We start from the raw sequence: 72,089 nt of genomic DNA on the forward strand, positions 1-72,089 counted from the left end.
CCTAATCTAATCTATAACCTAAACCTAACCTATAAGCTAATCTAACCTAACCCATAACATAACCTAACTTATAACTTAACTTAAAACCTAAACCTAACCTAACCAAAGTCCGTTTGCGTTTTTTGAAGTACACGAGTCATTTTCGAAGTTCTTTTGCATTTTTTTCACTATTTGAAGCTAGCTCTAACCTAACCTAACCTATAACCTAAACCTAATTTAACCTAGCCTATATCCTAACATAACTTACTAACGTATAACCTATAACCCAACATAACTTACTAACGTATAACCTATAACCTAACATATAACCTATACCCTAACCTAAACTATAACCTAACCAAAACTTAGAACCTAAACCTCATCAGTCGCATGATGATGATGAGATGGTAGCGTAATTTCAAAAAAAAATTTCTCCAAAGCATAATTTCAAAACAACATTTTCCCATAGCATAATTTCAAAACAAAATTTCTCCAAAGCATAATTTCAAAACAAATTTTCCCATAACATAATTTGAATTTTTTTTTCATAGCATAATTTGAAAATAAAATTACCCGAAAGCATAATTTCAAAACAAAATTTTTTCAAAGCATAATTTCAAAACAAAATTGTATAAAAATTTAAAGCATTGAAAGCCTAATGAATGAAATTATTTTGTCAAAATACAATATAATTTTAAATTAAATAAAAATGCATAAAACTTTTGAGCACTCACATACGGCCTATTTGAGCAAGAAAGGGTCTTAAAAACGTCTTCAAACCTGCAAAAATGCGCGCACACACACACACACACACACTATGTTAGACACACATACACACAAACCTACAAGCAAACTTGAAAAGAATCTCACCTTGATGCTAGAGAGTAGTTCACAAGCAAGAATCTCACCTCCGGCAACTCGTTGGGCAACAGATCTGCAGCAGGTGAGGAGGAGGAGGGCAACAGAAGAGGTGGAAAATGATGGAAATGCACAGGGAAGACTTGCAGTTTTGTTTTTTGCAGGGTCCACTGGTACATGCATCGGTAGAGACGTTGAACAAAACTTTGGTAGTACAGGCATTGAAAAGGACCTCGGTACAGGCGCCAAAATAGCTACCTGTACAAGTGTTGGAAATTCAAAAAATAAATTATTTAAAAAGTTGATCTCCCACCAGATTTACCTACACATATATCAACGCCCGCCATTGACGCCGGTAATTTGACGTCGGAAATTCAAGCGGGCTCTTATAGTGCTGGTGAATCCCACAAGTGCATAATTGAAGTGCTACACCAGCACAACAAGAGAGGAGAGATGAGAAGAGAGAAGAAGGACATAGATACTAGGTGCAATCTCCCCCCGTGTGAAATTGAGCATTTTCTTCTTGCACGTATGTATTTATAGATTTAATTCTTCAGTGCTCAAATGATTAGATACTATTCATCCAAATATATAGTGATCATAACTCATAAAGAGCACTTTGATATAAGATTTTTTTAAAAAATGTGCTATCCTTTCGCATAGTCCATTGACCCCTTATGCGTTTGCATCTGTAAGCTGCAATAAATAAGTATATTTTCATTTTTATTTCATGTCCCCTATGTTAGAAAAACAATTGTCCTCAATTGATAAGTTAAAAGTTTACAAACCATACTTGTAAAAATAAGAGAGGTTAAAATCATGTGTCAAAAATAGAACTCTTAAATTTAAACAATGAGTTTGTGTATGCTTGTCATTATTTTTATATTGTACATTCTAGTGTCGTATACCACACGAATAAAGAAATATATTTCATATCTAGATGGATCAAGATATCATTAGTCACACTCATTAGTCAATAATGAGTTGTCATACTTTTCAACTCCAGTTCCATACAAAGTGTCGACAAGCAATCATCATAAGACAATTCCAAATTCAAGTCCAATCTCAAATACAAAACCAGTTCCATTATATATAAGGGTAACAAAATCATACTAGGAGCAATGGTAGCCAGCCATTGTAATATGATTTGTAGTTGGTCTTGCCTAAATCAATAAATCAATATCAATCAGTTGCATCTGCACTTGTGATGCTTAAATTGATGAATCTGTACTAACATTATTTGAATTAGTAAATCTGTTGTTTGTTGGTGTATTGTCAAAATTGACAAATCTGCACTCGTGTTGCCTAAATTGACCGATCTGTATGGATAACTAGTGTTGCTTAAATCAATAAACCTACACCAGGTGAGTATTTATACATTGCCTAAATTATCAAATTTGTGGAATGGACTAGGTATAAGACTGAGAGGACTAGAGCATGCAACTCGCCACCCGACCACGCCTTATATAGGCCCTATCTTGCTAATAATAGGGCCCCCTTGACTGCATGTTTGTCTTGGTCTTTGGCCTACCACCTAGTCTTACCCTAGGCCTAACATTACCTCCCTTTAGAGAATCATTTTTGTCCTAAAAAATAAAAGTGATTGTATCTTCATAAGAACACTAATATTCTTCACCATGGCATCCTTCAAGGATCCAACTATTTATTTGAGTGAAACATGGTTTAATTCAGTAGGAGGTTCAATGAAATCAAGAATAACATCTTGATTTTCCACATTGTTGTCCCTTTGTAAACGTTTTGTGTAATCGACCCATATCTTACATAGCGTATAAACTCTCTTTAGAACCCACTTGAGTATACTAAAAGGATTATCGCAACTAGGAGCTGTCACAAAGAATACGTCTCCTCACTTTCCATGAAACTAACATGCTGACGTAACTCATCAGCAAAGCTTAAGTCCTTGACTTGTTATTTTATCGCAACAGTAAACAAACCCACCATAACTAGTGTTCAAGGTTGAAAACCTGACTTAAACATGAAGATACTAAACCTTGTTGAAACATGCTTTACCTTATGGTAACCAAACTCCAACTAGAGCGATACATACTTTCTTGGATTGCTTGGTGCTACGTACGCGCTTCGCATATCCTTTAGCACAAGATTACACTTGTGATTTGCCTATCCTCTTTGGAAAAATGATAGTACCGTAGGTGTGTTTCCCTACTATCTAGAGACTCTTCCAAAATGACTAGTAAGCAGGGATCACAATGCCTTACAACAACGCAAAAGAATTAACATTGTCATAAATAACCATTGTGATTAAGTTGCAAATCCCACAAGTATCCAAACCGATCCATGACCTTTTTTGGTGATTGGTAGATTGAAAATTCTCTCATAGAGATACAACACATAGAGTGCAAGATGCTTCATAAGCGACTAATGTCATGAATATGCATGCCGCTCCAAATCAGCATTTGCTAAACACTAGGGCCCATAACACCTAGTGCACATGCATTTACCAAAAACAGATCTGAACCTGCATATCCATGACTATACTTGCTATTACTTATGGCAAATATGATGCTCATAGCGTACATGAAAGAGGAGTCTAAATAGTTCTAAAAAGAAACTAAATATTTTTTATTGCAATCTTTTGCAGCCCTTACTTAAACGTTTGAACCATAATAGAATATGAAACATAAGTCACCTCTAGGTACAAACTATAAAGCATTCTTATTAACAATACATAGCCTTGCTATATGCATAAACAATCACTATTAATGTTGTTTAGCACCACTTGTAACCTTAACAAGTCGTTCTAAGTATCCGACAATTTTTTTCCATTCAAATTGTTGTTGATAAAGTGTGCTCAAAATGATCTAGCAAACAGATTTGAGTAGCAACTAGGGACTTTGCCGTGACACATAATTGATATGACGAGTGCTAGTGTGGTAGTCCTAGAGACTCATATTCTCCACATGTGGAATATGTCTTGAAAAAGGATATATGTAAAAAGAACATCCTTCAAGTACGAGATGTACTTGTGTGTGGAAATAATTGTAAACACTCAGTGACATGAGTGGGAGGGGCCCTTATTACTCTTGCTCCACACTGGCTAAACCGAACTTCTTGTTATATCCTATGTGGCAACATGTGCTAGATAAAACCTTCCATATACATTAGAAAATTTTGAAGGTCTTTTGGAGGGCCTTTTAGTAGAGATAGAAAAAAGAGCTCCTCCAATGAGAGAAGATCCAATGTTACGTAGCAAAAAAGCCTTATCTTAACAAAAATATGAAAAAGGTATCCTCCACGCATTCAATGTTTTAACCGTCCTTGAAAACAGTCATTTTTTATTAAATGCGAATTTCTTTTTCACGAGGCTAGCACCGCTCATTCAATGTGGCTTGCATCATCATTGAAATGAAAAAAAATGCAAAAAATTTTAAACTAGTGTCAAAACCTCTGCCTGCCGTTCGACAACTTTTTGGCAAAAACCCTCTTTTAGAGATTTTTGGGCAATTTTTTTCTCTTTGGATGTTAGAAAAGAGCAAGTAGACATTCTGATACTAGTTTACAATTTTGTGATTCTTTTTCATTTTTGTGATGATACAAGCCACATTGAATGAGAGGCGTCAATCTTGTGAATAAGACACTCGCATTTAATAAAAAAAGTGACTGGTTTTAAGGACCATTGAAAAGTTAGGTTTACGTTTCAAAGTATCTAGTTGTTCTTTTGGACGTACTCAATAAGTTCAAAGGTATTTTTTGAAAATTTTCTATAGAGAGAAATAAAATTTCTTAGAAGGCCCTCCAAATGACCTCCAAAATCTTCTAATGAGTCCATAAGTACAAAATGCAAAAATATATTTGGGACCATGCGGCCCAAAATTCTTTTCTTTTACTTGATGTTGTCATGTTTCTGAAGAGAAAAATAGATGAAAGCATGCAAGCTTATTCATCCAACTTGAAAAAGTCAAGCAAAACATATTAAAAAATGGATTAAAACCAAATCATATGCAAACCTGGAGGTTGAACATAACATTCACTTACCTGTAGTCATGTGCACTTTGCAAACCCAAAAGAAACAACGGAAGAAACAAACATTAGAAACTAGTAACCTTGGGTGTTGCCTTTGCAATCCAAATCCCTTGGTTAGCTTTTGCAATGTCAAACCACGTGATTAAAGTTTGCATAAAAACTGCTCAACCTAGCAGCCAACCATGACCGAGGCGATGACAAACACAGTCTACCGTGGTTGAAAGTTTTGGAATCAGTTGAGAAATTTGAATTTGTCCACTACCCATTGGTAAATTGCGGACAACTTCTTTCCTTGAATGTACAGCTGTCCTGAGCTCAAATCATGACTCTCAACACCTATGCAGTGATTGTGGATTAGCAGAGTCATACTCTTGAAAAAACCACTCCTAGAGACATAATCAATGTTGCAACTAAGCAAGAGATCTTCAATACTTAGAATCTTATTCACAACCTCGGGGGGGTTCACCATTCAATACCTCCCTATATAACATGCATTCGTGGGGTATTAAAAATCCCTCTTTTTAAACATGTCTAAATGAATAAAATGACCCCTTATTTTAGGATTTTTTTTCCAAAATTGAATACAAAACCATTAATTTAATGTATCTTTGCTAAATTGTCTAAATTTTTTGCATTTTAAAAACCCTTCTTTTGAACTCAGGTTATACATTAACATGATTACATCGTGCACCCCCTGAGTTCACTACTAAGTCATGAGATAATCTTCTTCCTCTATGAACCGAGGAGAACGACTATAAATACCCCCAAAGAAAAATAGTCTTACTAGATTGTCTCAAGTGTTTACACAAGAAATTACCTGCATGGAGGCTCTCTTAATGTATACATGACTTCCCATGAATCAGTTATTTGATAGCTAGACCATGCCTACTTGCTACACATAGAAACTGTCAATGGGATTGGTTGCACCTTGTGCATAGAGCCAGTGATGTGAAGTGCTCACCGATGTATACATGTACAACAATAAGAAGCCCATGTACCAGCCTTAAATCTTCTTGGATAGAGTAGCTAGTGTTGTTGTGAAACTGTAAGTAATAGCGGTGTGGACGTATTGCCATCTGATTCCTCGGGGGGAGCACTGTGTGATCATGTTAATGTATAATGTAGCTCAAAAGGAGGGGTTTTAAAATGAAATTTTTAAAGACAATTTAACAAAGATACATTAAAATAAGGGGTTTTTATATTCAATTTTTGAAAAAAATACCTAAAATAAGGGGTCATTTTATTCATTTAGACACGTTAAAAGAGTTTTTTTTTAATATCCCACAAATGCACGTTATATAGAGGGCTACCGAATGGTGAAACCCTTGAGTCTGATTCACATGCCATGCATGCATCTTAGATAAATAGATTGATAAGACCTTGGATTCAATTACAATCTCAACCTTGTGAGCTACTACTATACGTGCCTGGCACGATTACACGGGCATGGATACATCGTAGTGTGTCGTTGCCAAACGCAAATTGTGAGCTTATATTCACTTATGCAAAATATGCATACCATTATCCTTAATCTGAAGTCAATGGATACTACCGTGGTACATGATAGAAGCCTTGCTTCAGATGAAGGTTGGCAAAGCATTTTTCTTTGCTCCACAGAGAAATCTTTTGCAGATGAAACATTAAATTACAATAAAAACAAGTATCACTTGACATGTACTAACCTTGTTGCCTCTCTAAGAGCGGTTGTCTTTTCTTGAAACTAGTTCGTAGCCGTATATGCTGAGAAATTTAGAGGTATACGATGTACCCAACATGCCATTGTAGCGTGGGTCATACCAAACTCTAACAGAAAATCAGATACACATTGTGCCATGTTTCCCAAAATCCATATGCTAATAGCATAATCAAAACTTTGGAAACTTATATCCAAGATGCCCTGGTGAAGCCTTGCTTTGCATAACTTCATCAAAAAAGTGAGACAGAACGCAACTCGAGTTCTCATAGCTAACATGTGCTCCTGACAACACACATATGTCAAAGCAAAAAAGACTCAACCTTGTCGAGCTTTTGTAAAAAAAAAAAACGGCCTTGCCAAAGCGTACATCTTATTAAGAATCCTTAGATTGCCCAATATTGAAATAGATAACTTAGAAAGCTTCGCCTTATCGATTTTTATAACGATTGACCTTGGCATCGAAAGTCTAAACATCTGTTGCTGGCATGCTTGTGTTTTCAATGTACTTCACATACCTATATGCGTGCACATTGGTAAGCTACAATGGCTTTGATTATGCATCCAATGCATACATAAATATGGAGCCTTGATCTTGAAAGCCTTGCTTTTTTCCTTCAAAAGAGATACTGGCCAATGAAATTTGTGGCCGCTGAAAATACAAGCTTTGCTCCTTAATCGGGACATAATGACATGCCTTGCATGCCAATAAAAACCTAATTCATATAGTGTCTTTGCAAAATGAAATCTAGATCCAATTAGCATATAAATACACCAAAATATTCATGACCCTGTTCTTATTTCTCTATCTACGCAAGCTGTGCTTGTTGGCAACTTCATACGGATTCATACTCCATAGAAATCATGGGTAGCCTCATACGGAATCATATTTCATCACCTTATTATGACTGATGAACCTTGCACATACAGAGCTTTATTTCATGCTGATGACTCATGCCATGACGATACAGCCATATGCTACCCTTAGATTGTCCAACCGTGTTCTAGTTAAGTAGCTTTTGCTTGTCGTTCATATATATTGGGGAGATTTTTGTAAGATTCAACAAGTTAGAACTTTAAATTTAACTCGCTTACCTGTTAAACTATCTGAACTGTAGTGAGCCACGGCTAACGTAGAAACCCTACTTCCTTGCTTTTCAAACCTCTTCTTAACAGGCCTTACCTTGCCGCACATATTAAAACTAGGCATGCAAGAATTGTGAAATTAAGAGATTGATGTGTAGCCGATGACCCCTTACTGAATTTTCTGACTCAGGTTGTGTATTGTTACTCGCATCCAATCTTGCATGCCTCTGACGATATTGTGAGTCTCCCATGCTACCGATGCTAAACCTAGCAACCCTACTGCAGATCCCTATCATGGGCTAGTACCCTTGTGTGGGGAGGGTGCCCAAGTTGGGACGCACACTTTTGTAAAGGAAAAACAAACAAAATTGTTACTCTGCTTTAGTGATGGCGAACTGCCAAGAGAGAAAGAGAGAAGAATCACTGCTTTAATGTTGCACTGTGGTGGTTCTTTGCAAGCAGCCACATGAAGAAAAGAGTTTGCCTTGAAAAGGCACTCCTCTTCGACCCCATCGGCACTACAAAATTTGTTGGCCACCATAGCCTCTTCCTCCCTATAAGAGTTGATTCCCACGCGGTCTTTCTCGTTCAATTCTGCAGATCATAGCCTCGACCTGTCCTTGTAGACCTAAAAATCATGCCAAGCCACGAGCTCTTCCCTGCATGCCACTTCCTTGAGGTGCATGTTCTTGCTCATGCTTTTGAGCCCTCCATGAAGGACCGACTAAGAGAGAAAGCGAGAAACCGAGAGAGAGAGAGAGAGAGAGAGAGAGAGAGAGAGAGAGAGAGAGAGAGAGAGAGAGAGAGAGAGAGAGAGAGACCATGCACTACTCCTTCCACACCTCTTCTCCCTACCTCCATGGCTGCCCTGCTCCACCTCGCTCTAATACTAGTATAAGACTGAGAGAACTGGAGCGTGCAACTCTCCACCCGACAATGCCCTATATAGGCCCTACCTTGCTAATAATAGGCCCCCCTCGACTGCATGTCCATCTTGGTCCTTGGCCTGCCACGCGGTCTTACCCTATGCTTGACAGTAGGCAGTGCATAAAAGACAATTAATATATTACATGTTTGATATCACAGTGAAATAGGTATGAATAGTGAAGTATGGACAACTTGTTGTTGACCATCCCAAATCACTTGAGCTCATGTGAGTAGATTAAATATCTAAATTAGTTTTCATGTCAAGAGCAATTTTAATCAGTGCAAGTACAAGACCCAATGTCAAAGATGGTTGGTTTGACAACTCACAAGACAAGGTAAGCAAAAGAGGCCTGCCTTCTTTTAAAAAAAAAGTTTGACTGTATTGAGAGAGATGTATCATAATGATGAGATAGATAGGAATTGACTCATCACATATAAATCAAATACTATTGTTAGCTATATAATATTAAAACTTATTGAGAAGCTGCATACTTGGAGGCTCTACAAAGTTATAGCAAGTAGAAAGCGATATAATTTAAATTTGTGTGCCTTTGTTGTTCTCTTTGAATGGGATCAATAGACGGATCTTAGAAGTTTGGCACGGTCAAATCAAATTTTTGAATGAGTTTTCAAAAGAAAACCAATAGTAGAAGAGGACTTACATTTGTTGGTTAGCTTTTCCTGCAAAAAAATATAACTAGACAACATAATAGCTAAGGTAAACATTATGCTCTCGATTGTAAATAAAAGCTAATATGAAGTTGTGGAGTCTTTGCATTTTTTGTGCAACTAAAAATAAATGTCATTGATAGTGAAAACAATAACACCTTAATTACTGTAATTGAAAATAATCCTTTTGTTGAAGAAAAGGAAACATAGTAAAAAAACAATGGGTTTCATTTTTTTTTTTTGATGAGTCTTCTTTTGGGCTCTTCGTAATCATTAGTAATTGTTTTAAAAAAAATCAAGACATTGAGCCTCTATTTTAGAGAAGAAATTTAAGCATCAAAGCTGGAATCAAGATTTAAAATCTTCAATTTTGTACCATTATGGATAATATTGATCGAGATGTCGTAAATTTGATAAACTTCTCATGAATCTTTGAGCCTTCTAAAAATAATGTTGAATAATGATTAAGTTTCACTTCCAAAGATGTCTTTTAGCTTGCATCCACCATTGATCCAAGATTTCAGGAATTTCATCCGCACTAGCTTATTTAGGTGGTCTTTTTGACAATAATAACAATGTTAATAATAATAAAGGTGCTAGCAAACATGTGGAGGAAAACAAATCAAGGAATGGATTGAGAATGGGGACATTAGCAAAGAACTCTCAATCATACTAGTTTTATGAAGGTAACATATAAAAAACTAGTCTTGCTTGGTGGACCTTGCTATGTAATGTCTATAGAATATAGCAGAGCATTTTGAAATTGACATTTAACATCGCTCATTAAATGGAACAGAAGCATGACTAATTTGGCAATGGTGGCACTGCGTGGAAGGCATCTATACATTTGGAAGATACTGTCGTTTTTTTTTTACAGGAGACAAAGTTTAGTGCTTAGATCAATAGAGATTTTAGGAGTGATTGTAGAACTATTATTATTATTCTTTTAATGGGAGGATACAAAATTTTTATGTTCTGCACAGCAAAAGCAGAAAAAAGGAAATAAGATTAGTGCAAGATTGCATGCTAGAACCTGAGAATATTAGACTATATATTTGAGTGAGATATTTGCTGAATTTTTTTGTGACACTGATCGATACATCTATAATGCTAAGAAATTGTGCATGTAGTTGTCGAGTAGAGCGAATACATTGTATGTAGTCAGGTGCATGGATGACAATATATCTTTGATTGGAATTAGCTGTGTTACAAGAACTACAAGCCGTCCATGAGTATTTGACTTCTGCATGTTCTAAAGCGCCCAATAATAATACTGAAGTGAGTTCAGCAGGACTGTCTATTTCATTTGGCTCATGACCTTGTTTGTCGTTGTAAGTGAGATTTTCCACCGCGCAAGAGGGACACAATTCTAGATTGTGAGAAAGGATGTCACATTGCATGATCCAATCTTTATATAATGAAGTAATTTCAAACCATGACCTAGCATACCGGTGAGCTAGTTTCAACTTGGTTGCAGTTCGCTCCCTGGACTTTTGACGCTTGGGCTGTAACCGTGTAAGCCTTGAGAACTTCATACTGACACCTAGTATGCGAGAAACGAGAACAAATATAGTATGGCATCAACTTTTTAGGTCTAATTAGCATATACAGATGTTGATTGACATCGAGTGCATAGTTCTGAAAGCATCATGCATGTAAAGCAAACTGAAGAAACACTGTACAAAATTTTGAAACAAGCAAATTAGTAAAGCATCAATGGATTACAAATTGAAATGAAGTGCTTTACTGACTTGAAATGCTGTATAGATGTTTTTGGACTGTCCAAGCTACACGCCGATATTTGGCTCAAGCTACAAAAAAGGAATGTGAATAGTTAAACATTTTATCTTGCAATGAAGTGCTAAAAATTGAAGATGCTAAGTATACAGTGCACGTCATGCAGAAGTTCCATACAAAAGTATGGTGGAGAGTTGGCACCGTGGTCTCTCCAAATATTATAAGAAACGGAAGCCGTGCCCTGCCCCGTAGCGTTTATGTGTTGCGCCAAGCAAACGCATAGTCATGGAGAGTTGGATGTAGATAACGAACCTCGCATTGTAGCTGAGTGGGAGTTACGCTTGTGCAATCAAAACGTCCAGTGTTTTGAGTATATGATCTCCCTGCCATACACAAAATACGCATCAGGATAAATATAGGGCATGCAATATACTGATTAAGCTTAAAGAGATATAGATCTAATTTATTGCAGCAAATATGAGGCTTCTCTCTCTCTCTCTCTCTCTCTCTCTCTCTCTCTCTCTCTCTCTCTCTCTCTCTCTCTCTCTCTCTCTCTCTCCGTCCGATGGTCACCTTGCACCGTGCTCGACAACCACTCTCTCACACGCACTTCTCAAATCTCTGATGGCCACCCTACACCATGCTCTGACAACCACTCTACACCATGCATTGCTCGACAGTTGTTTGTCTTGCAGTGCCATGCTCCTCCACCCTACAGCATGCCCTCATCGAGCTACTTCACCATCTGCAGCCCCAAATCTCGTTGCACCACCTTGCAGCAAGCCCGTCCTAATTTTCCAAATCTTTGATTCTCCCTTTGTCATCAAGATAGAAGGCCCGTGTTTCTTGATGCATGTCTGCAATCTTGCTTTTAGGGGAGAACAATTACATGAGTGCTGGTGAGAAAAACTTTCTACGAATTAGCACTCAGGAATCTTAGGGCCATCCTCGCTCATACTTTTGAAAAGCGTTTCATGCTTGATGAACGATGCTAACACCTTGTCAAAATAGTTGATGTTGGCTTCAAACTATGTGCAGACCAAGGACAAGCACTTTCAATCAACCATATAAAAAGTCTGGCACACAAAAATCTCTCACGCTATTGAGATGGAGATTTCTTGCCCAAGCTCGTGAGTTCTCTCTATGCTGTAGCTCCCTCCTCTTCCCTGACATGGTGGCCCGATTGAACATGGTCTTTGCTTGGTGCGACGAGGTAGTAGGGTCTCTCTCTCTCTCTCTCTCTCTCTCTCTCTCTCTCTCTCTCTCTCTCTCTCTCTCTCTCTCTCTCTCTCTCTCTCTCTCTCTCTCTCTCTCTCTCTCTCTCTCTCTCTCTCTCTCTCTCTCTCTCAAGTTCGAAGTAGCTATGGAATAAACCCTGCTCGTGCTACTGTCTGGTCTATTTTAATGATGCAACGGAGGCACTCAAAAGCTACTAGGTGACTAACAAGGCTTCAACTCTCTCTCTCTCTCTCTCTCTCTCTCTCTCTCTCTCTCTCTCTCTCTCTCTCTCTCTGTAGCTATGGAACCAACCCTGCTCGTGCTACTGTCTGGTCTGTTTTAATGCTGCAACGGAGGCACTCAAAAGCTACTAGGTGACTGACATGGATCCAACTCTCTCTCTCTCTCTCTCTCTCTCTCTCTCTCTCTCTCTCTCTCTCTCTCTCTCTCTCTCTCTCTCTCTCTCTCTCTCTCTCTCTCTCTCTCTCTCTCTCTCTCGCAAAGAGTACATAGAGTAAAACCTGCTGCGTCTGGGGAACCTACAAACTGCTTCTCAGCGCAATTCAGCAAAGCAGCAACAACGAGCTTTGAACTGCTTACGGAAAACCAGGGATGGCGGTCGATCTGCTTCTGAGTGCAATTGAGAAAATTAGCGATCTTAAGATTTATTTAAATTCGATTCAGCTGGTAGAGCTTTTCATGGCAGCACAACGTTTTCTTTTTAAGAGCTTTTCAGGCGCGCGTAGCCTTTTTTTTAGTTTCTATTTAATTGAAATCTAATGCCACGTGGTGGCTTGTGCGTTCAGATACTGTAAAGAGGATCTTGGGCTCACCAAGTAAATAGCTTAGCAAAGAAATGAAGAAAAAATCTCTTATTGGTTTGTTAATAGGAGAAGCTATTGTAGAGGATATCAACCAACCATCAATTTGAGAAATGAATTTTCATGCATGTATACGGTAAGAATCTTGAAGATGTGCTGGTGCTCAATATGTCCATGCATGCCTTTGGTGTCAACAAAAAGATCTACTACGTGTCCTATAATTGATTGTGGCCAACTGGTGAAGTTGAGCAACAAGGCTGATGGTCTGTACTTCAGTATTGTGGCTAACCCTACCCTAGTTGCTAGGACAAAAATATGAGCATGCAAAGATATCCCAATTTTTTTGGATAACATTTGGTAGGGGACTGGACTATAGCCCCAATTCGAGTAATATGAGCAGTATGAAGTCTTTGGGGTTTTGAATTAATTGAGGCGAGAGGAGGGTGAGAGTCTTGCTAAGTGACTGTTATGCTATAGAGCTTTTCCATATCAATATTTTTACTTGAGATGCATAATGCATAGGATGTTGGTTCAATGGATGGGTGAAATACTATGGTGATGATGGTTGAAGTGGAGATGTATGTGTTTGTAGGTAGCTAAAATGCAAGTGAACATAATTAGTTTCATGAGAGTGGATGAATTAGGTATTGTTGGGATAGAGTATAGCTAGACATTGAGGTTATCAATGAGCCAATCTGCAAAGAGTAGCATTTAGAAAAGGAGGGCTAGAAAGACAATATATAGGGAATGGGAAATGGTGAAAGAAATTGGAAAAACAAAACACATACAAGATGGAGATGATGAATGCTAGGATGATGTTATTGCAGGAGGGTCAGGGAGGAAGTGAAGGTTGGGATTCGATGATCATATCAATGAGTTATGAAATTCTTGATGATTTTGTGTGTGCTAAGCAAGTTTTTGACCAACATTAATGTTATAACAGGCACAAAGATGATTTTCCATTAGTTGCTTGTAAAAGTTAGAGTAAAACTTGTTTAAAGCCGCCTTTGGCAAGCTGGTGAGACTATGTTCCAATGTGTGTTCTTAGTCATTTGGGTGTCAACAATTCTACTTCCCTATCCCAATGAACAAGAAGATACTATCAACACAAGAAATGATGAAAGTGGGGTGCTTTATATTGAGCGAGTTGGAGCATGATTCCATAGGATCTTCATTGACCTTGCTTGTGGTGCTTGTTGCAATGGGGCAGAATTCGAAATTGGGAGAAGAGTTGATACAGGTGTGTGGTGTTTCCCACTAAGCGTACCACTTTTGAATGTGTGGGGGTCGATGTCAAATAGGTCTTGCAGCAAGACTAGCAAGTTATGATGAAGGGATGCCTCTTAAGAGTCAAAGAGACCTCAAGGATGTAACTAGAGAGACTTGAACTCTAATACCTGAGGGTCACTGGGTTATATGGTGGCACTGGGGTTAGCATTGTGATTAAAAATTGATGGGAAACTATGGGAGAATTCACCTTGGGACCACAACCATAGTAGTAAAGATGGCCAATGGGTCTATTTTTTAACCTATTGGGATGCTAGAAGATCTCGAGATCAAGGTCTTTGGACATAAAATAAGAAATACCTTCATTGTTATGGACTTCTCCAAGCACACTATGGCATCTAAGATGATCTTAGGATTTCCTTTCATGAGGGAAGAAAAAATGGTGCATGACTGGTCTAAAAACCATGTCTACTTGTAGTTCCAAGATCCTGTCATTCAAGTGGATCTTGTAACTGGTCGAGCACATCCTCTAAGAAACAGATTTATAATTGATCATAGATTTGACACCACAATTCACTTGGTCCCATTGCAGTATTGTTACACATGTAAAATGGACATTGATGTTGGGGAAGATTCTCCTTATATGGATGTACTACCTGGGATGACTAAGTCGGACAATGTGGATTGGGTCCACTTAGAAGCAACCACAGACACTTGGGTTAACAGGGGGATGACCTGGGTAGCACTTGAGGGGGATGAAATGCCACCATTCGTACCCTTAAATATGCTAGAAGCAATGCATATAACTTTTGATGATCTACATGATGAAGATTTGACTGGCATTAGAACCAATAGTATCTCACAAAACTATAGCCCATACAATTTGGGGTCAAAATCAACAATTGAAATTGACTATGAGGACAAATAAGTTGAGTTAAATCTTAGTGCAAATGTGGGGACAAACCATTCAGGGTCCAATGATACCCTAGATGACAATCTATCCAAGGGAGCAACAGACACAAGTAGCGATTCATCTAGTGACTCTTCACTAGAGATCGCCCATAATAAAAAATTAGACAAGAAGATTAAGAGATATAAGAGGCGACGATATCGAGAAAATGTGCATGCTAGAATAAATAAAAATAAATCTACTATAGAATGGCTTAATTATATAGGGGCATGTGATGCTCATCAGAAGTTGGTAGATAACTGGGGTGAATACCTGTTATATAGAGTATGTGAAAATCATCCCACAAGGAACCATTTGTGTGGATACTCTTGATGGAGTTGAAACCATCGGATTCCTCAATGGTAGAAAATTTAAAAGATATTATGATCCTTTAAGCCAAGAGGAGCTACTTTTGCCATCCATAAAAAAAAGGCAGCCAAGGCAAAAATAGAATTGAAGAAGATACAGGCTCAAGTTGAGGCTAAAGAGCAACAACAACACATAAGACGCCAACGAGAGGCCAACCTTGGAGTTACACATGCATTCCATGTTGAAACAGAGGATGATTGGTTGGACTCTAACACACCTCTACGATATCCAAGTGAAGGGTGTCAATAAGAAGAAGACCATTGTTTTTGGAATCCTAGACACTCATGTTATTTATGACAATGGAACCATGGTTCAAAGATTTTTGGTCATGCATGGTTGGTACTATGGAGGTAATATAAACCTAGAGCACAAATGGATGTCTGCAGTCAAATGTTATATCAATTGGAAGCTCGGGAGTATCATGACGTAGAAACCAACTCATGGCCCTACTGCTCAAGGAATAACACCTGAAATCTCACCTCTTCATAACACAAAAAACAACAAAATATTGCCATCCAAAAAGTCACAATATCCTTGCCAGTAGCACAACCCTCTAAAGCTTCAACTTCCATGGCTACGATAAACAGTGCTACATCAAAGGCTCCACATGATTTGACCAAGAGTACATATCAATGGGTCCCCAAGGTATCATTCTCGGACCCCCCTATGGTTCAAGTTAATTCAGAAAGGAAACCTCAAAGGAAGGCGTCCACTCAAGTTAAGAAGGTGAAAACCAAATCATGCTGGATTCCCAAACAACTATTAGAAGCCCAAGGCTACTATGATGGAAATGATTGAATTCTGGTACCTAAACGTAAATCATGTCCTTCCCTACCCACTACAAAATTGTGTGGGTTAAACCTTGTGATTCCAAAGCCAATGAAAGACTGTGGGAAGGGAAAGATCACAGAATGCTACACACCTAATCCAGAGCTAGTTTGGGTTCCAAGGCAAAACTGATCTATTCGGCTTAGCTCAGGAAAGGGGGAGTTTTATGAAGCTTCTTGCTCCTCATGTAATTCATCCATAGAGGTAAAAGAATTTACAAAACCTCCACCTACCATAGGCAGCCTCCATAAAGCTACAAAAACTTCTACACAACCTCCACCTACCATAGGCAGCCTCCATAAATCTACCAAAGATTTGACACCTCCCATTGTTCAATTATTACTCGATGCACTACTTCAAGTTTGTTCATGGGAGAGTATCTTACCACCCTTGCAACTCGATGAGGCACCCAAGGTAATAGAGAACTATTAGCTAAAATTCTCATCTATTACCAATTGGAATAACTGGTTCCAAAAGGTGATGAAATTATTTTTAATGTATGATCTACCCAAGGAAGGGGGGAGTTTTCATTCATGTTAGCCTATTTGAATCTTAGAATGTCCAAAAGCGTTTTCTCACCAACTTTCTCCAAGTCAAGACGCAAACACCCTACATGCTCTTACTTCTTGAGTCCGGATTGCTTCCCATTGAGGTCTTGGGCATGCAAAGGGTTGTGGAGTACATGTGTAAGACACAACGTAGCCCTTTGCATCGACTTCCTAGAATCGCATATGAAGCAAGTCAAATGGTTCAAAAGACATGCAAGAGCAAAATACTAAGTTCGGGGTGGATGCTTGATATCAAGAAATGGTTTGGAAGATGGGATGCATGTCACTTGGACAAGGATGCGTCGATCGACTCCCAAGTTAATGAGGCCTTCTTACAACGCCAATGTATCACGGCTTGGGAGAAATCCGGAGGTTCTCGCTTTAGCCATTACACCACACACGTTGCCCCAAACTACAAATCTCTCTTCTTCTCGGAACGAGGTAACCGAACCCATTCCTACATCCTTGAGCCCATCCCGTTGAGTGCGATCAGCACCATTGCCTCCATTCGTCTTAGCTCCCATTCTCTACGCTGCGAGACAGGACGTTGGGGCACTGGCGAGGAGTGTCATCGACTTTGCACCTTATGCCCTCGTCAAGTGCGAGAGAGTGAGTACCACACACTACTTGAGTTCTCAGCTTTTGACCACATTAGGTCCTCTTTTCCCCATATATTCAGCCATGATCTCTCCCTACATACCTTCCTCTCCCAACCACGATGTGGACTCTCTATTGCGACGCTCATTTCAGCCATTTTTGAGCATCGAGAGTCACTTATGAACTCCACTCACACCACGTGACATGTTCATTTGGTCCCATAGGTCATATTTGACCTCCCAGGATGATAATAGAACTATCTCTCTCTCTCTCTCTCTCTCTCTCTCTCTCTCGTGGTCCTCTATAAGACCGGTGCAGCCATGGCTTCCCACCTACACCCTCCATAGCCTCGTCCCTAACAAGTAGTGCATCGGTCAGTGAAGAGCTTCGTCAATGTCCGCCTTTGTAAATAGATGTACTATGACATATATATATATATATATATATATATAGAGAGAGAGAGAGAGAGAGAGAGAGAGAGAGAGAGAGAGAGAGAGAGAGAGAGAGAGAGAGAGAGAGAGAGAGAGAGAGAGAGAGAGAGAGAGGGGTTTAGGATACAATTTTTATATCTAAGCTAGAGTTTAACTTAGAGTTTAGGTTTAGATTTAATGTTAGAGCTTTGGGGTTAGGTTTAGGATTTAATTCTATATTTAAGGTTTAGAGCATAGTTAGGATTATTTAACGATAGTTAGTCATGAGAACTTAGGCTTAGATTTAAGATTAGATTTTAAATTTAGTTCTTATATTTAAGTTTAGCTTCAGGATATATCACGGATTAAATTTAGAGCTAGGTTTATGATTATGTTCGCAATAGTTTGCATGTAGGTCACATGATCTTAGGAATGTAGTTGTTTGCAAGCACACATGAGAAAACCGCTCGCAGACAAGTCGTTTGCGCATCTGAAGTTTCAAGTGAGTAAAGAGATTAGGTATATAGTTGTTTGTAAGATCTTCTTTACGTCCCCAAGATAGAGAGAGAGAGAGAGAGAGAGAGAGAGAGAGAGAGAGAGAGAGAGAGAGAGAGAGAGAGAGAGAGAGAGAAGAGACGAAGGATGCCAAGAGAAGATTAAATTTATGTTCAGGGTATAAGGTTTTTACATTCATTATGAGTAGTGAGACAATGTGGGGCCGTCCAACCAAAACATCTATCTCTCAACAGGGATCTTATGTCCTTGTAATCAATGCAAACATGATGTGCGATGGACAAGAGGTGTTTCTTTGCAGCACGTTCATAAATTTGGCGAGTTTGATCCATCTATTATAGATCGAGTTGTTGCCAATTACAACTCATCGTACTCTGACGCTGGCCAACATGCAACAATCTTGAAATCCAATAGACTTGTTCAAAAGCACTTTACTCAAGCAGCATACATGAGGCCATAAGATGTAGCCTCTGATAGCTCGGAGGGTCATCCTACAAAGCACATTCCCAATGAGGCTGTGTTTGAGCCCAAGATCCATAAAATGAGCGAGACATTCATGGATTTAAAAAGGCTTATCTATGATGATATCAAAAGTGAAGCCGATACGCCAGTGTATGGTGGATCATGTGTCTAGATTGAAGGCGCTCCTGGTTCTTCTCAACATATAGACAAAGTTTGGATGGAGTGACACTAGCATTGCAGCACTTTTCAAGTGATCTATTACAATGTGTTTACCTCAAATAAAATTCCCAAATGTGTAATGTACCAGATTACTTACACAAGTGTTTTGCATTTTTTCTCTGTGTAGATAGCTCAAAGAGCACATACTGCCAACTGATAATGTGATGGCAAATTCCAGAGAGGAAGCAAGAAAGATCTTGCAAAAATTGGGGATGGATTAATATTCTATACACGCTTGTCCTAACGACTGCATTCTTCTTCAGAGGGGAATACATAGACATGGAGAAGTGTCCAAAATGTGATTCCAAGAGATATCGGGTAGATCTTCACGGATAAAAGGTTTTGCAGAAGGTGTTGTGACACTTTCCTCTATTGCCACGCATCAAGCATTTCTTTGAATGTAAGTCCATGGCCACTCTAGCATCATGGCACGACGAGAATAGATCTTCAGATGGTGTGTTACGGATCCTTGCAGATTGTACGCATATCTCAAATTGTGATGTGCAATCTCGATGTTGAAAAGAAACTGATGGAATATCTAGATGCAAAGATCAATTGATTTTGTATGCTTCACAATCTAGTGATGCAAAAGTGGATTTTGCAATACAAGGATGCAAAGCAAGAGCAACAAAAGGCACAAATTGAGTGGAGACGTGGAAGACGAACACCGATGCAACCAGCAGGTCTTGAGAGCCTACCAACATTTATGAGCTTAAGATGGTTGCACAAAAATTGAACAGTGCACAATAGTGCAGCGAACAGGTGAACAAGGAGGAGTGGGAGTACTCGCGGGGTTGCAACCCTAAGGTATGTTTGGAATGTACGACTCGTGGCTTTCTAGATGTTTGGATGGACACTCATAAAATTTGTTGATTGTAGTATAAGTGATACATGGCAACATGGTGTAAAGGTCAACATTTTGGGGTGGAATGGATCAACAAAAAGTGTTTTACACAATATTGTGGAACCATGGAAAAATTCAAGCAATCTAGTCGACGCTAGTCCTCTCTGGCAAAACTCACTTACTTTGCCACGCTAGAGAGGGGAATGGGAGAACACACCTGACAAGAAAAGATTCCCTCTATAGCCCAAGGCATACACAACACCCCAATCCACTAGAGTTCACCTTCAAAACTCTCAACACACGATGGTAGGCCATAGCCTGCACACACACCGACATGTAAACAAACACACACTCAACTAACCAAGCATTTCACCGCTCGTTTTGAGCCACACACCGTGGCCGCAGAAAAAACCACACTCTCACTTCCATTCTGTACACAAAGAAGGGACCCGGGGGGCACACACATCCGTGCCAGCATTGCACATACAAGCAGAAGTAGTATAGAAGGGGGAGTAGGGGAAACAATGCGAGAGAAACACAATTGAGGCTTCACCACTGCTCAAACACTCTTTACGACTCATTTACATCAAACGGTGCACCCACATGGTCGCTAAGCAAGAAAAACATACACTCGGGGGTCTACACACACACACCTTTGCACAAAAAGGCTCACCCAAGAACTCCATACACACTCTATCTCTTGGCTCTATGCAGGCTCAAGGCCCTGGCAAGAAGCCTATTGTGGCAAAAAGCATGAAAAATGGCTCAAAAATGGCTTCTATAGGGGTGCCCCTTTCAATTTGGACATATGGGCTTTGATTGGTCCACCTTGAATTCTCATTTAGCAACTTTGCAGGGGTTAGCCGCCTTTGGCTTCATCTACTCTTGTTCTCTTCTTTGCACTTGAGGCGGATGTCGCTAGTGCCCCTTAACTTTTTTCCCCCTTTATTTCCATCTGTGCGCGTCTATCGCACGTGTCAAAGCAAGGGACTTGCCTTACACTGTGTGCGAGCCACAAATGGCTGCAAGCACACAACCAAACTAATCTAGCAAGCTCAAGAGAGCAAGGGTGTGTCACTCACCACCCTATGCTTGCCTGTGTGGAGGACTCCTCGTCGCAAAGAAGAGGAAGCCACTGTCGTGCCGCGCTCAACTGCCTCACTGTCGTTGTGCCGTCGCAATGCTCAATCACTCTCTCTCTCTCTCTCTCTCTCTCACACACACACACACACACACACACACACACACACACACACACACACACACACACACACACACACACACACACTCACACACGTGTGCGCATGCATACACACACACACAAGGATATGAAGAAGAAGATGGAGATGGATAAAGAGCACTCTTTAATTGCACAAATGAGAGAATGAGTGATTTTTAGGTTTAGGTGACTTTTATATGAGCTCGCCCATTCACACTTGGACGCCCATGCTTAGCCAACTAACCCTTGATTGTTCCAATTAGAGTGCACCTCTCATCGACGATCACTCTTACCCTTTTCCTATTGGACCGACAAGCCCGGCCCATGACTACTAGAAGTGGACACCGGTGGTTAACAGGCCCCCCTTCTTGATGTAGATTCCGTCCTCGAGATATAACAGTGCATCATCGCGATCCATGACAAGAATATCTATGTCAAAAGAAAAAAATTATTGTGAAAGCTCAAAGGCAGCATGCATAGGCGTGCAATAAGTGAGATGCATACATGATATTCTAGGAAATGCAAAAAAAAATCATGAACTGTAACATTGCCAACTAGAACAAGCGTAGTACCTAGATGAAAAGCAATTGAGTTAACGTCGATTGAGTTGACTCTAAGATAAGTACACAATAGCTAGGGCTAAAGTAGGTACTAGATTGACCACGTAATTAGAAAATGTCGGCTAAAGAGTAGTTAACCCTAGGAATGTTCGACGAGGTCTAAAGACTAGTGATCTTGTCACTTATACCGCTTAAGTGTGATCCACATAAAATACAAGGAGGTTTGTGCTATTTTCTTTCTCTTTTCTTTTTTTTTTCTTTTTTTTTTCTTTTTTTTTTCTTTTTTTTGTTGTTTTCCTAGTTGCTACAACTAGCTGGCGGACTCGAGGTCTCAAATACCAACTTGAGCATAAACTAGCTGGGAGACTTGAGGTCTCAAATACTAGCTTAACACATGGACTTTCACAACACAAGTCACACTTAGGTGGAATAAGCTAGAGAGAATTATATCCTCATAGCCTAAAATACTACTAAAGATACTACAGTTAATAGACTACTTAGGAATTAAAGTCAACAATAAGTGGCCTAGTTTAGACTAAGGTCCTGATACCTACTTAAAGCCAACTAATAGACCAAACTCAAAAATTAAAGTCAGCAATTAAGTGGCCTAGTTTAGCCTAAGGTCTTAATACCTACTTAAAGCCAACAAGTTACTAGAAGTTTGAAAAACTTATAGCATCTAAATTCGCAAAGTAACAACTTCATAAATTTTATGCATCATTAGAACTCAAATGACAAAACATGTAAATGTGGAAAGCATAGATAAAAGGAAGTAGTACACCTGATGTAATGGAGAACATCCATTGTAATGTGTAAATGTCCATTGTGGTCGTCCTTCCAAGGCATCCTTATGTAGTCACAAACTGCACAATAGTCACCACCAAACATCCACCTTCTAGAGGCACATTAGTGGGAAAAAGGACTTTGCTAATCACTAAACTCTAAAACAGAAACACTCCTATCGTACTAATCCTACCTACCCTCCATCACGCGTAATGATGAGGATCAAAGTAAGTGGAGGTTGGAGAGCTCGGTCGGTAGCTCTAAGGCCAAGGTAGGTGTACTCCTCTTTGGTAAGGCTGTGTTTTGACTAGTATTGTGCACACTCGTTTGTTGCTAATTGATCTTGTTCTTTACTATTTTGATTTTTTATTTTAGTTACTATATATCTATGTATATACAATCCCTAAAATTGAAAAGCACAAGGGTCAGGGGAAGAAGGGTGAGATGAAACTTTCCAAGTAGACTTCCCGATGCTTCCACCCCACACCTCCACTCCATAAAGAAGCACCGGTGTCACCAATGTGTCAAAGAGGTACTTTTTGAGAGCCCAACACTTGATCTCTTCTGCATTGCACATGTTCTCAAATGCATAATAGGCCCTCTTTCCAGCTTCCAAGCGACGCATTGCACAATCCTTCCATTTATGATTGGATGGAACCTCAAGGCCAAGGTACTTGAAGTGATCTACCACTTCAAGTTTCTCATTGTTATATACAATGCATGGATTTTCATCATTGAGGGTCTTTACAAGCATAACCTTGGTTTTGGATCCATTCACGATCAGCCCGCTATGTAGGCAAAAGCGTTCCAAGACACTCATAAGCTTTTGTGCATCTTCTAAGGTATGTGCCAAGAGCACTACATCATCGGCATAAAGCAAAAGCATGATCACGGCATTTCCAATCTTAACCTCTTCTATGCCTTCTTGCTGCATAAAGTCAAGAACCATGCATTCCAATTCATCAATGAGTAGCCCAAAGAGGGTTGGGGAAAGTGGGCATCCTTGTTTGACACCAATAGAGAGAGAGAGAGAGAGAGAGAGAGAGAGAGAGAGAGAGAGAGAGAACACAATACTGCTTGCTAAAAATAACTCGCTTTTTGATGGATTGATTGATTGAAATATTAAACTTACATATAAAGGCAAAAAATGCCATGCATGACTTAACTTACCAGTAAAAGTGACTTGCATGCTATAGGACTTTACCCATGAGCTAGACACCAGATAAGTGGGCTTGAATACCCAACAACCCCCCCCTCAAGCCCAAACTACTGACAATGGACTCAAGACAGACAGACCATGGTAGAGTTCATTCACCTGAAATCATGAGTACAAGACCCCCCTTGATAATAACATTGATGTGTGTGTGTGTGTACTTCCCTCAAACAACTATCAGTGTTAGACATACCAGAACTCGACCAAACAATAAGGGTGGTCTTACCATTTTATTTTATGGCAATGTCTATAACCCATGCAATTATTGAGAAAAAACTGACATAGCGAAACATAAAAGGGAGAAGCGTTCTCTGTGTGGAGATGCTTTTGTCCGTATTCAAATCATCCCCATGTAATCTAGCCTAAATGGATTCAACAAAATGTAACCTTTTTTTACTAGTTTAATCTTAATATCAAGTGTTTGCTCACTCCTCTCTCTCTCTCTCTCTCTCTCTCTCTCTCTCTCTCTCAACACGTACAACAAATCATTATGAAGTGTATTTCCAAGTACAAATTGTGGGCTGCACAAGCGGCTTAAATATAGTTGCAACAAATATGGGAGCCTGCTATTAATTCTGTATTAAGATCTCTCTCTCTCTCTCTCTCTAAGTATTTGAAACACATAGACATGCAGACAATATCAATTTAATGTATAAACCATGAATTACTAAGTACATTTTTAAGTACAAATTTTGATGTGCTCACTGGGCTTAAGTACAATCCTTGCAGGTATGGGAGCAAAATGTCCTCTAGGTAAAAATCGTGAAGATGCCCTTCAAATGAAGGTGGGGCAATAGTAGTGCCGTGTGGATTAAGCAAACCCTTATGTGGTGTGTCATCAATCAACAAAGTATTGAGATCATCATAAGGCATGTTGATCTGTTCAAAGGGCTTGTAGAAAAGTTGTACATGAGGTTTAGTTGGGTAGAAATGTCCCACAATGGTAATACAATTTCTTTGACTATACACAAAATAAAAATCCGATCTCTGAATTTTAGCAAAATTGCAAGCTATGGTAACAAGGGAATTCAAGTTTTGGGGCTGCACTGAAGACCAAATAGCAACCCTAAAGCGTGGAATCAAAAAATTTAAAAATTCCTTTGTGCCTGGTCAAATTACTACTCTGAGATTTCCCAAGCGGAAACTACGTAAATTGAAGATCTCTGTAGGTCCACTGTACGACTCTTGTGGCAGCAACAATTTATTGAGATCCAAAATAATGAGTCTTCGCAATCATTGTGTGCATACATTTAAGTAGTTAGAAACAAAAAAAAGAGTATATTATTTTAGTACAATGGATAGTACTGGAACAACCATACCTACTTGAAGCAAAAGTCCATATTTTTCATGTCTAATGTTGACATTCTGTTGTTGAGCGTCGATGTTCCCTTTTGTATTGCCAAAGGTATCCACCTCTTGTGGTTGTGCAGTACAGGACTTTTGTGTTTCCATGATCAAATGGTTAACTTGTTCTGTTGTCTATTCTTGGCTTTGATTTGCAACGCTAGCCACCTCCTCTACATGGCCTAGGCACTATATCTTTTCTCGGCTCTGAAGAGCTCTTAACACCAGTAATTACTGGAGCTTGGACTCCCTCCTTTCATTTAAGTCTGTGGTAACTAGCCCATAATTTCTCATGTGTGCCTCTTCATCAGCAACAGTACTCTGTATCTTCTTTTATTTCTCTGCTTCCAGGTTACATCTTTCTTCTTGCTCTGCTCTGGCTCTAGTGTTCACATCATGAGTTACCTTATGAATCTTAACCCCCTGATCCCGTGGGCCTGGTGGTATTAGCAATATATCCTCATTTTAGGGTCAATAAACTCATTAGGGATGAGGAGCTTATCGTATCTCCAACGTACTCTCTTGAGTGTTTCACTGTCCTTGTTCGTTATTGTGACCCAATGAGCATGAGCAACAACAATGGTGATATCATTAAAGTACTCTAGTAAAAAATCTTATGCTGCTTCTTGACGACGGAGCAGAGAAACAACCTTCCATCTCATTGTACCAGCACATGCTTCCTCGCAAATTTGCCTTACTACTCTTTGGAAAGGAAGTTTAGGGACACAAAACTCAATACATTTCTGAGCTTTTTTGATCTCTTTGAATAAACCCATGTTTCTTTGAATATTCTTCATTCTTCGTCCCTTCAGTATCTTCATTAGTTTACCTACTCTTTTCTTCTTACTAGAAGACCTTCCACATGCTTTCTTTGCAAGCCCTAGTCCTTTCCCTGCCTTCCTTGCTGTTTCCTTTGTTCTTGCCATTCCACTGTAAGAGAAAAATGCAAGGGATCTCTCTCTCTCTCTCTCTCTCTCTCTCTCTCTCTCTCTCTCTCTCTCTCTCTCTCTCTCTCTCTCTCTTTGTGTGGATCACGGCGTGCGGGCTCAAAATTGAGAAGGGGAACATAGCCTATTGCGTGCCGTGTTCCAATTATTGTATCTCTCTCTCTCTCTCTCTCTCTCTCTCTCTCTCTCTCTCTCTCTCTCTCTCTCTCTAGGTGGATCACGGCGCGTGGGCTCAAAATTGAGAAGGAAACATAGCCTATCGCGTGCCGTGTTCCAATTCTTGTATTCTCTCTCTCTCTCTCTCTCTCTCTCTCTCTCTCTCTCTTTGTGTGGATCACGGCGCGTGGGGTCAAATTTGAGAAGTGAACGTAGCCTATCGCAAGCCGTTTTCCAATCCTTGTATTCTGTGTGTGTGTGTGTGTGTGTCTTCCTCTTTCAAAAACAACAAACACTCAAGAAACAATATCTCTCTCTCTCTCTCTCTCTCTCTCTCCCCCGCCCTCTTCTACATCAACAAACACTCCGGGAAGTATCAAATACAAAGTAAATTATCAAATGAAAGCTTTTACAATATATCATTGTACAAGCTTTTGATATTATGGATCACGGTGCGTGTCAGGGCTTTTCAAAGGATTATTTCAACTATAGCATGCCGTGACAATCAGAGAAATTCTATATTTCAAATGTCTTATCTCATGCAACTATTTCACTCTATCTATATGTCTATCTTCCATACCATTCTAATCTAAACTAGCTTAGCTTACATGATCATTATGTCTAAGTTTTGGCAAAGTTTTAAACAACAAGTTAGTCAGGTCATAATATCTCTCTTGGTGGATAAAAGCGGTTTGAAATGAGTATACGAGGTGGATTCCCCTAAGTGCTACTTTCAATGGGTTGAAAACGCTTGAAGGAGTTCGTTTGACCTTAGTAGCTCTTCACTCTGTGTCTTCGGCAATATTAGCTGTGCCCCTTGGTTGCAGAGGTCGTCTCGGATGATGAAATTCTCTTTGGTTAGGTCTCTCTCTCTCTCTCTCTCTCTCATATCATGAATTCAAGTGTACATTTGCTACCATAAATAGTACCCGTATTTTTTGGTTGTAGAAAAATATTTATTGTGGTCGCACAAGCCATTTATTGCATGTCTTGCTAACATGTGTAGAATATTATTCAGCGTGCTTCGTGAATAACACTCATGGTAATGTCTATTATTGTATGAGAGAGAGAGAGAGAGAGAGAGAGAGAGAGAGAGAGAGAGAGAGAGAGAGAGAGAGAGAGAGAGAGAGAGAGAGAGAGTAACTTAGTAAAGAGGAGAGCTACTACCTCAGCCCGTTCCTGGACCAACGAGGAGAGAAATCATTTGTTGAAGCAAATACATACATGGAGAGAGAGATAGAGGTGAGAGAGAGAGAGAGAGAGAGAGAGAGAGAGAGAGAGAGAGAGAGAGAGAGAGAGAGAGAGAGAGAGAGAGAGAGAGAGAAAGTCTACAACGCCACTGCCTCATTCGAGGTGCAGGAATCAAAAGCGTAAAGACCAAGAGCAACGTTCCCAGCCCTGAATCTGTATTCCAATAGCAATGTCTAGTCCTAGAAAAGGTAAAGGCAATCTCTTCATGCCTATTTGGTCAATAGTTTAGTTGTGTCTAGGAATTGTGCTACAAAATGTGAAAGGCAATTCAACATTGAACCAAAAGAAATTGGATCATGGCGCGCCAGTAGTTTTGTGGAGTTTTGTTTATGTACTCTGCACGCCGTGATCCACTTTTTAAAGTGTACAAGTTTTTTTTTTAAGAGTATAAAATTATTTGATGTTTTGGTAGCTATTTTTGTGTAAAAAGCACGTATTGTATTATAAATATGTATATGATTATAAATTACTGCTTGCTTTTGGTACTTTCCTTTGATTGTCGTTTCTAGATCAGGCATGAAAATTGCAGGAGACCTTACCTTGCTCAAATGATTGGCTTTTGCTCTTCACAACTATATAGCAATTTTGCATTTGATCAATCATTATGCACGGCAAAAGTTTAGCGACTCTTCACACAAACCATCAAAAGATGCACGTATTCTAATCACGGCATGCCAGTAGTTTGTGGAGTTTTGTTTATGTACTCCGTGCGCCGTGATCCACTTCTTAAAGTGTACAAGGTTTTTTTTCTAATGTATAAAATTATTTGATGTTTTGATAGCTATTATTTTGTAAAAGGCAGGTATTGTATTATAAATAGGTATATGATTATTAATTACTGCTTGCTTTTGGTGCTTTCCTTTGATTGCCGTTTCTAGACCAGGCATGGAAATTGCAAGGGCCTTGCCTTGTCCAAATGATTGGCTTTTGCTCTTCACAACTATAGAGCAATTTTGCATTTGATCAATCATTATGCAGGGCAAAAGTTTAGTGACCCTTCACACAAACCATCAAAAGATGCACATATGCTAATCATCTTGTGTTATTGTCTATATGATCACTAGGAAATAATTGTGAGATACCTAGCTATTGTTTGTTGAAAACTTATATGATCATGTGGGTGCTCTTCTTTTTATTTATGTTTGAAGAAACTTATACTTCTTAGTATGAAATAAATGGCAGGATTAAAATCTCATAGGAGGAAGAGGCAGAAATAGATCCCGAGCGCATCGTTGGCCAAGGAAACGTTCCGAGAAGACTTTCGGAGCTGTTAAAAACTTCTATAAAGAGGAATATAGAGTTCATAGAACCTATTGATATATCTGGTGCAGAGCTTGCCATGAGTTTGGAGGAGCCTGATACTGATCCATCTGTCAAAATGGAGACCCCTTCTACTCCAAAATATACTTTACTGAACTCACTTAAGAGAGAGGTGGATTTTTCATTACCTACTTTGCAGAGTGCCCAATGTGTTGCAACAATCCCAAAAAAAAAGAGCAGTTATTTATGAAGACCCTATAGTGATTGATGAAAGGCTTTTAGATTTTGTAGTTTCTTCCGAGGTTGGTGATAAGTTTGACTTGATCTCCTACATTTTTAATGCTCCATTTAATCTTCATGTGTTTATAGCTGAACAGAGTGAATACTTGAAGCTGGAATGACAGAAGTTTGAGCTTCATACTCAAAAGGGCACGGTTAATGTTGGTGAAATGGTGTGGTGGTAGTCCATTTAAAAGATTGTGATCCTAAAAGATAGTCTTACAAGAATTACAATCAGCTGCCTCTTATGTACATACCCCATTGGTGCAGCTTACATGAACGGGAGTGCAAGCTGGTTCAAGAATCCTTTGGATTTGTAATATCTTTAAATGGATTATTTACAAGTCTTATGAAAGATCCTAAGGAGGTCATGGAGGAACATGATATACCGGCAGATTTAAAAAGAGGATAAGGATGAGGAATACATTGAAGTGGCAGAGATAGAGGAGTCCATTGATCTTGAAGAAGAAACAAAAGAGGTAGAACGAAACAAACGTTTCTCAATGAAAACCTTAGATATCAAGCTACCTCCATATGTGTCAAGTTTCGATGAGCGAGAAGCCACCTTAATGCTACTAGGAGTGCCAGAGTTAAAATTTGGAGATAGGTCATACATTTTCCTTCATGATATACAAAGTATTTTTTGTTTGCGGGAGGACTTTGCAATAGCCACTATCTTCAAGTATTAAGAGGAGAGGAATGGATTTGTTTTAGATGACAGTATTGATGACAAGGCAATGGAGATCTCCAGTAACCCACTGGACTGCCTTAAACTGTGCTTTGAAAAGGCAAAAAAGTATAAAGAGAGCCTTCTTGATGAAGCCACATTTCAAACTATTCAAAATAATCTCAAGCCACCCATCAATTAGTAATCAAGATATGGAGGATGGGTTTAAGCGACCAGCACAAAAGTCAACCCGATCAGTCAACCTATGGAACAATGAGCTTTTTTTGGAAGATGAGAGTTTCATGGTATAACATCCCCCCCCCAAATCTCTCTCTCTCTCTCTCTCTCTCTCTCTCTCTCTCTTCTTTTGTTCGTAGTCATGGATTGCTAAAAAGGACGACTTTCTTCATCGTCGAAGAAGACAGTTCCGTGGCAGGGATGCAACTCTTGGACAATATCTTCCTAGTCTATGTGAGGCACCCATCATAATCTTCCACAACGGAATGTCACAAGAGGGAAATACTGCAACCTATGCTTTCAAGACATTATCTCTATTCTTAGGTGGTCCAATGCTGCCACAAAATGCAGACAAAGTTATCCTCGTCGACAAGGTTTTAGGGAGAGAATGTTTTGGTTACTCGCCAGGATATACTATGGGCTATGCAACATATTACTACACATACACAACAATGGCATTATTTTTAGGGAAAGAGATCCCTACTGAAATCTTAGAGTATGGCCAACATCTAATGATCAAATACAAGCGTGAGGTTCCAAACGATATTTGCAAATCATGAAAAGTTTGAAATAGTTGTGGTACATAATTCTATAGGCATTTGTGGTACATTCGATCATGTAAACTCTAATTCTCTTGTTCCACCAATGATTGGCATATTGCATTGTCTCCCTTCACCTCATTTGACTTTCAAGAGAACTTGAGTTGTTGAATGCATCTGCTCGTTTTCTTTTTTGAAGTTGCAAATGTTTGATTGCCTGTACGGTTGCTGAAGAGGCCAATACTTGCTTTTGTTGCATGCAGTGAATGATCATGCAATAAAACAATTGAAATAAATCCTTCAGACTGTTTGCCTTACTTTGAGAGCCTCCATGCTTTGTGTGTCTGAAGTAGGCATTTCTAGCCATGTAATGACACTTCTCCAAGCCCTGGGTGTTCCATATACCTGGATTCCCATACTTTTGGATGAAGTATGGAAAATGATTAAAAATAATGTGCTGCAAAACAAGAAATTTATTTAGAAATTTAGACACAAACTTAGTACTTTGACTATTTGAGGTGCTTTAATTTTACAATGCAATGAGTGATTTGAGTGTCAGTCCATGCTGTCTTGAAGGATTTTTTCAGTAGCTTAAGGCTCTGTTTAAACTTGCTGAGATTATCCTATGACCAATCATCATTCCCACACATTTGAAATAACATGTCAATGGAATGCCACACATCACCCTTTACATTGCGAGTTGTTGGATCTTGGTCTTTCACTGCTAAATAAAGTTTTTTCCAGTGCATATACTCAACTTTGCTAATGTAGGTAAAGTGATATACTCTCCCTCACTTTGTTAGCTTCACATCTTTCATACCTTGAGGTTTAAATAGAAAACGGTGTGCCTTGACCCCACCTATGGATGGTTTGCAGGGTACATCTTTCTCATTGGTTGATCTTTTTTTGTAACACTGGATTTTCACATTGCCCCCATGTAGACCAATATTTGACAAAACTAGTTTCAAAGCCTCTAGAGCGACCTATCATTCAGTTGACTCTACCATTTTAGTTTGCAACAAAGTCACGTCCATGAAGATATTGTTGTACTCATCATAAGTGACCATAGTTCCCTGTGAGCTATAAATATCTTGAATATGAAAGGGACGTCCAATGAAGTTGGTCTATTCATTATTGAGCTGGAGTCTTTCCCTCCAAACACTTGCAACTGTTGGTAAAAGCTTAGACTTTATTCCCTTCTTCACAAACATGGAAGAGATAGACTGTTGAATAGTTGAGTAACCTCTTTTACTAACTCCAAGGGAGTCCAATGTACCCTGTTTTTGCTTGGCAGGCACTGCTTTCTTTGAAATGAATCTGTCATTGACATCCCATTGCAAAATCTTAAACTTTTTGTCATGCATTATATCCTTTGCAAGACCACTAGTTATCAATGGCTTTAACTTCTTTCCTACATTGGCCTTCGGGTCTATGTTTTCTTTGTCTGGATAGATAGAATCTCTACAAGGAAAGCATAACTAATATAAGCAAAAAATTAGATTAGTTTACATTAATTAGACAATTTACAATGCTCACTTCAATGCTTGGATTCTTTTCTTAAGGCTACCAGAGCCTACCTTCAACGTTTCAAGATTCCGTAGTTTCTTCTTTCGCACACAAGTGCCTAACATTGTCTCTTTGTTTTGTAATGTATGTACCTTTGTTTGCAAGACCCGTGATTCTTGTGTGTGCTACATTACAGTCTTTTGGTCCTCATAATGCAAGTTAGGAAGTCTCTGAATCTCATCTTCTTGGTGCTTCACCATGTCTTTATAATTTTTTGATTGGTTGTTTAGAGCTTTACAATAGCAAAGCAATCCATTCTCTCCATTACCTACAAGGTCAATAAGTTAGTGGGCTTTGAAAATGCAGGGAAAACATTGGTCATGGGATTCAATGGATAGAGTGAGCCTTTTGTCCAAATATCTAAGTTTTTTGCTCCCTCTGCTCTGAGTCTCTCTGTCATGATCGGTGTCACTTGATGCTAGTTTTGCCTCGCTTACACAGTGGCATATATTGGGGATCCAGGTCAATGTGTAGATGATTGATGGAATTTTGGGGGCTCCATCGTTGCAATAGATCCAATGACCAACAAAATTATCAATCCGGAGGGATGAACTACCCGGCTAGGGCATGGAAACACTCACACGGTTATAGAGCTAATTGTGGCAACACAAATGGTTAACTCTACGAGGTGAGATTCTCAGCCTATGGAGGAGCTAAGACACAATGAAGGGAAATCTCTATATCCACTTCTCTTCACCCCTAATCAACCCAATCACACACACTACGATTGCAAGACGCACACAACACTAATCCTATCATGCAACACACTAATCGCAAGCACACACACATAGATCTATCGAGAACCACACTCCAATCAAACCTACATGCACACAGAAGAAAAAGAGGGAAATCACACAAGATTAGAGAGGGATTAACCACTAATTAGTTAAGATCTAGTTAATCTAAGCATCATAGGTAATCATAAGAAGTAAAAGAGAGGTATAGTGAGAGAGAATGAATCATTGGTTAGTGTTAATCAAGTCTTATGAGCAAGGAGAAGCTCAAGGACTCCATAGCCACACACCTCAAGAGCTCTCACCAAAGAGTGCTCTTAACAAATGAGTTTGAGAACCCTAATTTCTTTTACACACTGCCTTACATACCTAGGTTAAAAATATGCAATGTCCGGCCGTTCAAGGCCTTTAGGGCTCACCAATTATTGAATTTGCAACCTAGGCACAATAAATGACCTATAATTTACAACTTGGAACTCCCATTGAGCCCGTAACACATTATAATATTACAATGGCTTGAAATAATTTGGAAATTTACAATACGTGACCATTTTGGAAAAACGTGAAAAATGCGTAACTCCAATCTTTACTACTTCTTCATGTTGATCTTTAATGTGCATCCGTACTTCTTTGGTCTTTAGCAACTTCTGTTCATTGACGTTGACTCAGTTAACATTCCCCCCTTCCTATTTTAGTGCTTGTCCTTGGGCATTGTCGAAAAGTGTCCATGGAGGCTGTGGAAGGTTTTGATTGGTCGTTGATGGACTAATTTCTTCAATTGTGTTGAATCTGCTGATGAGGTTCAATTTGTTGCAGCATCTTCATTGGTCCAAATATGTATGATGTGAGAGATGATGTTGCATTTGTCGATGTAATAGCATAATGATGAGGCTGTTGTTTATTTAGGGAAAGTATGTACAAGGGAAGTAGAATGATAAGGTTATAAATTAGGGTCTAATAGCTAGATGACCAAAGGGAAAAAACCCACCAGGAAAAAAGTACCTTCGGGATACGGGTTTTATTGGAGTACTTATTAGCATTGGAAAATATTAATAAAGTACTCAAGGGGTTATTTGCTGATAGATATGGAATTAAAAAGCAGCAATTATGAGAGGGTAGCATGATGGAACATTGGTTTTACCTATTGTAGTCCACTCAAGGTGCATAGGTGGAAGCAAAAAAGAGTGTCTAATGCATATGTCCAATGATGGGACATCCTATTTATGCATACACAGAAATGCATGGAAAACAATATGTTGTGACAGAATGATTTTGAGGGGTTATTCAAAAAGATGGTGTAGCTATAAAAGCATTTGACATGGCTTTGCAAGCTGGAACCCCTTTAAGAATGGTTTTTGTTGATGAGGATATGTGCTCTCATGTCACTGTGCACTGTGCGTGAGTGTTGGACTCTACTACACTCCACCAATTGTAAGTTAATCGACTTTGACTCTTATGCTCATCTCATCCAACATGAGCAACACGACTTAGATATGCTCAACTCTTCCAGCTTGAGCGTAAGCCTAATAACTACGACTCTTAGCACAAATTTTAAAATGTTTTGAAGCTTTGGGACTAATGCTTTGCTCATTTTATGGCTCAACAGCCTGAATCTCACTAAACCAAAGAGTGTTTTTTGCACCCTAGCGACTTGATTTTTTACATTCTTGTGATACTACAAACATTTCTTCAGGTAAAAGTAAGCTTGAATCCTCAAAAAGAGGAATAGTGAAGGACTATGCTGGCATTGAAGGTTTCTTTTGCCATGCCTGTTTTATCATCTTTGAATTTGTATTCTCATTGATTGGGTTGTCCTTTTTTGACTGTGAAGACTCCATTATCTGTTTGATTCTCCAATCAAGCCTGTTGTAAGAAGTCTGTGATGTTGTTGTAGGCCTCTTTTGGTTGTCGGTGTTTGGCTTTTGACTAGGAGCATTAGAAGACTTAGGAATACAAATCTCTTGATGACCTTTGTATCTCCTTTTTTGACTTTGTTGAACTCTAGGTCTTGTTGAAATATTGAGACCTTCATGCAGGCCTGGTGTAGCTGCAGTTGGCTTGTGGTTGATTAGTAGACAAATCTTTGTATACCCTGTGTAGAATCCTTGTCCAAGAGGAAGATTCTTTGAGATCTATCTCTCTTCTGTATCCTCGTGAGAGTTGTGGTTGACTTTAGTATCTTTCAATGTTGTTCTGTTGTATATGTGCTTCTTAGGTATCCTAGGATGTTGTCAAGGTTGATACCTTGTGGGTCTTCTTTCCTGGGAGGGACTTGACATTACTTGATATGCCCTAACCTGCGGTGTTGGCACCCATATGTGTTTGTTACCTTCATAGTACTCATGTTCTTTTAAGCTCCATTGTGATGCTATCCATCCCATGTGTTTGTCTTTCTATGTTGATTTCCTGTCTTTAATCCAAACCGGATCATTGAATTTGAAAAAACTGCTTGGAACAAACACTTGCTTGACTATATTTTGCTTTCTTGAGTACTTTGGCTGAAATATCTTTGCTCTTCTAGGTGGCTCCTCAGAGGTTTTAGTTATGTCAGCAATTGACTTGAAATTTTGAAAGCCTGACTTGCTTGAAGACGCTGATCCATGAGGGTTCTTTGATGTAGAGGCGTACACTGTCACATCTTCTTTGCTAATCGGTGGAAGTTCCACTTTAGCTTTACCTTTGTCTGCAATATTTGTCTTTGATTCCTGTGACTTTTGCAACTCTGAATCTAGCATTAACGGTACCTGTAAATGTTGGTGGCTACCTCTTGGAAAAGAGAGTATTTACATCTTGTCTTCTTTGTAGGCCCTATGTTGGTCTAACCATTGATGTCCAAGTATGACATCTGCAAGCATTTCCATTGAAGGCTTCCCCTGAAATTTTACCTGCTCTTCATGATGCTGGATGCTAAGGGTAGCAACCATTTCTTTTTGACTTGTAGCCTTACCCATGATTTCTTTGTTACCTGGTTTGCTTTGAGTAATATCTAGAATACTCTGGATGTTTTTTGCAACCATATTGCAATTTGCTTCTTTATCCAATAGAGCATTGCATCTGACACTTGCTCCTTTTGTACTACTGAGAACTATAGCTATTCTCATTGGAGGTTCTTTGAAGATCTCTGTCCTGATTTTGGCATGGTCTCATCTTGATCTAATTGTGTCTCTATGGAGGGTAACTTGAGACTTTGTGTTCCACTCTAACTTGCATCAACTGATTTGACTGGCAGTATCTGATTGATCTTTGGACTTCCTATTTCTTCTTGGTTGTCTGCAACTTTGTTCTTCTTAACTTCTGGCTTTTGTGGCATTCTTTGCTCAATAGCTTGTGTGGTTGCTCTTTGCTCTGTTTGATCTGCACTTGCTATTGCTTGATTTGCTTTAAGCTCCTCTAAAGTTCTGTTCGATGGAGATGAATCATCTTCAATAAGATTTTCTTTGGCATTGGTTTCCATTTTAACCGTGCTTGAGGAATTTGTGTTGTCGTCCGCGTGTGACCAGTCTTGATCTCCATTCTTGATTGTCTCTAAAGACTGCATCTTGTTTACATTCTGTATCTCTAACATCTTTTGGGCCATTGGAATTCCCATTATGATGTCTTCTGGCATATCCTTTGCTGTGATCACATGGAATTGAGCTTTGATGATCTGTGACCTTACCTCAATGGTGGTGTAGATGATTCCCCAGCATTTTGCTTGTTTGTTTCTAGATATGCTCACAAATTCAAGAGCATCTGCCAGCTGTGGTTGGCCACATCTTTTCCAAGTGCGAAAAGAGATCAGGTTCTTGTCTAGCTGAAAATCTAGCTTTACTTATCTTGACAACTTTTCTTTGTTTTTACCAACAATGTTGCACTTGATCATCTTAGGATTCGTGTCTGAATTGACTGCTTTTGTTGTAGCAGTGTCCTTTGGTTGAACTTTATCTGCATTTTCTGTGGTTTGACCACCTTCTTCCGTTGATGTCGACTTGTAGTGTTGTAATATTGCACTTTTTTGCAATTGTTGAGCATTGTCCTCCTGCATCTGTGTAACTCTTGACCTTAATAGATCCACTGTACTTTCTGGCAGAATCTGTCTCTTTGGAGGAGATTTTGGTGGTGACCTTTGTGTAGCCTTCTGGACTTTAGCTCCCATTGACTTTGACTTATCTGTTACCTGTTCTGGAAACTTGAGGCTTTGCATCATCTTCAGATAGTCTTTGACTTCAGTCGGGCCATCCGTAGGGGTTTGTACAAGGTTTTGATCTTGCTGATATTTGTTACCCTGTGTATCTTGATATGTATATGTGAGATTGGTCACATGTAACTGTTTGAACACTATGGGCTTTGTTGGCTTTTGACTCTGACTTGTGGAGATCAGTTGAAACTTTTATCCCTAATGATCTTCATAGAAGCATTTGTCTGCAGATTCTGATGGAATCCGGGTCAATTGGAAACTTCCAACAACCATATGATCTTTCAATGGTTTCTGCCTTGAAGGGGTCTGTTGGCTAGAAGCTCTAGGGCTTCTAACTGCTGTAGCATTTCCTAGTATTAGAGCTGATCTTGATGGATTTACAACTTCCCCCTTCCTAGGGTGATCACTATAGCCGTCTTCATTGTAAGAGTTCAAACTTTTTTGGCTCTAGTTTAGTCTCACCTTTTGGGACTGTAAAGGCACACTTTGGGTAGCACTATTGACATTTGGCATCTGTAAACCTTCTACATAGTTTTCTATGTATCTCCCTGAAACATGACAAATTATTCCCCAAGTTAAGCTGTAGATAGCATTATCTTTGCCCTGATATTGTCTATCCCATGGGTCTCCTATGATTTGAGCTTCTGTGGTTTCAAGACCCAAGTCTATATCTATAACTGTTTCGGTCAAAGTATATGCTTGTTTGATCACAACATTGAAGCTTGATTTCCGATGGAGGAGAGTTTGGATCTAAACAGATTTCCGGGTTCAATCGGATAATATCCTTTAGCTCTAGATAGGATGGGCTATAGTAGATTCTTTCCTTTGAAATGAACCATCCTTTCTGATCTATCAATGGATGCACTTCTATGAGATGGTATGTGGACCGTTCAAACACAGGTTGATCCTTTTTGTACAGTTTTTCTTTAATTTGCTCTACACAGTGTGCATATGAATTATGTGTACCATACAAAGCTAAAATCATTCTGTTTGATGTGTCCCTTAGACTTGTGAATGTTTGCACACTTGTGTTAGTGGATGCAAAATCATTTGCAAACCTAACAGTCTTTTCAACATTCTGTGATATCTCGACACCTTGACTAAATTCATGCAAGAATTTGTTGTTCAAAGAATTAATTTTAAGCTTTTCAAGTGCCTGTGAATCTTTATGCTCATTTTGAACTTGCAATGCTTTTAATGGTGCTTCTAATGGTAATGCAAAATTATTTGATTGCATTAAAAGTGACAAGTTAGATGCACTTACATCGAGATTTGCATTTCCAATTTGCTTTGTACCTTGCTTGGCAGTTGATATGTCTCTGTTGTCTGGATTTCTTGGATAATTTTCAGCAAAATGTCCACCTTTTCTTCCACAATTTGAGCAATATTTCATGGCTGGTGGTATTTCATTTGCTTCTATCATGCCAAGCTCTACCTGAGGAGATTCTGCTTCCATGCTTGCCAAGTTGTCGGCATCTTCTTTCAAAACACTAAGCATCAAGCTGTAGATTGCTTCGTCTTGACCTTTATACCGTCTTTGGCTTGGTTCTCCAATCAGATTTGCTCCAATCGGTTGATCTATTGGATCCTACATTACTGGCTCTCGATTATAGATCTGACCACTATAATCCACGTACAATGACCGTGATTGCATATGCACTAAATGGATGCTTTGCTGGTTTGTGCAGATTTTTGGATAAACACTTGGGTTGACTTTTTGAACATCTATCTGCACTTCATCTTTAAGCTTGCAATACTTGGCTCCACTAAAGTCTGTGAACATTTGGGAGTTCTCTGAATCTGGCTTTACTTTTATCAACAGGATCCTGGCTCCTGTGTTGCTTTTACTACTCATCAAGTATCTATGGCCTTTTGAATCTGCATATAAGACTTTGTCTCCATTGTAGCCATAAAGCTGCAAAATCTGGTCGGTTCCAATTGTGCCTGTGTTGCCACTACTACTGGCTTGCACTGCTGTACTTGAACTCTCAGTTTGATTTGAGTCCATGCTGGCTTAATCCACAAAAGCTGTCAACTGGCAGATTTTGACGTTGCTTAGCAGAATTTCTCCTGCTCAATTTTGATAAAACTGCTTGTGGCAAAGTACTTTTGCAGTTGTCTGCTCTTCAATCTCACAGAGTTGATTAATTCTAGCTCGATTGTGTCAAAATTAATTGCAACCTTTTCAAACAATGAAAAACTGGGCCTTTGATAGATTAATCTACAATCCACCGTGATTTGTGCATGTTTATCAATTGGAAGCTCATTTGCAGTGCAATTACCTGCACTTGCCAATTTTTAGCATGCAAAATTTAAAAATTTGCCTAATGTTCCACTGCTTGGAGTTGGTCTTTTTGCTAATTTTATTCGGCATCTCTGATTCGCTTTTGAGCAGTTTGCCCTATGTGCAGTGTTTTCTCGGTGTGTGGTATACTTTCCGGCTTTGCTTTTGCTATTTCTGACTTTTTCAGGCGGTGCTATTTTTAAATTTCGACCTCGTTTAGGCTTTTTTCGACTCTTTCTGATATAATTTGGCTTTTGCTGGCTTTTCTGGCACTTTCGACGACTTTCTTTTTATTTTTTCTTTTTATTTTTTAATTTTTTAATTTTTTAAAATTTTCAGACAATTTTGGATTTTTTGTGATTTTTTATTATTTTTGTGATTTTTCTATTTTTTTTGAGCTGTTATAAATTTTTTACAATTTTTATGATTTTTTTGTTCAGTTTTTAAATTATTTGTGGAGTTTTTAATGTTTTAAGATTTTCTTGAATTATTGGGATTTTTTTAATTCCATTTTTGACTTTTTATTAATTTTGTGATTTTTTTTGTCAATCTTTTTTTGTATTTTTGATGATTTTTTTGATTTTGTGGTGATTTTTTTGATCCATTTTGATTTTCTACGAATTTCTAAGAGTTTTTTTTTTGAATTTTTTCTAATTTTTTTGTGAACTTTTGATATTTTTAATGAGATTTTATTTTTTTTTTGGGTAATTTTGATGTGAGTTTTTCTATTTTTTAAAATTTTTAAAACCTTTTTGTGATTTTCTTTTTGTATTTTTTTTTCTAAATATACAAATAAACGAAATGAAAGTGAGAAAAAAGAAGAAGATGAAATTGAAATGAAATTAAAATGAAATGAAATACAAAAGTCAATGACACAAAAAGAGGCAAAAAAACAAAAGGCTAAAGACAAAAGGCTCCACAACCGTTGAGGAAATAGGTACCTCTTTTTCTTCCTCAAAAAATTATAATGTCTTTTGTAGCTTGTGTGTTGTGTTTGTAAGGGTGGGTTCACACGTCACGAAGCATAAGAACAGCGACGGAAGCGGAAGAAGAAAGAAGAAGAAGATTATTTTAGCGTTGTAGGAAACTATCCCAAGAGACGTAAAGCTCTATCTGACGAGGAAAGTCCATGCGCCAAAAGGCACGCTTGGGTATCGAATAAAAGCCGAATGTAGGTCAAAAATTAGCCGAAACGTGTAAAATCACCCGAGAATCCAAAAAATTGCAAAAAATTTATAAAAATTATCCAAAAAATACCTAATTTTCTTTTACAAATAAATAAAATCACACAAATCACATCAATTCAATTGCCAACAATTTTATCAATAAAAGCAAGACTAAGCAATTAAACCGATAAAATTAGATAAAAAATTGACGCAATTAGAGTGTGTAAATCCCTGTTTTGAGCACAATATGCAGTATTTCATCATCACACACATTATTTATGCAATCAAAACATTGAATTAACCATGCAAATTACACACTTTTTAGGCACACACACACACACACACTAAAAAATTGGCAGTTTTTACCAATCTTTAGGTGCGCACACAAAATGGTTAAATTTATCAAATTTACAATGTGACTTTACAAATCATTAGTTGGGCATGAGCACAACACATATCAATCATCACAATTGAAAAATCATAACGCACAGATTGATTTCTAGGTGTTCAAACAGAGCAATGAGGCATCCGACTTAGTGTATCCGCTACTACATTATATCGTCCCTTGCGATATCGTAGCTTACAATCATAATGTTGAAGGATTTATTCCCATCTAGCTTTACGGCCCTTCAAGTTTGTTTGAGTAGTAAACCATTTGATACTCTCATGGTCAAAAACTACTTCAAACTCGGCACCATATAAATAGTGTCGCCACTTTTGTAAAGCGTGAATTATGGCATAGAGCTCTCGCTCATAAACAAAATAATTCTGTTGAGCTCTATCTAACTTTTTACTTTCAAAGGCTATAGCTCTTTCCTCTTGGAGAAGTACCGCACCAATGGCTTTAGCATCAGCCTCTACCACAAACGGCTTAAGTGGGTCGACGATTGCTAGGATGGGATCAGTGGCTATAGCTACCTTGAGTTGTTTGAAACTGCATTTTTGGGCTTCTTCCCAAGAAAAGGTCTTACCTTTTACTTTTTAAGTTGATCCATCATAGGAACAATGATTTTGGCATAGTCACGGATATACTGTTGATAAAATCCAGCCATGCCTAAAAATATTTCAAGCTCCTCAACCGTGTTGGGATGTGGCCATCGAAGAATGGCAGCGACTTTGTCAGTGTCCATCTTGATGCCAGAATAAGAGATCACATGACCGAGGTAATGTGTCTCTGTTTTAAAAAAATCGCACTTGCTTTGCTCCACATACAATGCGTGAGCTCGTAGCTGTTCAAACACTAATCATAAGTGTTCTATGTGTTCATCTTCAGTCTTACTATAAATGAGAGTGTCATCAAGAAAAAGCACAACAAATTTTCCAATATAGGGACGTAAGACACTATCCATGAGTGTCATAAATTTAGTTGGAGCATTGGTTAGAACAAAAGGCATAACCAAAAATTCAAAATGCCCGAACCGTGTTCTAAAGGAAGTTTTGGAGATATATTGCAGTAGGATACGTACCTAGTGGTATCCTGAACAAAAATCTATCTTTGTATAGTATCTTGCCCCATGGACTGGATCAAACAACTCATCCACTCAAGGTAGAGGATACTTGTTCTTGATGGTTATCGCATTTAATCCGCGTAATCTATGCACATGCGCATATTACCATCTTTCTTTTTTACCAATAGAATTGGTGATGCCCAAGGAGAAATGTTAGGTCTAATGAAACCACGAGCTCTGGAGTCGCCCTACTGACTCTCAACCTCCTTGGCTTCTTTAGCACTCATATGAAAAGGTGGTTTACTCATTGATTTAGTGCCTCGCAAGACATCTATGCCATGCTGCACATAACCTGTAGAGGGTTAACCCGGTGGTAAATCACTTGAGAACACATTACTATAATCCATGAGTAAGTGAGTCAACTTTTTCCGTGCAAAAGGAGTAAGTAAACTAGAGTTATGCTGGGATGGAGAATCTTGTAATTCCCGTAATGTTTGTTTTACAATAGTTGTACACTGCTCTATAGAATTAAAATTGAGAGCACTTTGCTCGTTAGATTTGTTAACACTTTGTTTATCAGTAGAATTCATTGCACTTTGCATACCATTACTAGAATTCACCGCACTTTGCTCTTGAGAATTCACAAGAGTTGGAGACAAGCAGTAACACAAAAAGACTTTATCTATTAAATCTGCTTTTTGCAAAATAGAAAGCTCGGCTATACATATAATAGGTGCACATGGTATATTTTTCTCACCAAGAAAAAGAACATGTTTACCATTGGCCATAAAGGATAAGGAGATGTGTTCATAACTAGTGTGCAATGTGTTTCCTAAACCATGCAGCCATTCCCATCCTAAAACTATATGAGCACGGTCCATGTTCATAACTTGGAAGTCAAGGGTCATCGTATGATCTTGAACAATAAGCTCAACTGCTTGAACTACTGTGTCCCATATTTCTTTATCATTCCCAGACATCTGCTCCACCACATACTTGTGAGAGAAGGGAGTCTGTGTAATCTTCAATTTCTTGACTAGCTTATAGTTTAAGAAGTTATGAGTTGCACCATCATCCATTAAAATACAAACACATTGTCCGTTAATAGTGCCATGCATGAAAATCAAATCATGGGTGCCAAAGGTGGGATGCCACATTGAAGCAGGCACACAACACTTGTGCTTTTCTTTCATATAAATAACCTCTACAACACAATATTTAGGAGATGAATCTAATGTGAGGCGTTGCACCGTGTGCATGGCCTTTTCTTTGCCTTGCAAAAGAGGACAATCTTTCTTGTTATGTTGGTCCGAAAGACATCTAAAACACAAATTGTGTTTCTTTGCACGCTCAAAATCAGCATTGCTGAGAGGCCCACATGAAGTATCTTGTGATTGCTTAGGCTTCTTAGCCTCTTGTGGGCGTGGAGAGGTAGATTATCTCTTATTCCTATTGGAACGTATGGGAGATCTACCTAGCCATTGGCTCTTAGCCACATTGCTCTTAGCAAAAGTATTCTTAGAGTAGGGAACATTTCCTTTCCTCTGTTGGTCATCATCATATCTTTGGGCATGACTGATGGCTTCTTCCAAAGTTTTTGGATGTTGGGTTTATACATGAAGATGATAGTCTTTGTCAAGGCCCCTATTAAAACCCAGTATCTTTCGAAATTCATCTAGACCTTCTAGTTTTAATATGATTTCCCGATACTTTGAAAGGTACTATGTGAGAGAGAGGCCAGACATGCGGCATGCATCCCATGCTAACCAATCCTTATCTTCTTCATTGGAGTCCAAAAACTCTTTGGAGAAAAAAGCTTGAAATGCAACCCAAGATGGAGGACGAGCATCTATTGGAAATGTCATCCACCACTTATAGTCCTTGTCTTTAAGAGATAGACTTGTTTCCACAGTCGTCTTTATATCTAGGGTGTGTCCCAATATATGAATACCACTCTATTTGTGTAAGAATGTATTGACCGCATCCTTGTTGCAATCACGCTCTTCCCCGTGAAACTCAGGAATTGTGATATTCTTAAGTAATGAATTGCTACTTTCTGCATCTTCTATAGTACTTGTCTCTTGGACTCCTTGAGTCGTGCTAGCTTGGTTCCCTTGAACCATGCCACTTGCGGCTCCTTGAGTCGTCTATAAATTCATAAATTTCACAAGTAACTCCCTAAGATTGGTAACATTTGCATTGAGTGCAGAGAGGTTGCTTTCAAGTACGCTTTGGTAATGTTCCAAAGTCTTGAAAGAAGCCATACCTACAAGCCCATGATCTCATAGATCATCATCATCATGCATATTAGTGTCAGCAGCACCCGTGGTGTCCTGATTTTGATCTACGTGCTCAAAATCAAATGCGTGTGTAGGTGGGATATCCTCACTGGCCATGGTAAACACACACTAATGCAAAGAGAGAAAAGAAAAAAACGACAACTTGCACCTTGAAAAATTGAAGTCTTTGTGTTTTGTATGCTCCGTGATTTCTTAAGTAATGCATTGCTACCTTCTGCAGTACTTGTCTCTTTGACTCCTTGAGTCGTGCGAGCTTGGCTCCCTTGAACCGTGCCACTTGTGGCTCCTTGAGTCTTCTATGAATTCATAAATTTTACAAGTAACTCCGTAATATAGGTAACATCCTCACCGACACTTGGTGCTCCTCCAGCCAGTTCGCTCTCGATGGAAAACTCATCCAGACCGGCGGCGATTGTGACTGCAATACCAAGATTCGCTGTTTCACACCTTGTCCTAGTGACGATCATGCATCTTGCGATTGGGTTGAGGACCCGTATGTTTCGCTTCAGGATGGACGCTGGTATGCAATGAACCAGTTATTACGGTTTACCAAACAGACGACAAATACTCGTCGGTGTTCGTAGTGTGTTTACGCTCGAGTTCATCCCTACCGGAGGCTCTCAAAAGGTGTTCCTTCCTTTTCTCAATCAGACAAACGATGTGCAGAATGACAACTATTACCCTTTCGTGCATTTGCTTCTGGACGAAAACTTATACATCTTTGCCAGCAGGGACTCCATTGTGTATAACTACAAGACAAACACGGTGGTAAAAGACATTCTCGACCATCCCCGTTGAGCCCCGCAACTATCTGTCTGTGGGGTCCTTGGTGATGTTGCCACTCAAGGCGGAGGACAACTATTCAAGCATCAAAGTCCTAGTGTGCGGAGTGGCTTAGCCCGACTGCTTTCGATTCCTAGCACCATTTCTGAATGCATCACAAACTTGCGGCCGCATCTCTATAACAGTAGAGAACCTTGCATGGAAGATGGAGGACATTCCGTTCCGTCGTGCAATGGATGACATGTTGTTTGTAGCATCGGACGATGTGCTCATCATCAACGAAGCTCAAAATGGATGTCAAGGATGGGGAAACGCAATCAATGTAGTCTTGTCCCAGTGATTTATGTGCTAGATGCAAGTGAGGGGAGCCGCTTCATCATGCAAGCAGTCACAACTATTCCAAGGGGGTACCATTCAACTGCAAATCTACTACCGGACGGGAGATTGCTCATTGTAGGAAGCAATACGCATGAGTTCTATACATCTTGAGGGGAATTTCCAGCAGAGATACAAGTGGAGTCATTCTTTCCATCGTATTTGCATTCTGCAAACAATGAAAAGAGGCCCTCCATTATCACCGTTGTCGGGGGATAAGTATGCGAAAGGTGAGCTGGGAAGGCATCGGGACCCTGGCTATGAGAGGTGCGAGGAAAAGAGTTGCACCAGACACAATTAATGGAGACAGGTCTTTAAACAAACATCTTGATCACCAAAACTTGAATACCCAAAACAGACAATGAATAATACCACTTCTTGAATTAAATGCTTATTGTGGAGTTTTAAATGCTTTACAACGGCATCACCTGCCTTAATTGGCCTAGCAAGATTATCTCAATGATTTTTCTCCCCTTCATCCGTCCTTTGCCACTTCAAAGTCGAGAAGAAGAGCCTAATCATCTCTTTGGATATGGTTATGGGAGCTTGTTGCATGAGAGTTGGTTCTCAAGTTTAGGATCGGCTTAGAGTTGGTTTAGCATAGGATTAGACTGGTTTAGGAGCGTTTGAATGAGATTCAAAGTGTTTTTGGGTTATAGTGCTTAGGCTTAAGATGGCTTGAGACTCAAGGTTAGCATTATATTGCTTTGAAGATTCGAGGAGCTTTGGCTTAGAGTATTTAAGCTTAAGATCATCCCGTCTAATGAGTTTGAGAGGCTTAAGGCTTAGAGCTTGCTCTTCCGGAGAGAAAAGGATGAATCACCCGAAGAAGAGAGCTTTGAGGAGATAAAATTAGGCTCGGCTAATCCCGCTTATCAAAGCTTAGCTTGGATTATGGAGCTTATGATCTCAAGGCTTCTTCCCCTGGGAGAGAAGGGGTTCAATGAAAAAAAAGAGAAGAGAATCAAAAATGACAAGAGAGCCCCCTAAAAGGGAGTCGTTCCCCTTCTTTAATAGGTTTCATGGGAAAAAAAATCCTATTCTCGGCCACCCCATTAGTGATATCGCTAATAGTAGTGGCCTCTTGATGACGTGGCAGGCCGAGTGATCACCAGCACGGAATCAGCCGTGAATGGAACCGGAAGGGGTCGCTTTGCCTTGCTAAGCGTTTTTTGCTTCTGGGCCAGCTTCATTGGAGCACCGTAGCATGCGCTACGAGATCCTCTTCTTTCTTCTGTGCCACTCGCTAGCTGTCTTCGCCATGCATTTCCTTGGCTTCACACACTTAGCAATTAGGGTGGCCCCTTTTTTTTTTCATTGTGGGCGGGCGGCCTCCCTTTGGTTGCCTTTGGGTGGCCATAGGTTGAGACCCCTTGGATAAATTTAGAAGGGCATCACATTTGGTAAACATTTTGCCCATGGCCCTTGGTTGTCCACAGTTTAGTGGGGGTCCTTGGCTTCTTTAAGGGCACCACTCTTGGCATACATATCGACCAAAGCATTGCCAAGCTTCCTTCATTGGCGGCCATAAGTACTGTAAGGGCATAACATTTGGCATAAATGATGGGCAAGCATTGTCAAGCACAACATCTTTCTCCAATCTCCATCAATTATCAATATCATCATGAATTTTGATGTCGTAAAAATCTTCAATAGTGCCACATGCCTGCAAGAAGCAAGTATAAGTGATTGCTTTTGGAGAGTTGTCCCGTCAAGGCTAGGCATATTATAAAAAATGCTTCCGCATCGGCCCACATTCCGCATACACATCAGCACCGCACTGCATTAAGCCATATGAATTTGATTGATCAAGGAGACCAGGGCGGTTTGGAACCGGCCCCCGACAATACTTAAGCTGGCCATATCTTGCCAACTGGAACCTTGATTGACGAATTGGAAAGATAGACATGCTCTTGGAAGTGAGCACTTCGGACCCATTCCTATCATCTTTGACCTTTTATTAGCAGGTTCTCAATCTGGTATCGATCTGCTACTTTATGCACACGGCTTGACCATCAAGATCGCTTTAGGGAACCCTGTCAAGATCAAGTATGCCTTACTCTGTCTGCACACGGAATGGTCTTCAAGTCCTTTACTTTAAGTTCTGGTAGCAGAACCATCTCAAAAGATGTGAAGATATTATAACAATTGTCCAAAGATGTCAACTACAAGCTAGCCATGTAAGCTTATTGATCATATAACCAAAAACACTTCTGTCTTAGCATACATCCAAAAACGAATCTACTGCCAAGTAACCTGCTACAAGAAAATAAGTGATATCATTAAACCTACAAGTTTCTCTTCAATAGCTCCCAAGATCAAATGGGATAATAAGAAATTTCCCCAATAGTGGCACAACATAATCTCCACATGAGCATACATATCCTGTATCAATCAACTTCAAGCATTTCTGCTCCAAATATGCTATTCCAGGATCTAGGAGAAAGAAACCACAATATATACCCAGAAATACCCATCCATAGTGAACCTGCTTTTGAAGATCTGTCGAATCACCTGGATCAAATACCATTAAGATCACATAGCATTGATGGCCTCGGCAATATACTAGAGCTTCACCTGAAGCATAGTGCAGCAGCCACATCTCATAAACGTTCGGTAACTTAAGGTCGTTACCAGCAAAAAATAAAGAATTCTGACTAACTTTTACTGGTATCCAGGACATCACTGACATAAGAATTACTAGGAATAGTATCCAAATCTAGCCATATTTAGCACATTGTCCAAAGAAATGAAAAGCCCTGTGCACTTTATGCAGTATCAAGGATGATTTAGCATCATCACCCCCTCTAGCTTCATAGCCATTATGAAAAATCTTAGGACTTTCTGGACCTGTATCATCAGAGAGATTTTTACCTGGTTTTTGAGTTTGATCATGGATAATAGCTTTATCCTGAAGATCTTCATCCATAGCATCCTTGGAAAAATCACCCTTGGAAGTCTCGTCATTCATCAAAGCTATAGGAGTTGGCTCCTCTTGTAGCCCGTATATAAGCATAAATGTAGAATCCATGTCAGTATCCTTTTGACAATCAGCATGATGTAGCCAATCTTCAATATCATCCTCTACTTCCTCATCTGCATCCATGCTACTTAGCAAGCCATTATAACTTTGAAAAGGTTCATCAGGAACCCCCTCTGAAGGGGTCCATGCATCACAAAGCTCACCTATACTGCTATAACCTTGTCCTTCATATTGGGCCAAAAAACCATCAATTATGGAATCTGCTTCTATGATAATAGAATCAGCAAGAATATTGCTAGGAGCAACCATAATTTCTTTGGCATCTTCAGGCTCATCCTGTGTTAGGTCCAAAATCTCGGCCAGTTCATCAACTATCGTGTATATAATAGCTTTGTTTATGCAATCATCTGTAGTAAACCTGCTACTCTTATCAGCTATAGTGCCGATAGATCCATTAGAAGCCTGTAGTGGCTCATCTTCTTGATAAGCTTGTTGAGAGCATCCCATGCCAAGGTCAGTAGCTTGAAAAAAATTTGTTGTACAGTCTAGCTCTTCGCTAGAACCATTATTCGAGGTAGCTTCCATGCGAGCAATATTTGAAAAAATTAATACATTTGTGTTTCCGTATTAATTTCATTATGTACCTTTGCTAGGTTGCTCAAAATACGGTCCTTTGTTGTTGAATTTGCTACTTCCAAAGCTGTATATTCCTTGGCTTTACTTCTTGCAGAAATATGGTCCCAAAATTGATCATAATTAAGGAACTGCATATGATCCCCTTCTTCTTTATAGAAAACAATCTCGCTTCGTTCAATAATGTCCTTCATTGTTAACTCGATAATTTTTTAGCTTTCATGAACAAACCGTTCTGCAAAATAGTCCCACTATGTGGGGTATGTCCCTACCAATTCTCGTACCTTATCTTTAAACTCGGAGGTTACAACTTCTTCAAAGGTCAAAATCATCCGATCTTCTGGAATTCCTCGGCTCTTCATCTCTACTTGATAGCATGCAAGGAGTCCATCTGGATCATGTCCTTGAGAAATTCTATACTGTTCATGTACGACATCAAGTGCCATGTCCACTGCACCATCAGCCTGCTATTTCATCTTCATAGCTTTTACTTCTTGCAAACATCTCCGAACTAAGCCCAACATTTTTGGCAGATCTGCAACCGCTAGATTTTTATCAAATCTGTTGAAATTGTAATATTCAATAAACTGCATCAATTTTGTTGGAATCTCCATCCTGACCTCCCACCCAGGCTAGTTTCGCGTCGGGTTCACCAAGAATGTTGGGGGATAAGTATGCAAAAGGTGAGCCGAGAAGGAACTGGGCCCCTGGCTGTGAGAGGTGCGGGGAAAAGAGTTGCAACAGACACAATTAATGGAGATAGGGCTTTAAACACACAGCTTGATCACCAAAACTTGAATATTCAAAATAGACAATGAATAATACCACTGCTTGAATTAAATGCTTATTGTGGAGTTTTAAGTTCCTTACAATGGCATCACCTACCGTAGTTGGCCTACCAAGATTATCTCGATGATTTTTCTCACCTTCATCCGTCCTTTGCCGCTTCAAAGTCGAGAAGAAGAGCCTGATCATCACTTTGGATATGGTTATGGGAGCTTGTTGCATGAGAGTTGGTTCTGGAGTTAAGGATCGGCTTAGAGTTGGTTTAGCATATGATTAATCTGGTTTAGGAGGGTTTGAATGAGATTCAAAGAGTTTTTGGGCTATAGTTCTTAGTCTTAGGATGGCTTGATAAGATTGGTAACATTTCCATTGAGTGCAGAGAGGTTGCTTTCACGTACGCTTTGGTGATGTTCCAAAGTCTTGAAAGAAGCCATATCTATAAGCCCATGATCTCATACATCATCATCATCATGCATAGTAGTGTCAGCAGCACCCGTGGTGTCTTGATTTTGATCTACGTGCTCAAAATCAAACGTGTGTGTAGTGGGATATCCTCACTGGCCATGGTAAACACACACTAATGCAAAGAGAGAAAAACAAAATGACAACTTGTACCTTGAAAAATTGAAATCTTTGTATTTTGTATGCTCCACAATTTGCGTTGCATGAGAACCTCGCCTTGCGGGAATTTGAGCGCTTCAGTTGTCGTTCATTGTAAGAACACCTTTGTTGATTCTTCACAAAAGCCCGGTGATTTCGTGAAGGCTTTTGTTCACTTTGAAGCTACCTCCTTGAGGACAAAAGAATTTTTTGGAGGAAAACTTGCCTTCCTCCAAGAAGTGAAAAGGAAGGGTGAAGTTACTCTCTTGAAGTTTGAAGCTTTCCCTTTCCTTTTATTTTTTCTTTCAACACAAGTAGGCTATCTTTCCTTGTTATACACAACAAGGGTAGCTTGATGGTAAAGTGTTGGCCTCTTACCCTCATGGGGTGGGTTCAACCCTCCTTCATGCAAGGGTTAAGCGGCCTTCCTATGTGCGTAGCCAACGGAAGCCTTCGGTGCCGTCGAGTTGTCCGTAAAGTTTGCCTTCGTCGCGTGCCTTAGTCGCCCGCTGTGGAGGACGTAGACAGGATGGCCGCGGTCGGTTGTCATTGTTTGTCCACGCGCTGTGCACAGAAAAGTGCGCATGTCTTGTTCTGCTGCACAGTAGAGGTGTCGCTGTCTGCGGAACATGGGAGATAAGCAGAACGTCACCCGCACATGAAACTTGCTTTTTTCCTCCTCCCAAAAAAAGCTCGGATACCAATGAAAGGGTGGTGGTAATGCGTGTGCTAGTCTCCACCCAACCGTGATATCTTATAGCCTCCCCCTAGCGTACACACTAGCGGGCCATGCGGATGGCCTTGCCTATAGGACCCATGTCCTTACAGGAGCCAATGAGGGATATGGACTCGAGGTAGTCACTTAATAATTATGTGACTATCATGTGAGTGCAACATAAGGGGTTATTCATTTCCAGTTTTTCTCACAATTTCACATAAAGAAGGGTACCATAAAATGCAAGCGGAAAAAAATATACAGATTGAATAAGAAAATTGTTTATTATATTGTGGTGTGTGGTTGCGTAGGTAGAGTCTGACCACACTAGGTGACCGGACTCTACCTACACAACCACACACCACAGTCTGACCACCTAGTGTGGTCGGACATGTTATGGTTGTAACTACCTCTCATGATAATATAAGGAGGTGCTGTATGCGAGGGAGGCACACTCAGTCTGGTCCCATCTTGTGTGTACACCACAATATTTTTCAAATATTCATAGATAGTTAAGGAGTTTAAAAAATAATCCTTGAATGCACGTGATATAAAAAATTTATACATAGTGATCCCCACGAGATATGAAGATCAGAAGAGGGAGGGAGAGAGTCCAACCGTGCTATCTTATAGCCTCCCCCTAGCGTGCACACTATCCGACCATGCCGGTGGCCTTGCCCATAGGACCCATGTCTTTACAAGAGTCAACGAGGGATATGGACTTGAGGAAGTCACATAATAATTATGTGACTATCATGTGTGTGCAACAGAAGGGGTTATTCATTTCCAGTTTTTCTCACATTTTCACATACAAAAGGGTACCATAAAATGCAAGCAAAAAAAAAAACAGATTGAATAAGATAATTATTTATTATGTTTTTCAAATATTCACAAACAGTTAAGGATTTTAAAAAATAATCCTTGAACGTACATGATATACAAAATTTATACATAGTGATCCCCACGAGATATGAAGATCAGAAGATTGAGGGAGAGAGTCCAACAAATGGGTGCACAAGAGGGCTACAAAATACCACTAACATTCTACAAGCCATAAAAAAATAGATTAATATACTTGCACTATAACACATCGCGCAAAAAATCGGTGCAGATACCGACACAATACAAATCTTCTTTTAAAAGTAAAATGCCGTGAAATAAGCATCGTAATAAACGTCGATATCGTAGCGTCGATATATGCACTGATAAAGACCGTCAAAATATACGCTGTTATATGCACCGAAATACACACTTTTTTTTGCGTCGGAATTAACGCAGTTATTTGCACCAAAAATGTTCTCTTATATCGATGCTTGTTCTGAGGCCCATATCGGCGTGTGTACCGAGCTCTGTTCCAACGACCAAATCTGCATATTTGTTTTGGACAGAGAGGGCTAGGAACTGATGTTGCATGTACTGCAGCAACAGAAAACAACCCTCTCTGTCCAAAGGAAAAGTGCACAAGCAACCACACTCCACCTACAAGTTGACGCTAAAGAGGGAGTGTATATAGATTAGCAAAATTGTAAAAAGAACAAAATCACAAAATCAAAAGCTTAATCATGACAAGTTCTTAAAAGCATAACCCATAATGTTGACTCCCAAACCATAGGCACAATAGCATAAAGATTTTATAGCCATAATTAAAATATGATTCGAAAACTGCAAGACCATAAACATAACTCACTTATCATACCATAACCATTACCATAACTTGCTTGTCATACCATAACCATAACAACCATACCATCATTGCAAAACCATAACCATAACCATAACCTGATTGCCAAACCATAACCATCACATGATTGCCATATACCATCACTGAAAACCATAACCATAACTTGATTGCCAAACCAAATTAATACATGCATGTATTTTGTGATAATCCAAGCCCAAATTAGTAAGAATCTTTTTAGCGGTTGGATGGGTAGGAGGCATGTGATTCCCTTCTGGCAAGATTTTCTCATTAACAACCTGTCGTTACATGAACATGTCAACCCCTTGATCAAATTATTGAACTATAGATTGCACTTTATCATGCTTAGGATACAATGTATTTACCTGAAAATCTCTGCGACGGAGGTGTCAGACCACCCATAGACAAACTGCAAATTAAGCATTGTCAAAGCGGTATGGAGAACTGAGATTTTCACACCATTGCAAAGCGGCATGCACGCAAGAGTTTGCATCATCTCGATCTTTATCATTGCTATCATGCCGTCAATATGGATGGAATGGCTGAGGTTGGTTGGCAGTATTGCCTTGAATAATTTTGTCTTCTATATTTTCAATGATGAGATCCATGTCAAAGAACGCGTCTAACATCTGCTCCATCTCTACTTCTTGAAATGCCACATCAGGTATTGGTTGGGAGGACTCAGTTGATGGCTGTCTATTTAAAAATCATTTTCTCTGGGATGAAGTTGGAGCAATATCTACTTGTGGAGTTTGATCTATTGTCTCTGGACCATGAGATCGATAACGCAGGTCTTGTAGTTATTCTATTAAAAAGAGATCGTGATTGCGTATGAGGTGGTCGTAAGTTTTTTGTTTTTGAAAGATTTGATGCTTGCAATGCGCACAAGGACACGCCATCCTATCGTCCATACTTTATCGACCAATGATGCAACAAATAATTAAAACACTCTTGTTATAACTACACACTACTAACTACGTGACAATACATGACAACCTCACATTTTCTATCTAGGCCCGATCCCCGCACACCTCGGTCTAGAGGTGCACGGAGATTAGGACCACAGGGTAATAATCTCATCTTTATTGGTCAATGACTATATATTAGGGTTTTTGAAGTCTAACCTATAACCTATAACCCAGCATATAACCTAGCCTAACATATAATTTATAACCTAACATACAACCTATACCCTAACCTAACCTAATCTATAACCTGACCTAACCTATAAGTTAATCTAACCTAACCCATAACATAACCTAACCTATAACCTAATTTAAAACCTAAACCTAACCTATAACCTAACCTAACCAAAGTCCGTTCGCGTTCTTTGAAGTACACGAGTCATTTTCGAAAATCTTTTGCATTTTTTTTCACTATTTGCCGCTAGCTCTAACCTAACCTATAGCATAACATAACCTATAACCTAAACCTAATCTAACCTAGCCTCTAACCTAACATAATCTACTAACATATAATCTATAACCTAACATATAACCTATATCCTAACCTAACCTATAACCTAACCAAAACCTATAACCTAAACCTCATCAATCGCATGATGATGATGAGATGGTAGCGTAATTTCAAAACAAAATTTCTCTAAAGCATAATTTCAAAACAAAATTTTCCCATAGCATAATTTCAAAAAAACATTTCTCCAAAGCATAATTTCAAAACAAATTTTCCCATAGCATAATTTGAAAACAAAATTTTCCATAGCATAATTTGAAAACAAAATTACCCCAAAGCATAATTTCAAAACAAAATTGCATAAAAATTTAAAGCATTGAAAGCCTAATGAATGAAAATTTATTTTGTCAAAATACAATATAATTTTAAATTAAATAGAAATGAATAAAACTTTTGGGCACTCACATACGGATTATTTGAGCAAGAAAGGGTCTCAAAAACGTTTTCAAACCTGCAAAAATGCACACACACACACACACACACACACACACACACACACACACACACACACACACACACACACACTATGTTAGACACACATACACACAAACCTACATGAAAACTTGAAAAGAATCTCACCTTGATGCTGGGGAGTAGTTCACAAGCAAGAATCTCACCTCCGGCAACTCGTTGGGCAACATATCTACAGCAGGTGAGGAGGAGGAGGGCAACAGAAGAGGTCGAAAATGAGGGAAATGTGTAGGAAAGACCTGCGGTTTTGTTTTTTGCTGGGTCCACTGGTACATGCACCGGTAGAGACGTCAGAAAAAACTTCGGTACAGGTGTTGGAAAGGACCTCGATACAGGCACCAAAATAGCTACCGGTACAAGTGTTGAAAATTCAAAAAATAATATTTTTAAAACGTTGATCTCCCACCAAATTTACCTACACATATATTGACTCCCGCCATTGACGCCGGTAGTTTGACATTGGGATTCAAGCGGGCTCTTGTAGTGTTGGCGAATCCCACAAGCGCATAATCGAAGTGCTACACCGGCACAACAAGAGAGGAGAGATGAGAAGAGAGAAGAAGGGCATAGATACCAGGTGCAATCTCCCCCCTGTGTAAAAGTGAGCATTTTTTCCTTGCACGTATGTATTTATAGATTTCTTGAATTCTGAAATGATTACATACTATTCGTACAAACATATAGTGATCATAACTCATAAAGAACACTTTAATATAATAAAATAGTTTTAAATGTGCTTTCCTTTCGCATAGTCCATCGACCCATTATGCATTTGCATCTGTAAGCTGCAATAAGTATACTTTCATTTTTATTTCATATCCCCTCTGTTAGAAAAACAACTGTCCTCAAATAATAAGTTAAAAATTTACAAACCATACGTGTAAAAAAGAGAGGTTAAAATCATGTGTCAAAAATAGAACTCTTAAATTTAAACAATGAATTTGCATATGCTTGTCATTATTTTTATATTGTACATTCTAGTGTCCTATACCACAAGAATAAAGCAATATATGTCATATCTTGATGGATCAAGATATCATTAGTCACACTCATTAGTCAATAATGAGTTGTCATAATTTTCAATTCCAGTTCCATACAAAGTGTTGACAAGCAATCATCATTAGACAATTCCAAATTCAAGTCCAATCTCAAATACAAAATCACTTCCATTATATATAAGGGTAACAAAATCATACTAGGAGCAATGGTAGCCAGCCATTGTAAGATGATTTGTAGTCGGTCTTGCCTAAATCAATATCAATCGGTTATTTTGTCTAAATCAATGCATCTGCACTTGTGCTGCTTAAATTGACGAATCTGTACTAACATTATTTGAATTAGTGAATCTGTTGTTTGTTGGTGTACTGTCTAAATTGACAAATCTGCACTCGTGTTGCCTAAACTGACGGATCTGTATGGATAACTAGTGTTGCTTAAATCGATAAACCTACACTAGGATGAGTATTTATACATTGCCTAGATTATCAAATTTGTGCAATGGACTAGGTGTAAGACTGAGAAGACTAGAGCATGCAACTCTCCACCCGGCCATGCCCTATATAGGCCATATCTTGCTAATAATAGGGCCCCCCTTGAATGCATGTCTGTCTTGGTCTTTGGCCTACCGCCCAGTCTTACCCTAGGCCTAACATTACCCGCCCTTAGAGAAGCGTTTTTGTCCTAAAAAATAAAAGTGATTGTATCTTCATAAGAACACTAATGTTTTCATCGTGGCAATATCCTTCGAGGAACCAACTATCTATTTGAGTGAAACATGGTTCAGTTCAGTAGGAGGTTCAATGAAATCAAGAATAACATCTTGATTTTGCACATTGTTGTCCATTTGCAAACGTTTTGTGTAATCGGCCCATATCTTACATAGCGTATAAACTCCCTTTAGAACCCATTTGAGTATACTAAAAGGATTATCGCAACTAGGAGGTGTCACAAAGAATACCTCTCCTCACTCTCCATGAAAGTAACATGCAGACGTAACTCATCAACAAAGCTTAAGTCCTTGACTTGTTATTTTATCGCAACAATAAACAACCCCACCATAACTAGTCTTCAAGGCTGAAAACCTGACTTAAACATGAAGAGATGTCTAAATCTTGTTGTAAACATGCTTTACCTTATGGTAACCAAACTCTAACTAGAGCGATACATGCTTTCTAATTGGATTGCTTGGTGCTACGTACGCACTTGCATATCCTTTAGCACAAGATTACACTTATAATTTTTCTATCCTCTTTGGAAAAATGATAGCACTATAGGTGTGTTTCCGTACCATTTAGAGACTCTTCCATAATGAATAGTAAACAGGGATCACAATGCCTTACAATAGGGCAAAGGAATCAACATTGTCATAAATAACCATCGCGGTTAACTTGCAAATCCCACAAGTATCCAAACCAATCCATGACCTTTTTGGTGATTGGTAGATTGAAAATCATCCCATAAAGATATTGCACATAGAGTGCAAGATGCTTCATAAGCGACTAATGTCATGAATACGCATGCCGCTCCAAATCAGCGTTTGCTAAACACTAGGGCCCATAACACCTAGTGCACATGCATTTAGCAAAAATGGGTCTGAACCTGCATATCCATGACCATACTTGCTATTACTTATGGCAAATATGATGCTCATAGCATACATGAAAGAGGAGTGTAAATAGTTCTAAAAAGAAACTAAGTATTTTGTATTGCAATATTTTATAGGCCTTGGTTAAACGTCTGAATCATAACAGAATGTGAAACATAAGTCACCTCTAGGTACAAACTATAAAACATTCTTATTAACAATACATAGCCATGCTATATGCATAAACAATCGTCCGTTAATGTTGTTTAGCACCACTTGTAACCTTAACAAGTCGTTCTAAGTATTCGATAATCTTTTGCCATTGAAATTGTTGTTGATACAGTGTGCTCAAAATGATCTAGCAAACAGATTTAACTAGCAGCTAGGGACTTTGCCGTGACACATAGTTGATATGACGGGTGCTAGTGTGTTAGTCCCAGAGACTCATATTCACCACATGTGGAATATGTCTTGAAAAAGGATATATGTAAAAGGAACATCCTTCAAGTACGAGTTGTACTTGTGTGTGGAAGTAATTGTAAACACTCAGTGACATGAGTGGGAGGGGCCCTTATTACTCTTGCTCCACACTGGCTAAACCGAACTTCTTGAGTTCCTGGACCATGGTATATCCCATGTGGCAACATGTGCCAGATAAAACCTTCCATATACATTAGAAAATTTTGAAGGTCTTTTGGAGGGCCTTTTAGTAGAGAGAGAAAAAGAGCGATCATCCTTGAAAACGATCATTTTTTATTAAATGCGAGTTCCTTTTTCACAAGGCTAGCACCGCTCATTCAATGTGGCTTGCATCATCATTGAAATGAAAAAAAATGCACAGAATTGTAAACTAGCGTCAAAACCTCTATTCGTTGTTCGACAACTTTTGGGTAAAAACCCTCTTTTAGAGACTTTTTGGCAATTTTTCTTCTTTGGATGTTAGAAAAGAGCAAGTAGACATTCTGATACTAGTTTACAATTTCGTGATTCTTTTTCATTTTTGTCATGATGCAAGCCACATCGAATGAGTGGCATCGGTCTTGTGAAAAAGACACTCGCATTTAATAAAAAAAGTGACCGTTTTTAAGGACCATTGAAAAGTTAGGTTTACTTTTCAAAGTATCTAGTTGTTCTTTTGGATGTACTCAATAACTTCAAAGGTGTTTTTTGAAAATTTTCTATAGAGAGAAATAAAATTTCTTAGAAGGCCCTCCAAACGACCTCCAAAATCTTCTAATGAGTCCATAACTGCATAATGCAAAAATATATTTGGGACCATGCGGCCCAAAATTCTTTGCTTTTACTTGATGTTGTCATGTCTCTAAAGAGAAAAATAGATGAAAGCATGCAAGCTTATTCATCCAACTTGAAAAAGTCAAGCAAAAAATATTAAAAATGGAATAAAACCAAATCATATGCATACCTAGAGGTTGAACATAACGTTCACTTATCTGTAGTCACGTGCACTTTGCAAACCCAAAATAAACAACGGAAAAAACAAACATTAGAAACTGGTAACCTTGGGTGTTGAGTTTGCAATCCAAACCCCTTGGTTAGCTTTTGCAATGTCAAACCACGTGATTAGACTTTGCATAAAAACTGCTCAACCTAGCAGCCAACCATGACCAAGACGATGACAAACACAGTCTACCGTGGTCAAAAGTTTTGGAATTAGTTGAGAAATTTGAATTTGTCTACTACCCCTTGGTAGATTGCGAACTTCTTTCCTTGAAATTATAGTTGTCCTGAGCTCAAATCATGTCAGCACCTATGGAGTGATTGTGGATTAGCAAAGTCATACTCTTGAAAAAACCACTCCTAGAGACATAATCAATGTTGCAACTAATCAAGAGATCTTCAACACTTGGAATCTTATTCACAACCTCGGGGGGCTCACCATTCGGTACCTCCCTATATAACGTGCATTCACGGGGTATTAAAAACGCCTCTTTTAACATGTCTAAATGAATAAAATGACCCCTTGTTTTAGGATTTTTTTCCAAAATTGAATTTAAAACCCCCTTATTGTAATGTATCTTTGCTAAATTGCCTAAATCTTTTGCATTTTAAAATCCCTTCTTTTGAACTCAGGCTATACATTAACATGATTACATAGTGCACCCCCTGAGTTCACAACTAAGTCATGAGATAATCTTCTTCCTCTATGAGCCGAGGAAAACGACGTCAAATACCCCCAAAGAAAAATACTCTTACTAGATTGTCTCAGGTGTTTACACAAGAAATTACCTGCTTGGAGGCTGTCTTAATTTATACATGACTTCCCATGAATCAGTTATTTGATAGCTAGGCCATGCCTACTTGCTACACATAGAAATCGTCATTGGGATTGGTTGCACCTTGTGCATAGAGCCAGTGATATGAAGTGCTCACCGATGTATACATATAAAACAATCAGAAGCCCATCTACCAGCCTTAAATCTTCTTGGATAGAGTAGCTAGTGTCATTGTGAAACTGTAAATAATGGTGGTGTGGACGTATTGCCATCTGATTCGTCGGGGGGTGCACTATGTGATCATGTTAATGTATAACGTAGCTCAAAAGGAATTTTAAAATGCAAAAAAATTAGACAATTTAATAGAGATACATTAAAATAAAGGGTTTTTATATTCAATTTTTGAGAAAAGTCCTAAAATAAGGGGTCATTTTATTCATTTAGACATGTTAAAATAGGTTTTTTAAAATATCCCACAAATGCAGTTATATAGAGATCTACTGAATGGTGAAACCCTTGAGCCTGATTCACATGCCATGCATGCATCTTAGATAAATAGATTGATAAGCCCTTGGATTCAATTACAATCTCAACCTTGTGAGCTACTACTATACGTGCTTGGCACGATTACACGAGCATGGATACATCATAATGTGTCATTGCCAAATGGAAATTGTGAGCTTATATTCACTTGTGCAAAATGTGCATACCATCATCCTTAATCTGAAGTCAATGGATAGTACCGTGGTACATGATAGAAGCCTTGATTCACATGAAGGTTGGCAAAGCACTTTGCTTTGCTCCACAGAGAAATATTTTGCAGATGAAAGATTAAATTACAATAAAAACAAGTATCACTTGACATGTACTAACCTTGTTGCCTCTCTAAGAGTGGTTGTCTTTGCTTGAAGCTGGCTCGTAGTCATATATGCTGAGAAATTTAGAGGTATAGGATGTACCCAGCATGCCATTGTAGCGTGGGTCATAAAGAACTCTAAGATAAAATTAGATACACATTGTGCCAAGTTTCCCAAATTCCGTATGCTAATAGCATAATCCAAACTTTGGAAACTTATATGCAAAATGCCCTGGAGTGAAGCCTTGATTCGCATAAGTTCAGCAAAAAAGTGAAACAGAATGCAGATTGAGTTCTCATAGCTAACAGATGCTCCTGGCGACACACATATGTCAAAGAAAAAAAGACTCAACCTTGTCGAGCTTTTGTAAAAAAAAAAATCCTTGCCAAAGCGTACATCTTATTAAAAATCCTTAGATTGCACAATCTTGTAATAGATAACTTAGAAAGCTTCGCCTTATTGATTTTTATAACAATTGACCTTGGCATTAAAAGTTTATACATCTGTTGGTGGCATGGTTGTGTTTTCAATGTACTTCACGTACCTATGTGCATGCACATTGGTAAGCTACAATGGCTTTGAAGTGATTATGCATCCAATGCATACATAAATATGGAGCCTTGCTCTTGAAAGCCTCAGTTTTTCCTTCAAAAGAGATACTGGCCAACAAAATTTGTGGCCGCTGAAAATACAATCTTTGCTCCTTAATCGGGACATAATGACATGCCTTGCATACCAATCAAAACCTAATTCGTATAGTGTTTTGCAAAATGAACTCTAGATCAAATTAGCATATAAATACACCAAAACATTCATGACACTGTTCTTGTTTCTCTATCTACGCAAGTTGTGCTTGTTGGCAACTTCATACAGATTCATACTCCATAGAAATCATGGGTAGCCTCATACAAAATCATATTTCATCATCTTATTATGCCTGCTGAACGTTGCACATACAGAGCTTTATTTCAAGGTGATGACTCATGCCATGCCGATACAGCCATATGCTACCCTTAGATTGTCCAACCGTGTTCTAGTTAAGCAGGTTTTGCTTTTCCTTCATATATATTGGGGAGATTTTTGTAAGATTCAACAAGTTAGAACTTTAAATTTAACTCGCTTACCTGTTAAATTATCCAAACAGTAGTGAGCCACGGCTAACGTAGAGACCCTACTTCCTTGCTTTTCAAACCTCTTCTTAACAGGCCTTACCTTGCCGCACATGTTAAAACTAGGCATGCAAGAATTGTGAAATTAAGAGATCAATGTCGAGCCAATGACCCGTTACTGAATTTTCCGACTCAGGCTGTGTATTGCAACTCGCATCCAATCTTGCATGCCTCTGACGATATTGTGAGTCTCCCATGCTACCGATGCTAAACCTGCCAACCCTGCTGTAGATCCCTGTCATGGGCTAGTACCCTTGTGTGAGGAGGGTGCCAATGTTGGGGTGCCCACTTGTGTAAAGGACAAAAAACAAAATTGTTACTCTACTACAGTGATGGCGAACTGCCAAGAGAGAAAGAGAGAAGAAGCACTGCTTGCATGTTGCACTGTGGTGGTTCATTGCAAGCGGCCACATGAAGAAACAAGTTTGCGTTGCAAAGGCACTCCTCTTCGACTCCATCGACACTACAAAATTTGTTGGCCGCCATAGCCTCCTCCTCCCTACAAGAGTTGATTCTCACGCGGTCTTCCTCGTTCAATTCTACAGATCATAGCCTCGACCTGTCCTTGTAGACCTACAAATCATGCCAAGCCACGAGCTCTTCCCTGCAGGCCACTTCCTTGAGATGCATGTTCTTGCTCATGCTTTTGAGCCCTCCATGAAGGACCGACTAAGAGAGAAACCGAGAGAGAGAGAGAGAGAGAGAGAGAGAGAGAGAGAGAGAGAGAGAGAGAGAGAGAGAGAGAGAGAGAGAGAGAGAGAGAGAGAGAGAGAGAGAGAGAGAGAGAGAGAGAGAGAGAGAGAGAGAGAGAGAGAGAGAGAGAGAGAGAGAGAGAGAGAGAGAGACCACGCACCACTCCTTCCACACCTCTTCTCCCTACCTCCATGGCTGCCCTGCTCCACCTCGCTGTAATACTAGTATAGGACTGAGAGAACTGGAGCATGCAACTCTCCATCCAACCCTGCCCTATATAGGCCCTGCCTTGCTAAAAATAGGCCCCCCTCGACTGCATGTCCATCTTGGTCCTTGGACTACCCGGCGGTCTTACCCTATGCCTCATAGTAGGCAAGGCATAAAAGAAAATTAATATATTACATGTTTGATATCACAATGAAATAGGTATGAATAGTGAAGTATGGAAAACTTGTTGTCAACCATCCCAAATCACTTGAGCTCATGTGAGTAGATTAAATCAATGAGTTATGAAATTCGTGATGATTTTGTGTGTGCTAAGCAAGTCTCTGACCAACATTAATGTTATAACAGGCACGAAGATGATTTTCCATTAATTGCTTGCAAAGGTAGGGTAAAACTTGTATAAAGCCGCCTTTGGCAAGCTGGTGAGACTATGTTCCAATGTGTGTTCTTAGTCGTTTGGGTGTCAACAATTCTGTTTACCTATCCCAATGAGCAAGAAGATACTATCAACACAAGAAATGATGAAAGTGGGGTGCTTTATATTGAGCGAGTTGTAGCATGATTCCACAAGATCTTCATTGACCTTGCTTGTGGTGGTTGTTGCAATGGGGAAAAATCCTAAATTGGGAGAAGAGTTGATACAAGTGTGTGGTGTTTCCCACTAAGAGTACCACTTTTGCATGTGTGGGGGTCGATGTCAAATAGGTCTTGCAGCAAGACTAGCAAGCTATGATGAAGGGATGCCTCTTAAGAGTCAAAGAGACCTCAAGGATGTAACTAGAGAGCCTTGAACTCTAACACCTGAGGGTCACTGGGTTATACGTCCATGCAGTCACTACTAAGTGGGGATGACCCCAACAGATCACCAAGGTTTTGTGGGCTAATAAAAGCAATTGCTAAGCCGTCATCAATGAAATTTAAGTGGTGGTCTATTCAAAAAGCTATAAGCCACAAACACTATAATGCCACATATGAAAGATTCCAATGCCAGTGGTGACCATTGGACGTACAGGTGGTGGTGAGTGGGTAAGCATAGGAGAGATGGAGAAAAAAGTGCGACCAAAATTGGTTGGGATCCACTACATGGTGGGCTTTATGATCCAAGTTGAGGGTGGTTGAGAGTTGGCCATTAACAATGGTGGAGATCTGGCTATTACAAGTGGCCATGACTCTTTAGAGGGTCTGTCGTTCAACGATGTAATTGAATCTATTTCTCTATGGGTGAGTGCTTATTGCAGGAAGCAATATGCAGAATTCTAGATGTCCAAAAAAATTTCAAATTCAAGTGGAGGCATTGTCTCAATCATATTTCAATATTTGGCAAGCAATGAAAAGTGTCCCTCCATCATCACCGTGCCCACCAATATTTTCCATTGGCAAGTCATCACAATGACCATGGTGGTGAGCACAACTCCCTTCACCTTAGATTTTGGTGTTAGCTTCATGAGCTCAACTTTTTCCACACTCCTTGCACAAATTCCTATGACATTATCAAAACATTTTCAAGAGAGAGATGAGTGGAACATTCTCTCCATCATCGTATTTGCATTTGAAAAATAATGAAAATTGGTCCTCAATCATTTCTACCACCACGAGTATTTTCCATAGTCATATCTTGTAGTGACCCGTGCTAAATAGTGCGGGAAGTCTGACTTGTGAAGGAGGCCTATTTTGTAACTCTCTTTGGAAGTAATACATCTCTAAACTCTCTTCATTGAGAGAGTACTGCTACTTTAAAAAAAAAGGAAAGACTTAATTTGAAGCAAAAACGATATCGATAAAGTTTTGATTTTTTTTGTTGAAAGAAACAGAATGTATTAAAAAAGGGAGAGAGATAGAAAGAGCCCCTTGGGAAGGAAAGGGGAATCCATAAAAGCAAAAAAATTACAGCACCTCCATAAGGTAATTAAAAATGATAAGAGTTCTAGAGGATCCATAAAAAGAAAGTATGACATCTCGCCATCTCTGTCATCTGAGTACTTTTTGGAGACTTTTAACATCCAAGCCTTGGGCGTCTAAGATGCGACTCAGAATTTTCTTCATAGCTCCCTTAACATTGATTGACAAAGGTATACTAGAGCAGGAAAAAGATTTACCAAAGAGAGCATCATTCCTTTCTCTTCAGATGTGATAGAGAAATACACCTCGGATGCAAGTCCAGAGAGGGATATCAATGAAGTTGCATTCCCCCAACATCATAGATCTCCAGTTAAGCTTGGATAAATCAACCCAGAACACTCTTTCAAATTCCATCAAGAATTGATGGTTGCAAGGACAATGGATACAAAAATGAAAAAGGGTTTTTTCTTAGCTCTTGTGCATTGGAGAGACACAACCTGAGATTCCCAATTTCTTAACTTTAGCACCAAACTAGATGCCTTGATGAAGAACCAGTCACATCAAACAGTTGTGCTTGATGTTGAGAGGGTATGCCCATATGCATTTGAACCTAAAATTCCATTGTTTTGATGATCATGGTAAAGACCATCTAAGGTTGAGTTTGCTTACCAAGCTTTGGTCCATACCCTGTTTGGAGTCACTAAATTGATAAATGTGTGAGCAAACTCAGGCTAAGGAGTAAGAGTGCCCCTTAAAACATCTTTGTATACTTTCTTGATAGAGGATACATCTTGAGTGGACAAGATCATCACATCCCTCTGAGATTTGGAAACTAGTATTTCAAAACATGTGGTATCCCAATAAAACATTATGTTTTTTTGGAAAAAAGTGTAACAATGAAATATTTAAATTACATTTTTTAAAAGCATAAAAATAATGTTTGACACAATACTCAATGATCCTCTTTAAAGAAAGAGGTACACAAACGTCAACACCTCTCACAAGAGCCTGAAAGGAATAATTTAAAAAAAGTTTATTATCATTAGCTTGCCATGTGGCACTAATCTGCAAGCCTTATTCAATGGTCTAGATACGCAACCAAAATCCAACCCTTTACTAAGGACTACTTATGTACTCCCAAAACGGAAAATTCAACTCAAATTTTTCAAATGCCCTCTTGGAAAAACTTGATGATTGAATGGGTTCACAAACACTCCAATATTAAGTTACACATAACATGAACTAAAGGGGATGAGGGTATCAATGGTGCAAAAGTAATATGCAGGATCTTGAGGTGGGATAAACCCAGACAAGAATAAAAACAAGACTAGAAAGCTCCTCCCACCCCTCCAAGAGTAGCATTTTGAAACCAATACTTCATGGTCCAAGTGTACATGCGCGTGGCTAACCACTTCTTCTATGCACACATGGTGTACCGATGATCATGTTTATAAGCCTATATTCTAACTAGCTATGTCTTATCCAAGTTTAGATCTTGAACTGGTTTAGTATTAATGGGACATCTATGGCCACAATGTTTAATGTTCCTTCTATGGATCCCCCCTCCCTCCGAGTCTACAATATCTTACACATATGTGATACACTGATATAAGATACTCAATTAAGGAGGCTGGCAGAAGATACCCAAAGGGATCTAGAACCAGCACCTAGGTAGATGCAGATTACAGACACATTGTTCCCTATGCAACAACAACCTCACAAAGTCCATTGACCCCTAGCCATATCTAGTGTCATCCAAGAAGGAAGTGACTTAAAGTCATGGGAAAGTGGGCGTACCCCTCTTGTTGGAAAGAATGTTTACAGAGGGACTACCTGACCCTATCAAAGAAATGGAGATCCCATCTTTCCCACGTGAAGGGACTGAAGCCCAAAAGGTGCCGTTAAACATTGCCAAATTGATGGATTTCATGGCTTCAGAAGTTAGAACCACCATCATGTACAAACTATAAGGAGACCCTGAGCTATTCTTAGCTCTTTGAGCTTTCGTCAATGGAGAATTGAAGGTCGGGTTACCACAATTTTCACAGATGGAAGGAGCTAGGGAGATGCCAATAGAGGAGGAACACTTAGATCCACAACCCAACCTAGATGAGAACCATGTTGTAGAAATACCTGTCAACAAGTTGGGACAATACTTTGAGGGCGATGAATCCAATGCAACCACACCAATCACTACCAAGGGATTAACGATGAAGGGAATCCTTGATGGTGGCACTGGGGTTAGCATTGTGACTAAAAATTGATGGGAAACTATGGGAGAATTCACCTTGGGACCACAACCATAGTAGTAAAGATGGCCAATGGGTCTATTGTTAAACCTTTTGGGATGCTAGAAGTTCTCAAGGTCAAGGTATTTGGACATGAAATAAGAAATAAATTCATTGTCATGGATTTCTCCCAGCACACTATGGCATCTAAGACGATCTTAGGATGTCCTTTCATGAGGGAAGCAAAAATGGTGCATGACTAGTCTAAAAACCATGTCTACTTGCAGTTCCAAGATCCTGTCATTCAAGTGGATCTTGTAACTGGTCGAGCACATCCTCTAGGAAATAGATTTATACTTGATCATTGTTAGAAGCTAGACACACCCTACGGAAACTGACTACTCGACAGATTATCATTTTTAGTAATTATTCATTTATTGAGAAAACTCGGCATTTCACCTTGTAAATATTGGGGCTTACAGAAGTTTCCAGATTGTATCCCAGTTTTGACAGTTAGATTGAGTAGATGGTTGATTTGGAACTTTAGGGTTTGAGAATTGTAAGGTATTTATACCACTTTTTGACCTTAACGAAGGACCTTTGTCATTTGTAAAAAGTTTGAAGAGTCTGTGAGTGAGCGTACTATGTACGAGAGAGAGTGTGAGCTTCATCTTGACGCTACGTGTGCACCGGTGGTCAAAATCGAGTGCAAAAAAGTGCAGCGTGTTGCCCCCAATGAGAGCTACGCGTCGATACCTAGATTGCGCGCATATGGTCCGGTTTTGCGAGCTCCATCTATGAGCTTCATCTGGTGATTCCGTGAGCATACATTGTCCGATTTTGCATTGCAGCATATCCACGCGTTCACATTGAGTAGAGCTACACATTACGCACTTTAGATTTTGGAAATGAAGACTTGAAAATTTCGGCCAGACATCCTTCGTGATTTTGCACCGGGTGTTTTGGGTTGGGGTTTTGGTTCATAGACCTTAGGGAGAGTGACTTATTGGTATTAGTAGGGTCTCCTTCAAGTTCTGTGGTGTTTCAAGATTGTTTGATGGGTGTTCAGCTCTAGAAAGCATTGTAGGAAGTTTCCTCTTATGCACTCTTGAAGACTGTGACTTAGACATTGGGTAGAGACCTCTGTAGGAATTAGTTAGGAGTCGGTCGAGTATAGGTTGACACCTTCTTCTTGCTTCCACGCGACTACAGGTCGAGCTTCATCCTTAGCTGAAAAATCTTGTTAGGTGAGTTCTCGATGTGTTGACGTCCGTTGCGGCGTATCCGTCCAACATTGGCGCCGCTGTCGGGGACGAAAACCTTAGGTAGGTGATCGAGACTAGTCCTTGAGGATAGGGATTTTTGGCTTGCCAAGAGTCGCGTTTTACATTTAGATAAGATCAGAGGGTGGAGGACTCTCTAGGTCTTAGAGGGCGTCTATGAAGCGTGTGTCTAGCCTAGATCCTTCGACTTAGGTAGGTTTAGGTAGTCTGAGATAGTTTTAGATAATAGTTGAGTTCTAGAGTAGGAGATGGAGTAAGTAGGACATCATGATTCAGGATCTAGAGCACTTCATGCATGTATACTTGCTTGGTACATTCATCACAAGGTTGTAAAATATGCAAAAGTGTGTTTGAAAGCTGAAGTGAAGTCCAAAAATTACTGTGAGTGTTTTTTATAGAGTTGCAGAGCATCATGAGCATTTCTATTAGGAAAAAGTTTAATTTTAAGCTAGGAGACATCCTATGCGTAGGATGTCTATAGGCTAAACTGGTGAGAATTTTGGAATTTTGAGTTGACCAATGTGTTCAGAAGGTGGGGTTTACCCTATTTTCACCTGGAAAGTGAAAATTTGACCATATCTTGACAGGATAAGGCTAGATAGACTGAAATTGCCAGACATCCTACCCAAATTGTACCAAAGCATTATTTTAAGACCAAAACCATAGGATGGCTGCATGAGCATGATCTGCATGATATATTGAGTGACTTAGAGAGGTTTCATGTCATTTGGGTGAGAAAATTGGGTTCAAAGCAGACTTTAGCACTTTTGACTGAAAAAGGCAAGAACAGCTAAAATTCGGGACTTTTGAAATCCAAACCAAAATCTAAGCATACCACTGGGTTGCTGACATCATGGGGAATCTGTGGGTCAAGTCTGGGGTCAAACAGGCCAAAAAGACATCCTACGCGTAGGATGTCTTCTTTGTGATTTTGCACTCCAAACCTAATTTTGAGCATACCAAAGTGATCAACACCTCAAGGGCAGCCTGTGCTTTGAATTTGAAGCCATTCTGATGAAAAAGACATCCTACACGTAGGATATCTAAAGCAAGAAATTAAAGCCAGATACTGACTGTGGGCATAGCAAGGTGTTGTATAGCATGAGGCAAGCCTCTTAGTCAATTTTGGTCCAAATTGGAGTTGATTAGACTGATCAAGACCAGCAACAGGCTGTCGGAATAGATTTCTGATTCATTGACCAGCTTATAGGTGTCAAAATCAAAAAGTAAAAACAGATGTGGACTCAGCACATCAAGGGGAATCCATAGTGCAAAAATCCAAGAAAAACAAAGCAGGAGACATCCTATGCGTAGGATGCCTACTCGGGCCTACTGAAGAGAAAATTTGATTGTGCTTAGACAGTGAGGTTCCATTTGGCTTAAGGGTTCTAGAACTTCTTTGAGAAGTGAATTTGGACCTTGTTTGTCCATTTGACGGAGCAAAGACTGAATTCAGACTTTTTCACGTAAATTGACCAACATCCGAGGGAAGTACAGTTTCAGATTAGCAGACCTAATCCAGAACATCAACATTGTATAAAATACAATAGTGGTTGAGATTAACTCTCCAGTTATACCAATCATTACTAAGATAACCTCTAGCAGTTAAATGCTTTGATTCGATTGCCGAAATTAAACGCTTGTGTACAGGTATATTCAGCAGCAAAGCAAGAAGTTCTACGGAGACTGATCCTTTGTCAGGTGAGTGGTTGGATTTGTGATAAATTGCATTGATAAGTTTGATGAATTTAAGATAAGGAAGATACATTTTTAGAAACCAGAAGGTGGCAGGTGACCAAGGTAGCGAAGAGAGTGTAACTCAGGCAAGGCTAGATCCACTAGCACCAATTATTGAGGAAGGTAGTGATACTGACACTTTATCAGAAAAATCTTTCTTCATGAAGGGTAGTCAGCAGCCAGGAGGTTTCACCTATGACGGACCAACGCCAGGAGGAAGCACCTCCCTAAATCCTTTGAATGATTCCAAGCTCACTGTGATCTTCATAGAAGGAACAAACTCGAGGGGAGCCCTAGTCTATTCTGATTATCGAGGATGCAAGTGCATTTGTATTGAAGAAAGACCGGCTCAGAGATTGGAGATAATTCGAGTCTATGATGATGGAGATAGATTCCGAGACAAAAAGGGAAACCACTATCTGATAGTTAGTAACCCTGAAGATTACAACAGATATGGAGATAACGTGGCGAAAGGGAAAATGGTTTTAGAAGCTCAAGAACCACCACCAAACATTGATCGACCTGGAGCAATTTTTATGTATGATAAGAAAACAACCAGGGTTTCAACTTATAATGAGAACGTGGGAATCTACAAGCATGAGAGTGAGGGAATAGTCGCTTACTTTTGATGCAAAGAACCATACTTAACCGAATTAAGAAAAGACAAGGTTCTTTACTTATTCTCTTATGAAACTTCTATGGGGAAGGATATAGTTTTTGTTGATAGGTACGGGCGAGAATACCAACGTGTTCTCCCAGAGGATGTAGAAAAGGCAACAGTTCTAGGAGCATCAACATATGCCTTCGCCGAAGTGTCAAGAGCCACCTACACCCCTAGCAAGTCGACAAATCCCTTTTCAGAGGAGTATAACGCTACCTCACATTCTACCCGACCGCACACATTCAACAATCAAAACCAACCAGCAACTCAACCATCATTGCAAGCATGGTTTCGACAAAGTGCAACATTGGAACAAGACCGAAACCGAGATGGTTATCAAGCCGCACAAGGGGAGAGGAACCAGCCTACTACAGAAGACCAAAGGAGGTATATTGATTAGGACGTGGAGATCCAATGATGAGGTTTGTAGACCATCATAGAATTAGACCTTCTCAAGTGCAAAAATGGGTAAACAAGAAATACATAGGAAACAGAGATCCAAGAAATAATGTACCAGCCTTTGTGCGCGTAATTAGAGCTGAAGAGATGCTAGATTTCCCTACCCAATTTGCAGGGTTTGGACTAACCCTAGAGGATGACGCTGTTACTTGGTTTGACTCTGTAGAGCGTAGAGACTTTCAATCTATGGAGAAAGTGTTTGACGAGCTTATCGAGGACTTATCACAAAGGGAGATAGCTCATAATATCATCTCACAAATCCATAAATTCAAACAAAAAGATGGGAATTCTGTACAAAAGGCAGCCCTAAGAATAAAAAGATATGTTAAGTTCTACCCTGTGGAAGAATTACCAACTCAGTCCAGACTTATGCTTATATTCATCCAAGGACTAAGGAATGCAGATCTCGAGAAGGACTTACATATGAAGAGGAGCACGACGTTGAATGAGTTGACCAAGGAAGCTCTTTACCTTGTGGACAATTGTGCGGTCTACAAAGAGGGGGAGTTCAAGGACCTTGACGACGATTCATGTCCACAACAAAGTGGAAGCAAGTCTTCTAAGACAGCAACGAAAGGAGAAGTAGCTGTAAACCAGGAGCAGCTTGTAGAGGAAGTGCTAAAAAAGTTAACTTGTACGCCAAACCCCAGGCTAAACAGCCCAAGTGGTGTGGTATTGAACAAAAATGGACAAACCATGGGACAGAGGAATGTTATTATAACAAGGGATATGTGAGAGAGAGACCTTACGCTCCCCAAGCTCAGGTAGCTTCTCCTCAAGTTCCACCAATGCCTAGGTATCAAGCAGGCAACCTACCAGGACCTGTAGGTGTAGAAAGACCACAACCAGTGTTGGGGAAACAACCACCCCTACTAGGATTACGACCAGTCGGTATAAGATACACACCAACCGTAACCGAATTAGAGGAGAAGGCTTTGGTGCCTATGCATGCATATTATGAATATCCTAATGGATATGCGGAAAACTCTATCTATTATCCACCGAAAGAACCCTAGACACCAGAACCATGGAGTATGATAGGAAGTACAGGACCACCAACAAGTGCACAGGCAGCTGGAGAAGGGAGATATAGCTTAGATGAATGAACATTGTTGTTCATAGCCAACGGAGGCATGGGCGGACAGAGACATGCATACCAACAAGGAGGAGCTCAAGGAGAACCTCAATAGCCTAAAGGACCCTACTACACGTGTGGTGGAGACCATTGGCTAAGTGATTGTCCTCATGATGAAATCCTTACAGTCAACGCATATTGCACTGACTGTGGAGTTACTCATTAGATTCTTAATTTCCCTAAAAACCTGAGCAAAGGAGCAAAAACTACCTTGAATATGCTAGAAACAGTACCTTCTAGTGGAGGGTCAGAAAATGAAACAATCATACCTATTCAGGCGGTGAGACGAGCCCAAGCTCAAAGAATGACGAACGAACCCATAATTGAAGAGCCAAAAACCGATGCCCAAGTTCAAAAATGAAAAATTAGAGAAGCACTTGG

At 39.4% G+C, this 72,089-nt stretch overlaps 1 pseudogene; it reads left to right on the plus strand.

Moving 5' to 3' along the window:
- Nucleotides 1-853: 853 nt before the first annotated feature.
- On the plus strand, nucleotides 854-45,463 carry LOC147456336 (aldehyde oxidase GLOX pseudogene; annotated as a pseudogene).
- Nucleotides 45,464-72,089: the final 26,626 nt, after the last annotated feature.

The sequence above is a fragment of the Adiantum capillus-veneris genome, chromosome 6 (genome assembly GCF_014529385.1).
Source record: "Adiantum capillus-veneris isolate H3 chromosome 6, ASM1452938v2, whole genome shotgun sequence".
In the NCBI taxonomy this organism is placed as follows: Eukaryota; Viridiplantae; Streptophyta; class Polypodiopsida; order Polypodiales; family Pteridaceae; genus Adiantum; species Adiantum capillus-veneris.